This window comes from Phyllostomus hastatus, unplaced genomic scaffold (genome assembly GCF_019186645.2).
Source record: "Phyllostomus hastatus isolate PE091 unplaced genomic scaffold, TTU_PhHast_1.1 phas_scaffold_443, whole genome shotgun sequence".
NCBI classification, from domain to species: Eukaryota; Metazoa; Chordata; class Mammalia; order Chiroptera; family Phyllostomidae; genus Phyllostomus; species Phyllostomus hastatus.
The window spans coordinates 1,229,831-1,296,299 of record NW_025334031.1 but is presented as its reverse complement, the minus strand read 5'-3'; the positions used below and the strand labels follow the sequence as shown (position 1 = coordinate 1,296,299).

Below are 66,469 nucleotides of genomic sequence, written 5' to 3'. Positions count from 1 at the left end.
TCTGAGTATGGGGGGCCAGATACCCTGATCCCCGGGGCTGACCATCTGAGGGATGGGCTGTGGACGAGGGCCCTCGTGTCCTGGGGGACGGGGAAGTGTAACCAGGTGTCCCCGTGGGGGGAGGGGCTGTGAGGGGCCACGAGGAGGGGTCACTCCCATGGGCAGCTCGGCCCATGGAAGGGTCTGCCCGGTGTGCACCCCCCGAACTCTGGGCTCCCAGGGGCAAGGGCCTGGGGGTGTCCCGGGGGGTCAGCAGGCCTACAGGGGGCACGTCCTCCGGGTGGGGCGGCTCCCTGTCCAGCAGCCGGACGCCACGCCTCACGGCCCCGACCCCGGGCTCCCCTGCCGTCAGCCTGGGGGCCCAGGGGCGGCAGACACAGTTCCAGCTCCTGAGTCACTGCTTCCTGCAGCCTAATGCAGTTAGGGCCGGGCCTGGGGACAGGCGACACAGCATCTCGGTGCCGGGGGTGCCCCCCACCCCACCCCTCGTGGCGCCTGCAGACCTGGGCGGAGCCTCGGGGCCTGGGAGAGCCGGACCTGCTGTCCCCACAGTCCCCGCGCTTCATCGGGCGGAGGCAGAGCCTCATCGAGGACGCGCGCAAGGAGCGGGAGAAGGCGGAGGCGGCGGCGGCGGCGGCCTCGGAGCCCGGGGAGCCCCTGGGGGCTGGGGCGTGCGTGGAGAGCGACGGCAAGGCCCGGCTGAGCCTGCTCTTCACCCTGCGGGGCGCCAAGCCCACTCCGCTCTCCCGGGCCCTGAAGGTGTTCGAGGTGAGGGGGGCAGGGGGCCCGCCGTGGGGGGCGGGACTGGGGCCCCTGCCCGGGCCACTGGGGGCCCCCGCAGCCCCCCTCACACCGCCCAGGCCCCCAGGGACCTGCTGAAGCCTCTGAGCTCCTGGGGGGAGTGTCGGGGTTGGGGCGCCCTGCCCGCTGGCCCCCGATGGCCGCTGTGGCCGCTGACTGCACTGGCACCAGCCCCCGAATGACATTGCAGCCAGGCTCTGCTCCCGAGCTCCAGCACCGGCCGCGTGGCCCGAGGGCCCCGGAGGCCCAGCACCCTCGTTGCTGGGTGACCAGTGCTGGCGGAGGAGCGAGGAGCGGACCCTGCCTGCCGGCCCCTGGGACTCAGTGTCACTTAGCAGGAGTCTGAGCCTCCCGACCTCGCCACAGGGGGGTGCAGGGCCCACCCCAGCCCTGGCTGTGGCCGGCGGGACCTGTCGGGGTGTGGCGGTGGGACCAGACGGCACTGCCCGGAACACGGGGTCCCGGGGACCGCCGCGGTGGCAGAACCCCGTCTCCCAGCACACACCCCGCCCAGGCTGAGGGGCTGACCGCAACCTGGAGAGCGGTGCGCGCGTCCGGCAGGGCGGGGCGAGCTGACCCGGGTGCCTCCTCTCCGCCCCTCCCTCCGGTCTGTCCATCTGTCCATCTCCCCCTGCCTCTCCCTGCGCAAGACTTTCGAAGCCCAGATCCTGCACCTGGAGACCCGGCCGGCCCCGCGGCCGCGGGCGGGGGGCCCGCCCCTGGAGTACTTCGTGCGCTGTGAGGTGCCCGGCGCCGACCTGCCCGCCCTGCTCAGCTCCGTGCGCCGGGTGGCGGAGGACGTGCGTGGCGCCGGGGAGAGCAAAGGTGCCCTGTGACCCCAGAGCGCGGGGGAGGGGCGGGGGAGGGGCGACGGGTCCCGAAGGGGACCCTGCAGCGACCAGGTGGCGCGGCTGGGGACTCCCTCCCTGCTGGCCCTACCCTCCTATCCCCGCCCCCCAACCCCGTGTCCTGGCCTGCGCATGCGCACCTCCGGCTGTTACCGTCTGGGCCCCCTCCCCCGGGCTGGGCTCTGCCCACAGCCGGACACTCACCGGGCCCACCCCCTGTGCAGTCCTCTGGTTCCCCAGGAAAGTCTCCGAGCTGGACAAGTGCCACCACCTGGTCACCAAGTTTGACCCGGACCTGGACCTGGACCACCCGGTGAGCTGGCGCTCCTCCGGCCCATGAGGCCCCGCGCCGGTGGCGGGGGGGTGGGCGTGGCCCCAGGGCTGACCCCGGAGGGGGGCGGGCTCCCAGCAGCCGCCAGCAGCCCCTGCCCAGACACGGTCACACCTGGGCTGTGGGGCGGTCCTGGGATGGGGGGGGGTGGGGACCAGCCTGGGGGGGCTTCCTGAGCGGCGCCCCCTCCGCCCCCACCAGGGCTTCTCGGACCAGGCGTACCGCCAGCGCCGCAGGCTGATCGCCGAGATCGCCTTTCAGCACAAGCAGTAAGGACGCCTCCTCGGGGGCCTCAGCCGCGGGGCCAGACCCCGCCCCACGGCCTCCCCCCAGACCTGACGGGGCGGGGTGGGGCGCCTTTGTCACCATCACCGCCACCGCCCCTGCAGTCACCACGTGCCTCGGGTCCCAAGTGCAGTGAGGCCCAGCGCGGTTAAGCAGAGGCCACCCAGTGGCTAGACGTCCAGCCCCACCCAGCCCTTCCCGTCCACCCCCCCTACCACTGTCCCCAAGGGGCCCTGACGGACATCTGCCTCCTCCACAGTGGTGACCCCATTCCCCGTGTGGAGTACACGGCCGAGGAGATCGCCACCTGGTGAGACCCCACGCCGCAGCGGGGGTGGGCCGGGATAGCGAGGGGGCCTGGGCTGGACCCCCACAGTCCCGTGCTCCTGGGCAGTGGTGTCCAGCAGAGGGGGACCTCCTGAGGCCCCAAACATCATCCTGGGAGGCAGGGCGCCCTGGGTGGGTCGTCCAGGGAGCTGCCCCTGCCTCTGTGCCCTGGCGGCCCCCAAACCACGGGCAAGGGTCCTCCGAGTGGGTGAGGGCTCCAGGGGCCGAGGCCAGGCCCGCGGGGCGGCTCCATGGGGGGCTCAGGGCCCCCGGCAGGCTGAGCGCCCCGCCCCGCCCGAGCAGGAAGGAGGTGTACACCACCCTGAAGGGCCTGTACGCCACCCACGCCTGCCGGGAGCACCTGGAGGCCTTCGCGCTGCTGGAGCGCTGCAGCGGGTACCGGGAGGACAACATCCCCCAGCTGGAGGACGTCTCCCGCTTCCTGAAGGGTGCGCCCCCCCTCCCCCGGCACCCAGGGTAGGGCGGCGGGGCGGGCCTGGGCATGGCCAGCCCCGCGGTGCCACCGCCTGAGGCTCTGACCGCCTGCCGTGCCCTGCAGAGAGGACCGGCTTCCAGCTGCGGCCGGTGGCTGGCCTGCTGTCCGCCCGGGACTTCCTGGCCAGCCTGGCGTTCCGCGTGTTCCAGTGCACCCAGTACATCCGGCACGCCTCCTCGCCCATGCACTCCCCCGAGCCGTGAGTGGGGCCCGCCCTGTCGCCCGTGCGTGCGTGCGTGCGTGCGGGGGTGCGTGCGGGGGTGGGGGGCAGAGGTCCGGCACACCCCAGGCCCCAGCGCGCCCTTCTCTCTCCCCCTCCGCCGACACAGGGACTGCTGCCACGAGCTGCTGGGACACGTGCCCATGCTGGCCGACCGCACCTTCGCCCAGTTCTCCCAGGTGCGTCCTCCGGGTCTCCGGCCCGGAGCGGGGTCGGCCGAGGGGCTGCGGGACCGGCCTGGGGCTGCGGGGGGCTCCCGGAGCCTCGCTCCCCGCACCCCGGCACCGCGCCTGAGTCTCCCCTGGCTGGCCTGTGCCTGCCGGAGCCCGTGGGCAGGCTCAGCCCACAGCGGGCAGAGCGCCCGATACAAAGGAGCACCTGCCTTTGGCCAAGAGTCCGCCAGGGCCTGGCAGCCAGGGCACCGGCTGGCGCGGGTGCCTGCGGCCTGGGCTGCCACCTGCTGGCTCCCCGAGGAACAGCACAGAGCCATCCTGGGGCCTTGCCCACCCGAGTCCAGGGCCCCCTGGCGCCGCGGAACTCCCAGTGCCCGGGCGATGGCGGCAGAGCCCCTCCTCCGTCAGCCTCCTTCTCCCTCCACAGGACATCGGCCTTGCGTCCTTGGGAGCCTCGGACGAGGAGATCGAGAAGCTGTCCACCGTGGGTCCCTTCCCCGGCAGGGCCCGTGGGCGGGCTCCGGGCCCTGGGTTCGGGCGGGCCCTTGCGTCTGGGCTGAGGGCTCCGCCTCTGTGCGGGGAGTCTGACCCTCACGGCGGGACCACCCGGAGCCTGGCCGCGCTGCCTGGGTGGGCGGCGCCCTGGGGCGGGGAGGCAGGGGGGCAGGGGCGGTGGGGGGCAGGGGCGGTGGGGGCCAGCGGCCCCTCCAGCCCGCCTCTCCCCGCAGCTGTACTGGTTCACCGTGGAGTTCGGGCTGTGCAAGCAGGACGGGCAGGTGAAGGCCTACGGGGCCGGGCTGCTGTCCTCCTACGGGGAGCTCCTGGTGAGACGCCCCGGCAGGCAGGCAGCCCCTGGCGGGCCGGGCGGGGCGGAGGCGGGGCCCCGAGGGGTGGGCAGCCTCCCCATCGGGGCCGGGAAAGCTGGTCCCGGTCCCCTCCCTCCCCACGGTGCACGGGCCTGGGGTGGTGGTCCCTGGGGGGGCGGAGGGCGGGAGCCGCACACACAGTCGACCCCCGAGGGGCGCTGGGGGGGCGGGGCCCAGTGACCTGTGTCCTCCCGCCAGCACTCCCTGTCGGAGGAGCCGGAGATCCGGCCCTTTGACCCCGACGCGGCGGCCCTGCAGCCCTACCAGGACCAGACGTACCAGTCCGTGTACTTCGTGTCCGAGAGTTTCAGCGACGCCAGGGACAAGCTCAGGTGGGCCAGCTCCCGGGTCGCAACACCCCCCCTCCCCTGCCGTGCCCTGAGACTGAGCCAGCTAGGTGGGCAGGCCGGGCCTGTGGGCCCATTTCAAGAGGCAGAGACTGCAAACATCTCCATGGTGACACCCCCACAGCAGCACCCCAAAAATTCCAGGATGGGGAGACCTGGGAGGCTAGCAGTGGCCAGGTCAAGGCAGGTCAAGGCCAGGCTTCTCAGAGGCAGAGTCTTTTGTGAGAGGGGTCAGTGGGGCCCCTCCCAGCCCCTGCCTCCTGAGCGGCTGGGGCCAGGGCGTGGGGTGGAGAAGAGGGTAGGGGGTCCGGGGAGGGGGGCTCGAGGGAGCGGGCGATCCCCAGGGCAGGGGGCTGGGGTGTGATGGGGGTTGGGCAGAGCCTGACGTGCCCCAGCTCCTTCTTCTGGGGGAGGGCCCAGCTCTTGCTGTGCCAGCAGAGACTGAGGCCCAGGGGCTGTGTGCCCTGGAGTGGGGCGAGGGGCGGGCTGGACCCAGACACAAGTGTCAGGACAGAGACAGAGGTGGACTCTCCGGGGCATGTGGTCAGGGAAGGCTTCCTGGAGGAGGAGGTCTGGCTGAGCTGGGCCCTGGGGAGGGTGTCCTGGAGGCTATGGACCCCGCCCCAGGCTGCCTCGGCCCCCCCGAGTCCCCACCAGGCGACTGAAGGTCCTTGCCGGCCTGTCCCCAGGAGCTACGCCTCCCGCATCCAGCGTCCCTTCTCCGTGAAGTTTGACCCGTACACGCTGGCCGTCGACGTGCTGGACAGCCCCCAAGCGGTCCGGCGCTCCCTGGAGGGCGTGCAGGACGAGCTGCAGGCCCTCGGCCACGCGCTGAACGCCCTCGGCTGAGCCCGGCGGCGGACCCCGAGGTCTCCCGGCCCCTGTGAGGGGCCGGGTCGCAGCACCCCACGCGCTTGCCAGAGGCCTTCGCTGCAGAGACCACCTCGAGACCCCACTGCCCTCCTCAGCCCCGACTGCCGGCGCCCTCACCCCCTGCCCCCGCCCTCCAAGACGCTGTGTGCTGCCCCTTCGCAACCCTAATAAAAGCAAGAAGCCCCCTGTCTGGTGTCCATGTCCACGCGCCCCCCCAGTCCAGGCCTGCGCGCCCTCCCCGCCTGGTTCAGAGGTTGCTCCTCTGCCCCCTCCTCCCGAGAGGCCCTGCCAGGCAGCCCCAGCCGGCGGTATCACCCTCAAAGGCCCCCCCAGGCTGCCCCCTGCAGCTCCAGAGGGCGGGCGGAGGGGGTCAAGCTGAGAGGCCCGTCTCTGTGGTGACGCACAGTCAGGGCGGGGCCCACGGGAGCCCCTGGAGGGGGGGGCGGGCGTTGGGGGCAGGGCTGTGATGGAGGAGACCCAGTCCCCAAGGGCCAGTCTGTGAGAGCAGGTGGGGCGCTGCAGCCCTGACCCCACCCCGAGCGAGCGGGGCATAGGAGCTCCCTGAAATGGGCCCTGGCTCCCAGGCGACCTCTGGGCCCCCGTCCCCCCAGCAAGGTGGTGGGGGGTCTGGGTTCTAGGCTCTAGCTGGTGCCTGCACGGTCACTCGAGGGGCTGGACCTGTCCCTCCGTCCAGGGCCCCTGCGTCCTCTGGGAGCAACCCAGGGCTGCCTGGCCCCCTCCTGCCTGCGGCATGGGGACACGGGATGGGGGGACCAAGGCCCCCGTCTGGGCCTTGCTCAGGCCCTCCGGTCCCCCGGATAACACTGCCAGGGTCCAGCTCTGACCGCTCCGGACGCCAGCCCTGGTGAACCCTTCCTCACCCGTCAGGCCCCTGCTGGATAAAGCCTCCTCCCCCAGCCCACCCTGGGAGTCTGTCCTTCCTCAGCTCTGCCCCAGGGCCTCGGCCGCTCAGCTCTGCGAGGCCCGAATTCGGGCTGGGGGCCCCAGAGAGACCCGGGAGGGTGGGCTGGTGGCCGGCCTCCTCTCCCTCCAGGCCCCGCCAGCCCCAGGCTCTGTCCTTCCCCTGCCCCCTCTGTCACCCACCCCGCTGCCCTTGCTGCCAGGCTGCAGGCCAGTGCTGGTGGTGGGGGCCTGGGGCGCCATGGTCCCTGGAAGGCAGGTCCCGGCCCTTCCGACACGGTGAGGGGCCCTGAGCCCTGGCTGCCCGGGGGCTGGAGGCAGCAGCAGGCAGGTTGGGGGGCGGGCAGGCCTCCCATCTGGGCCTGTTCAGGGGGGCTGAGGGGCAGTGCAGGGGCTCAGCCCACGGGACCCCCGAGCAGGATGTTGGGGTCTCGGGCCAGGCCCGAAGGGGTCCGCATGGGGAGACGGCGGGGGCTCCAGGAGGAGGGACGGAAGCCCCGAGGGCGTGTGGGCAGGACAGGGCTGGGCCCCGTCCACCGAGTCCTGGGGCCACAGCGCAGAAGGGGAGCGGCTGCCCCGACATCGAGGCCGAGACACAGGGTCTGCCGGGGGTCTCAGGGCCGCTGGTCCCCAAGGTCAGCCCCCCTGCAGAGCTGAGGGCCGCCGGGGGGCTGCCTTGCCGGGTGGAGCCGGGGGGGCGGTCTGTCCCTCCCTCTCCCACGCCCACAGCCCAGACCGTCCGGGGGTCCTGGAGGGTGGACTGGGGTCGGAGGGCAGCAGTCCGGGGCTGGGGCAGGAGGAGCCCCTCCTCTCGCCCCCTGCTCCCTGCACTAATGTGGAAACCTCAGCCTCGCTCCCGGGAGCCGTCTGCCCCCCGCTGAGCGGGCACGCAGGGCCATCAGGGCCCTCATTACGGGTCTAATGGGCCCCGTGGCCCCAAGAAGTGCTGACACCCCAGGCCCAAGGAGAGGCCCCCGCAGACCCAGCATCGGGCAAATGATCCAGAAATTGCAGCCTCAGCCCCCCACCCCCGCCCCCCGGCCATCTGCCACCCCCTGGGGCTCCGATGGGCCCGGGCTATAAAGCTGGCCGGGCCCAGCCGGCCCCCGCCCTCCTGGACCAGTGACTTTCCGAGGCCGAAGCAAGCAGGTCAGTCCGGGGTCTGCGAGTCAGCCTGGGGTGGGGGCCGGCCCGGCCGGGGTGTCCGGGCTCTCGAGGTCGTGGGCTCTTCCTTCCCTCGGCGCACTCGGGGGCGCACGCGGGGCGCGTGCCCCTCGCTGGCCTCAAGCCCCTCCCGTCCCCAGGTGGTCGCCGCCCCGCCATGGCCCCGTGGACGCGCCTCCTGCCCCTGCTGGCCCTGCTGGCCCTCTGGGCGCCCGCCCCTGCCCCGGCCTTCGTCAACCAGCACCTATGCGGCTCCCACCTGGTGGAGGCGCTGTACCTGGTGTGCGGGGAGCGGGGGTTCTTCTACACGCCCAAGGCCCGCCGCGAGGTGCCGGACCTGCAGGGTGAGCGGCTGCCCGGCCCCCAACCCGGGCACCCGGCGGGGGCGGGCGGAGGGATCTCAGGCGGGAGTTTTAAAACGGCAATGACGTTCCCTTGGCCACATCCTAGAGGTGGCCAGCTCCCTGGTCAGCGCTGGCACTTGGGGGGCAGAGGCCAGATGCCACCCGACTGATGGTGGACTCGTCCACTGCCCCGTCTGCCGTTTGCCCCCGGCCCCCTCAAACAAATGCCCCGTCCACTCCTCCCCGCCTCTGGGTGCCGGCTGTCTCAGGGAGACCTGGGGGCCGATGGGGGTGCCCCACCCTCTCGCTCAAATGCCCGTGGGGCTCAGGAGCTGGGACGGGCTCTGCGGAGGCCAGCGTGGAGGGGGGCCTGTGGCCGGTCCCCTCAGTGGCATTGCCCTGGGGGCCGATAACAGGGTGCAGGGACCAGGCTGGGGGACTGCTGGCCCGGACCCGACCTGGGGCGGGGCGACGGTCCCCCTCTCCGCCCTGACTGCGCCCGGTCTCTCCGGCAGCAGCGGGGGAGATGGAGCTGGGTGGGGGCCCCGGCACGGGCGGCCTGCCACCCGCGGCCCTGGAGCGCGCCCTGCAGAAGCGCGGCATCGTGGACCAGTGCTGCACCAGCATCTGCTCGCTCTACCAGCTGGAGAACTACTGCAACTAGCGGCCCCGTCCCGCGGCCCCGCCCCGCGGCCCCACAGCCCCAACACCCAATAAACCCTCAACCAGCGCTGGTGCCATTGCTGTCTGTGTTCCGCGGCCATGGGAGGGCTGGCGGGCAGGGTGCGCCGGGGTGGGGCGGGGCGGGGCGCACCCACCGGCCCTTCCACGCTTTCTCCAGGCTCACTGGGTGCCCGTGGGCATGTGGCAGGCCCCCCAAGAGGCCAGCTCCTGTCGGCTGCCCATGGTCCCGGGCCCGGGTCGCTAGGGGGACTCAGAGCCCCCCTGGCTGCTTCAGGACGGGACAGGGAAGGGTCCTGGGGTCCCTGGGAGGCTGGGGGTGGGGGGCTGACTGGGACTGACACTCTCAGCTCAGAGGCGACCCCGCCCCCCCACAGAGCTTCCTGCCCGCACTGCCCCAGAGGCCTGCCTGTAGGGCTGTTCTGACGGAGGCCTCTCTGAGGGAGGGGCCTGGGGACGGAGAAAGGCTCAAAGGCACTGGGTGGGCCTGGGGCAACCAGACACTCAGCCCAGACCCGGTCAGAGGAGGCCCCTGGGCCCAGAGCGGGGAACTCCGGCGGGCCCAGACAGCACCCCCGAGCCAGGGACAGGTGCACCGCCCTCGGCTCTGGGCAGGAGCCTGGGACCCGGTGAGAGGGCATCCTGGCTGTGTCCCCCTGGAAACAGTGCCCCCAGGCCCAGGGGCGGGGCCTCCCACCACCCCGGGCCTTCTCCCCCCACCACACAGCCCCACACTGGCGCCCCCCCCCCAAGCAGCTTCAGGGCCTGGGGACAGGCCACTCCAGGTGCACGTCTTTGGGGGTCCTGACCCCTCCTCCTCCGCCCCCACTGCAGCCCAGCGTGGCTCCACAGGGCACCCCACTTAGGCCACCGCCTGGCGTACCAGAGAGCCCGGGCCGTGGCTGCCTGGCTGGCCGTGGACTGGGAGGTCAGCGGGTGACCTGGACGCACCAGGGCCAGCCTGCCTGCCCCTGGACCTGGACCTGGGCCTCTCTGCCCACGGCACTGGCTGTGGGCTCCACTTCGTCCAGCCCTGCGTGCCACCCTGGTGTGGTGGGTGGGGGAGCCGCTGTCCCCAAAGGCCCCCGACATGGCTGGGTCCCCTGCCCCCTCACGAGAGGCCCGGATCGCCCAGGGGACCGTACGGCGCGCTGCCCGCTGCCGCCCCCCTGTTCCCAGTGGGGACACTGGAACCAGGCCGGGACGTCTGTCCCTCTGGTGCTCACCGCCCAGGGCACCCTGCCGGGGGGGGGGCTGCCTCCAGGCTGCCCCCCAGCTGTCCTCTCCCGGCGCAGGTGAGCCGGCGCCTCTGCCTGGCCGAGGGGCAGTAAATATTCACCGTCCTCACGGGTCTCCGGGCCTGAACGAGCCCTGAGGGGCACCGGACGGGGGTGCTGGGCAGGGCCCCTGCCCTTGAGGGCCCAGTGCCCAGTGGGGGCTGCGCGGGGAGAGGGAGGGGGACCAGGAACCAGGTGCCTGAGCTGCTGGAAAAGGCCCCCGGCAGAGCCCAGGCTGAGCCCTGGTTGGCACCTGGGCCCGGTGAGGTGTGAAGGGGGCACCTGTGTCTCTACCTGGAGGAACTTGTTCCCGGGCTCAGGGGGGACCAGGCCCCCAGGACGGGCGGTTTTGCCAGGTCCACACTGAGCAAGCCATTGGGCAGAGCGGCCATTCACAGGTATGGCCAGCAGAGGGTGCCAGAGCCCCGAGTTTGGGGCATGTCCCCAGCCATGGGCAGGCTGTCCTCTCTGCGGGGTCGGCTGCCCACCTGCAGGGCCCCCTGGGGGTGCCCGAGGGGCCATCTGGAGGCCTGGAGGGTCAGGAAGGAGCCCAGGTGTTTGGTCCCAGGCCCCACAGTCATGGCCTGGGCATCCTGGGGTGCGGACCCTGGACAGAGGGGCTGGGTCCCCGACATCCTGGGAAAGTCCCCAGTGAGAGTCGGACCCCAGGCACCCAGAATCAGAGATCTGGCAAGTCCTTAGGGGTGACCTCCCCCAGCACCCCCACATGGCCACTGAGCAGCCGAGGTAGGAATTGGGCCAGGAGCCCGGGCCCTGCTGGAGCCCTGGCTGAGGGTCTCTGGGCCCTGGGGAAACTGAGGCTGGGTCTGGCAGCCCCCTCGGCCCCTGGAGCCAGAAGTCTCACAGGAGGTAGGGCTCTGGGGACAGGAGGCCTCAGGCAGGGGTCAGCTCTCTCCCACGTCCGCCCCAGCCCCCGCCTCCCCACCCAGTGCGGAGAGGTGAGGGGTCAGTTCCAGAAAGAATGTGGCGGGTGCCCGGGAACTGTGGAGGCAGCAAGCAGGGTGGGGGACGCCGCCCCCCGCACCCCCGGCCCCCGCAGGCGCTGTTGCTTCTGGCTGCTGGACAGGGACAGCCAGGCAGAGCCCTTAGAGTGGGGAGACCCCAGCAGGGGCCGCCGCCGCCACCGCCCCCCGGCTCCCCGAGGTCTGGTCAGCCTCTATGGGAGTGAGCGCCAGGACCCCCGCACCCTCTGGTCCTCAGCTCAGTTTCTGCACCCACCCCACCCAGGCTCCCCGTCGGCAGCCCACCCTTGCCTTCGGGGGGGCTCCACCCCCACCTGACCCACGGACGGGCCTCTGAGGCTGCCCCTGGAAGCTGGGCTTGGGGCCAGTCCCCGCGCTCCGGGGTCCCAGTCCCCACGTGCACCCGGCTGCTGAGCCATCAGAAATGGTGCCCCTCCCCCCCAGCCCCTCACAGCCTCACAGCCCATCTGTGTTTTTGGAAAACAGAGCCGGCACCCCCCAACCTGCCCGCTCGGGCCGCCCCACTGCTACGACCCCGAGTGTTTGTTCTTGCAGCTCCGGCCAGCCGGCTGCAGAACCGGCCCCTTCCCGTGCAGCCCGCCCCTCCCACAGCCACGGCTGCCCCGGGGTCCTCCTCGGACAGGGCCTTCCTGCTCCGGCCCCAGGCTTTGGGCTGTGGGTCCGTCCGCAGGGGGGCACGATGGGGAGAGGGCGACCCCGGAGACCCCGGGCTGACGCCGTGGCCCTGAACCCACAGCCCCGGCTGTCGCTGTGCCTCCCTGGCTGTCTTCTCGCGGCTGACACGCCAGTCTGTCCGGGGTGCCGCTGAGGGCAGGCCTCTCTCGCCTTGGGGCCTGCAGAGGGGCTTCCCAAGCCCTGGGCCCCTGTGCGGAAGGAGGGGACAGAGAGGCCAGACTCAGACAAGGGGAGGGCTGCACGCCCCTACCTCAGCTCCAGCTGGGGTCAGAGCAGAGCAGGAGGCTGGATGGGGCAGGCAGCCAGGGGGGCTTCCTGGAGGAGGCGTTCCCACACAGCTGCCTTGACCTCGAGAGCATGAGTCCGCGTGGGACTGTGGGTGTTCAGGCCACAAACTCGGCGCATGGCTCAGCCGTGGTGCTGGCCCTCGGCCCCCTCCCAGGAGTCACGGCGGCAGCGGGTGTCCCCCGGGCCTTCCCCCACCACTGGGCATGGGTCCGCCCGGAAAAGAGGGAACAGGCTAAGCTCAGGACACAAGGGGCTGCTTCCTGGGGGTCCCCCATCTCCAGGCACATCCTCGGCATGTAGGGCCCCCACACCAGTGCAAGGCTAAGGGGGGGCAGCTGGAGGGCCAGAGGGGCAGGGGGGAGTGGCCGGGCTGTGCCACTCATGGCTGTGTGCCTCAGTTTCCTCATCCATCCCGCAGGGCTGCGGGACACGGGAGGGGGTGCCCCTCCCAGGGCCCGGGACTCTGGTTCCTGCTGGTCCCCCGCCCCCCTCACTTAGCCCCCCCCCCGGTGGGACACTCGGGCAGTCTCTAGCTCTGCCCTCGCCCCCACCCCTGCACGGAGCTCGCCCTCTGTGGGCTGGGCGTGTGGGTGAGGCCGGTGGGCCACGGCCTCGGGGCGCCTGGCTGCGCTCTGGGGCTTCTCGCCCCAGAGTGACATGTCTATGACAAGTCACTCCCCTCGGTGGGCCCTGGGGGGGCCACAGGGACAGCCCCGTGGGTCTGGCTCTGCCCCCCGCATCGCAGGCAGAAGGGAGCTGCAGGGAAAGTGGCAGTCCCCACGGTGACCAGGTGTGGCCCGTGGCCCTGCGACCAGCTCCCCGGGGAGGCGACCAGGGCTGGGTGAGAGGGCCCTCAGGCCCCGGAACGGGCGTGAAAGGGGTCGGCCCCCGATAGCCAGGCCAGTGAAGGGGGGCTCCCTGGGGCAGAGGCCCCGCGGGGGGCGGAGCAGGCTGCTCCCCCGAACGCCAGCCCGCCGGCCGAGGAAGCTGGGGCCGCGGGAGACGCCCCAGGCTGGCATCCGGCGCCCACCCTCAGAGCCCCCTTGGGGGCAGCTCGCCCGCAGGACCTGCAGGACGGGCAGGGTCTCTGCGGACAGGTGCCCGGGGGCAGCCCTCAGCTGGGGGGGGCGTTTCCACGCGGCCCAGGAGAGCGAGGCTGGGGCCGGCCCCCCTTCCCGTCGGCAGTGCACGAGAGGGAAGGCTGGTGAGCATCTGCTCTGCCCCTGGCCCTGATGCATATGGGGGCCCCGGCCCCCGCACGGTGGACCCCCGGGCTCCCAGGGGTGCAGAAGCCTAGGGTGCACCGGCCTGGCTCGGGCCAGCCTCCAGGCCTCCAGGGACCCACTCCTGCCCCCGTCTGCCGCAGGGCCCTGCGATGCCCACAGCAGGGCCCCGGGGTGCCCCCGTCAGCTTCGAGGCCGGGTGCTGCCCGGGCGCCCTCTCCTTGGTCCGTCGGTCGCTCACTCGAAGGCAGCAGAGCCCCACATCACACGATAGGGTGGGGCTCTCAGGATGGGGCGCCGCGTTACCTCGCCTCTCAACCCCCCAGGGCCGGTCGAGTGGCCCAGGTGATGACCCTTAGGGCAATATTGATACTAAGTGCAGCTGTGGCTGCACTTCTCCAGATGGCCACAAGGTGTCAGGCTCGGGCCAGGTTTGGAAGCCTTTCGGGGCAGCGGCGTCCGGAGCAAAACCCCGCCCACCCTTGCAGTCTAGGGGTCCCTGCCTGCTTAGGGGGAGCCCCCAACGTCCTGCCTCTCAGTAACGTATCTGATTCTATTCTTATAAAACGTAACACAGTTCCCCGTACGTCTCAGAGCACAACGGAAGCTTCGGGAAGGTGTCCCCTTTGGGCGCCCACCTTGCCACACCCCCCGGGGTGGGGGGCCGGCGGAGGATTCCCCGGGGACCTCCGCCGCCCGCGGCGGAAAGCCTGGATGGGGTCGGACAAGAGCCTCAGATCTGAGTGCAAGGGCGCAGAGCTCCCCGTACCCGGACACTGCGGGGCCCCCCTTTGTGGGGAGAAATGAGGCTGATTCGCACCCCAGACTTCTCTCTAGGGTGCCCGGAACACCCGCACCCGAGACCGTCGGGGTGTACCCCTGTAATTCCAGAAGTGGCCGCCAGGTGTCAGCATGAGGCCGCTAAAGCAGCCAAGTGGCAAAAACTCAGTGGCAGGGATTGAGGGGTCCCCCAATTCTCTAACCCAGCTAGACCCCCAGGAGGGGGTGGTCCTTTCTTTCCCAGGCCGTAGACGCGGCGAGGTAATGAGGGGTCCTTTGCTCCTGCACCCCATAGTTACCCCTTTTGTGTCCCTGCACTACCCTGGGTCCTCCACAGTCGCAGGGCCCTGAGTGCAGGCCAGGCTGAGCGTCACTGCCCCCCCAGCACCTCCAGTTCCGCCTCGGGAGCACCATGGCCTCGTCCCCGGGTGGGGGTCCCTGCCCACCCTGCCCCTCCCCTCGCTCAAACACCCGGGTCCTTTGCAAGGAAGGGGTCTCGATGGAATGAGAGCCCTGTGTTGGTGGAAGCCGTTTTGGGGCGCCGGCCAGTGCAGAGCTCCGGTGCAAGACTGTCTGGGGAGTGGGAAGCCCCCCAGGTCCAGGGCTACTGCCTTTCTGCCCCTCCGCTGCCCCCCTTCTCTGTGTGGGGACCCTGCCTCCCGAGGGCCTCTGCTGCCAGCACTGCCCCCCCCCCAGCCCCACCTGCCCCGGGAGTCCCAGGACCCGGCCCCAGCCCCTTGGCACCTCCTGGCGTCGTGCAGCAGACGCCAGGGGACAGCGCTGGCCCTGAAGCTCACCGGCCAAAAGCCTGAAGCCACAGCCAGTGGGAGCGAGGGACAGCCGCGCCCCAGGCGGCTTGGTGCTGACCCCCACTCTTGTGTCCTGGACCCTTGAGCCGTGCATGTGCCCCCACCCTGCCCCCCTCCCAGCAGTGCTGTGGGCCTGCTTGGCACACCACCCCCACGCCGCGTGCCCCTCAAGGCCGACTGCCACCCCCAGAGAGCCCTGAGTTCCCACTGAGGGCCCCTCCCTCCAGCTAAAGACAGGGGCCTGAGGCGGGGACCAGGGCCGCTGTGAAGTGTCTGTGTCTTCACCTCTCCGTGCACCTTTGTTCCGCCCCTACTTTCCCTGAGGGCTTGGAGACGGGGCTTGAATTCCTGGTGAGGTTTCGTCCAATCAGGCGGCACGTCCGTCGCCCCCCCCCACACCCCTCAGCGGTGAGATCTCTGGGCCTTTGCCTTCTCCAGAGTTCCGCCCTGGCCCCAAAGGCTGTGAACCTGGCCACCCCGCCTGGGGGTGACCATGAGCAGGAGGCTGCCCCTCCCCCCGCCTGCCCCTTGGTGGGGTGCTCTGGGGGCCTAGCACCTATCGTGTGGGGGCCGTGGGGGGCAGGGCAGGGGGCGGGAGATGGCTCCCAGGTGGGCCCCTGCCTCTGGAAGACAAGGGACGGGAGCCCCCTGTGCTGCGGGGTGCGCAGGGACCACCTGGAGGGTGACTCTCGTGACCACGCCTTGACTCTGCTCCTTCCCCGGTGGGCCCCTCCCCCATTTTACCCGTGCCGAGCCCACCCACATTCCAGGGTGTCGGGTGGCCACCAAGTGGCAAGCCTGAGAAGCCCCGCCCCCCCACTCCCCCCCCTCCAGCCCCACCTGCGCACTGGCTGGAGCTGGCTGGAGAGCTTCTGCGTGCATACAGGCCCAGGGGCCCCCTTCTGCACGCTCAGGGGAAGGCCCGACCTCCCCCAGCCCCCCCTCCCCCCGAGCACTGCCCAAGCCTGGGACAGTGCCACAGCCAGCTGCCCCGGAAGCCTCGGCACCCCCAAGTGGGGGCCACGCAATCCAAATTTGGAGGGCCAGGAGGAACGGCGCGGAGGGGGCGAGGAGGTAAGGGGCGCGGCGCAGTCTCTGCCAGCGCCTGGGCAGGGGTCCCGTGGGTGGTCGGTGGTGGTCGGGCCCCCCCCCGCTCCCCCTGCCGTGAGGGCCCCAGAGTCACGCACGCTCTGAAACCGCCTTTCACGGTCTCGGCAGCCTCCGCCTCGCCCCCCTTCTCCACCACGGCCGCCCGGCGCAAGGCCGCAGGCGCCCCAGCCGGAGCACCCTCTGCTCTGGCGGCGACTGCTCATGTTGACCCGGCCAGCAGACCACCCGCCGGGCAGTTTCAGCAGAGGGCCTGGGGCGCCGGGGACTCCCCGGTCCTTTTCGTCCACCGCCCGGGGGCCTCTGGGACGCCGCAGCGACTAGAGCACAGGTAACCGGGCCCCCCCCCACTCGCGGCACTGCTGGGCGTCCATGGGGGTGGGGGGCCTGGGGCTTGGGGCTCATAATGGCACCGGTTTCTGCGGCGGGGGGCAGCAGAGACAGGTGGCGGGGGGGCCTTGGCTGTGGGGGCCGCCAGAGCCAGAGGCCCCGGCGAGGAAAATCGGTTTCCCTCCACGGATCTGAGGCTGCTTTTCCGGGCCAGGCCGCAGCTGTTGGGGCAAGTGTGAACGGCAGGGTTTTCCCCCGGCTGCAACGCCCCCGCCCCTTTCCCCAGCCCAGAGACAAACAGGACACAGTCCAGAGGCCAGAGGCCTGGGATGTTGCAGCGGTTTTTATATACAACTTAAGAAGTCAAGCCCCCTGCCCCCCCGGGCCCACCCCGGCACTCCCCAACCACAGCGAGAGCCCCACCGCGTCCTGGGGGCATCCCCACCGTCCCTGATGCCCAGGGCAGTGGGTACTCAAGTATTAAAGTGAAGCTTCTCCCTGCCTGACCAGGTGCCCAGCGCCCCAGGTGCCCCTTCTGCCCACAGAGCTGGGCGCAGGTGAGGCCTCCCCCCTCGGCCCCGGGCCCCGGGCCCCGGGCCCACCGCCCTGTCTGTGCAGGGCGCGGCTGGTGGGCTGGGCGGCAGGCCCCTGCTCCCAGAGCAGCCCACCTTCCGGGACGTTTCCGGTCAGGGCTGTGTCCTGCTCGGGCCCCGGCCCCTCCTCACTGCCGTGCAAGGCAGGGTTGTGGGGGGTCGAGGGCGGGGTTCTGCTCCGTGCTGTGACCCGCCCCCCTCCATAGACACTTGTGTGCAGCCCTCACCCCCGGCCCAGGCAGGGACCTTCACCCTCCGAGAGCATCTTCTGAGGCCTGATGGCTGGGCAGCTCAGCTTGAGGTGAGCTGCGGGCCGCCACCCCGGCCGGGTGCGTGGCCCGGGGAGACCTCTGCGGCCCCTGACAGGCTGGGGAGCCACCACCCGCACCCCGACAAGGCGGCCCACCGCCCTCCCCACCGAGCAGCCCGGGCAGGGGAGCTGCCCCGGGGCTCTGGCTTGGGGGGCATTCATTTTAAAAGACGTCACTGTCATGTCTTCACAGGGGACGCAGAGTCATCACTGAGTCCCTGGAGGAGGAACCGGAGCCCAGCCCCCAGCCCCAGGGGCCCCAGGACCCTGAGCCTGAGCCGGAGCAGCCCCCGGCCCCCGAGGCCCCCGAGGCGCCCCCGGCCCTCCGTCGCAAGCGGAGGCTCGCCAAGAGGCAGGTCCGATCATCGGCTCGTGAGGCCAGCCCCGTGACCCGCTGCTGCAGCCTGTGGCCAAGGCGCACCCCACGCACCCAGAACTGAAGCCCCAGCCCCAGCCCCAGCCCCAGCGCCAAGGAGGTGAGTGTCTCCGGCCCCCTCCCGTGGGTCGGACGTGGATGGTTCTTCGGTGCTCCCAGACACCCAGGCTGGAGCTCAGGCTCCCGCAGGCTGGGGGCGTGTTCGGAGTCACGGAGCTGGCTTCCCAGACGCCTCTCCCTGGGGGCTCAGGTGTGTGGGCAGAGCAGGGTCCCCGCTGTCCACGGCGTCCTCCACGGGGTGGTCCTGGCGAGAGGCTGCAGGGAGAGGCGGGGGGCACTGTGAGGACAGAACAGGGGGGAGGCTGGCTGAGGGGGGAGAGGATATGTCTGTCAGGGAGCAGTCAGGGGCCCCAGGACTCGGCGGGGACACTGAGGCAGCCCCCGCCTGGGGGCTGTGGGACTTGCACTCAGAGCCCCTCCAGCCCTTCTGGAGCAGGCTGGGGCGGGGGCGGGGCAGAGGCACCCCGTGCGGGTCCTGGGGGGGCACCGTGGGGTGCGCGTGGGTCTGTGACCTCCTGCGGGACCCAGGAAGCAGCAGGGGCACCTCCAGGACCCGTGGGGACAGACCCGCCCAGCGGGCAGCCCCCTCCAGGCCGGTCGCCCATCCCAGAGAAAAGCCCCAGAACGTCCTTTTCGGGGTGCCTTTCCTTCAGACCCCAAGTCCCCTGGCACACCAGGGCCCGGGGTGCACAGCTGCCTCCCCGGGGCCAACGCCCACCCCCACCCCCGCCCTGACCCCGACCTACTTCTGGTCTAGCGCCTGGGGGCTGCCCGCGCCTCTGGTGGCTGTGCCGTCCGCCCGGTGGTGGTCCTGGCCCCGGCGCCTGCCTGCTGCCTCCGGCGGGGGCCGACCCCGGGCAGCAGACGCCTCACTCCCAGGGCCGGGCGCACAGTCCGAGCCCTGAGGGGGGGTGAGGGAGGGGCGCCCAGGGACCCTCGGAGACGGAGCCGGGCTTGCGAGTGCTGGGCTCGGGCCCAGGGAGGGGGAGCAGCCCGGCCGGAGCCAGAGCGGGAGGAAGCCTGGGAGTGCGAGAGCCAGACGGCAGGGCGGGCGGTCGGCAGGGAGCGGGAAGGCCGGCTCGCGGGGGTGAGTCCGGATCGGACCGGGTCGGGTCGGACGGGATCGTGCGGGGCGAGGGTCCTCTTGGGGTCCGGGCTTGCGGCTCCAGAGGGGAGCCAGCCGCTGCCTGGTGCCGGGGAAGGAGGCTGGTGCCGAGGGCGGGGCCGTGCTCTGAGCCGGGGACCCCAGCTCCACTAGGTGCTGGGGCTGCCAGCGGGTCTCCCCCTGCCGTGGAGGGTCGGAAGTCGGGGAGCCCCGGACCGCTGGTGCTGGTGCTGGCCGGGGGTCGCCGGTGCCCGTTTTGAGCCCTAGGGTGGTGACCCGGATCTGCTCCCACACGCCGGCCCCTGCGGCCACACTTTTGACTAAATAAGGCGAGGGTTCTCGGGCAGCCCCGCGGGGAGGAAGAGCATGTGCCCCCCGCCCCCGCCCTGACAGCTCAGCCTGGCACCCCGGGGTGGCCTTGGCCTTCCTACCTGCAAGGTCCGGGCGTGTCTCCAAGCAGCAGGCAGAGGCTCCTCCAGGGCGGGCGCCTGCGGGGGGCAGAAAGCAGGGGGGTGGTGAAGGGGCCGCCGATGTGAGTGCCCTCCAGGCGCCCCGACAGGGGGAAAGCCTGCAGTCTAATGGGGCTCCCCCTCCCCCCAGCGGCTGCCCACCCCCCACAGCCTGGGAAGCCTGCAAAGGGGAAGGTGGGGGACCCAGAGCAGGGCCAGGGGGACCCCGGGCTTGTCCGTCTGAGCAGCCGCCCTCGGCCAGGACTGGGAATCTGCTCTGGACCCTCAGCGCCCGGGGCCCACAGACAGGCGTGATTCCAGTGCTTTGCACCCCAAAATCTACAGGTGGCCTTGGCCTTGGAGCGGGGAGCAGGGTGCCTGCGGGAGGCTCCCCGCTCTCCCGCCCGCTGCAGGCCCCAGGCCTGGTGCAGATGGGGAGGGGCCGTCCTGGGTCGGGGGAGACAGGCCAGATGTTCTTGGAACGGACTCGGGGTGATGGGCGCGGGCTGGAATTTGAGGGGGAACATCTCCCCATGTGCCCGGGGCTCTGGGTGGAAAATAGGCTGTTTTTCACGGGGCTGGGGGCTGGGGGGTGGGGTGGGGGGGGGGCCTTCTGGCGCTGGCAGGCTGCCTCAGCTGCAGTCCCCACACCTGTCCCGCTGCGTTAACCCCCGTATGCCCAGGGCCAGCCTCTGAGTGACCCCTTCTAGCGGGGGCGGGGGGGGGGTCCCTGTGTGGTGGGGTGACAGTGGGGAACAGGCGCCCCACACTCTCTGTCCTGGCTCCCAGCCCTCACCCATTTTGCTGCATACACACCCACCCACCGCCCCTGCCAGGGACAGCACCCCCTCTGGGGCAGCTTCTCGCCCTGGGGACCCCCCTGGGGTCACTGCCGACACCCCCAGCACTGCCCCGTCCTGAGGGGGTGCCCCTGTTCTTGGATGCTGGTCCTTGGGCCTCGTGGGTTCCCTGCTTGCCTGCCCTGCTGCCCTCCATCCCCAGGGCCCGGGGCGGGGAGGCCTGGAGGGAGAAACCGAAAGGAGGCGCCTGGCCCCCCACGGCCTCCAGGCCTGCCCCCCCCACCCCCGTCCCCACGTTCTCCCCTTAGTCCCCACGTTCTCTCCTTTCTGGTACTACCCACACAGAACTGCTTTCGCTGCCGTTTCGGCACTCTGCACGGCCCCGGTGGCGCTCGGGGAGCGCGGGGGCGGCGGGGGCGGCCGCCGGGGGTGCTCCCCGGCCCCCAAGCCGAGCCGGGGACGAGCCTGCCCGCGGCGGCGTCCCGGTCGCGGCTTCGCCTAGGCTCGCAGCGCGGGAGCGCGTGGGGCGCGGTGGCGGGGAGCCCGCGGGCGTCCTCGGAGGCGGCCGCGCGGGGAGCGGGGGGCCGCGGGGGCGCCCGGGAACTGCGCCTCTGTCGCTGCCTGGAGGCTCTCGGCTTCCCCTTGCACCCCAACGCCCGCGGGGCCTCCTCCGCCATGGGGACGTCTCGGTGGCGAGAAGGCAAAAGAAAGCGTGACAATATGGCCCCGGGTGCGCGCCCCCGGGGCCCCGCGCTCCCTGCGGGCGTCTCCCTCGCCGCCGCGTTCCTCGCGCCCGGGCGCGTTGGGTCCGAGGCGGCGCCGCTTCCCCGGCCCCCCCACCCCCACCCCCAGCCCGGCCTCTCTAACGCAGACCGGTGCCCGGGCATTAACACACCCAGCAACTTCCCTGCTCCCCGCAAACTCGGGCAGGACTTTCCCCCCCTCGCGTGACCCTCCAAGTTGCAGCCTTCCGCCCAGGTCCCCGCACACACGCTCAGCGTTTGCCCAGCTCACGCGGGTTTTCTCGGGCACTCATCTCTGGGGCCTCTAAACCTATGCACCCCCCCCCCCACTGTCTTCCCCAGATTGACACGGGTGGCCCGAGGTCCCCAAACAAACGGGGCGTTTCCTCCCAGGCGCCGGCCGCTTGGGCCGTTTTTACACGCAGTCGGGGTCCTGCGGAGGCGCGCACCGGCGATCCGCGCGCCCCCTGCGTCTCAACATTAACCCCCGCCTGCGGTCAGGCCGGCCGGCTTGCCTGGCACTTCGAGGTGTGTCCCAAGGCAAGAGGCACTTTTCCTTGCGTCCCCACAGTGTTGGGCATTAGCAACAAGGTCTCCCCGCCTCTGGGCCCTGTGGTGACTCTCCCACACCGGGCTCCCAGAGTTTGGGGTAGCATCTGCAGAGTTCCACAAAATTCTTGGCCCCAACCTGGGCTCCCTGAATCTCACACAGAGTCCCAGGTCCCCCCCACCCCCACCCCAGCACTCTAAACAGGCCACCCCCAGCACCTCCAGGTCGCCCTCCTGGCGTCCACCCCGGTTTAGGAATTTCCCCCAAACACAGGGACCCCCTTTGTGAACCTTCAACAGTCTGCTCTCTGGCAGCCTGAGTCCCGCCAAGCTCAGAGGCCGGGCGACGCCTGCCCTCCCGGACCCCCGGGCGCTATCTGCTGTGGGCCAAGCAGACCCGGGGCGGGGGGCCCTTTCCGGGGCTCTCCCTGCTTCCCCGCCACGCGGCAGCCTCCCCGCGGGGACCCCAGGCCCCGAGAGCGCGCCGGCGGCGGCGACCCGAGACTGGACGCGGGCTCCGAGGTGGCCGGCCGTGGGCGAGGCAGGCTGCCCCGGCCCTCACGAGGCCCCCCCAGCTCCCCACGGGGCTGCGTGCTCCGTCCGCGCGCACCGCGAACCTGTGCTCCTCACCCCGCCTGCGGCGTGACCGCGGGGGCCAGGCGTTCCAGGTATTTCCTCTGCCTCCTGACTGGCTGTGTGTTTGAAACCCCCCAGGTCCCACTGTTGACCGACAAGAACCCGGATTTTCTAAAATTCAGACGCTGATCAGCCACCCGGGACCTCACGGGACCCTCTTCCTGACCGCCGATACTTGGATTTGCTGGGTCCCCTCAAATGTGAGGCGTTGTGCCCCCCCCACACACACCCAGGGTCATGCTTGGGGTGTGGAAAGGCGCTGATATCATGGGCCCCAAAGCACCCAAGCCCCTCACGGAGTCACCCCGAATTCAAGCAACATTTCCTGGGTGCCCCACCCAGCTCGCTGCAGGCGCTGGTTCTCGGGCCCACGACCTGGGGACGCGTCCTCCTTCCCCCAAAAATTAGACATGGAGCCCGATGATCCTGGGGGCCTGGGGCCACTTCCCTGGGTCCCCAGGTTCAGAATTCCTTTCCTGGGACCTCACATCGAGGCCCTGTCCCCAGCCCTCCTGGAAACTGAGATTTTTTTTTTCCCTCCACAAAATGATGGAGCTTTTTCTGAACATTAATTTATGGGCCCCCTGACTTTATGACTCTTCCCCGGAGCCCCCCTAAATTTAGACAAATTTTCCCCAGCCCCCCAGATCCACTGAAAAAACACCCCCAGGTCCCTGAAACCCCAGGCAGCTCGGGCCGTGTCTACCAGCTCCCTCGCCGCCAGCCAGGGACCCCGAAATCCAGCTGTCAGTCTCCACTGGACAGTCTCCAGCGATCCCCCAAAATCTGGGCCATGTCTCCCTAGGGCTCCCCCAAAATGCAGACCCTGCTCAGGGAAGCAGGATGCTTCTTCCTGTCCGCCAAAAATAAAGCAGCGCTGAACGATTGGATTTGAAAAAGAAAATACTAGAGACGTTGATTCTCTGCCCTCCCCGGAAGCACCCATCACATCCCCCAGGTTCTCCCCCAAATTCAGGTCGTGTTTCTAGAGTGGCCAAAGGTCACTGGGGACTCCCGCCACCGCGGCGAGGATGCGAGCTGCCCTCCCCGGCTCAGGCCGCCTGCGGGGCCGAGGCCGCGAACTTGCATTTCTGAGCGGTGGAAATCAGTCTCCACGTTTCTCCACCACGTGGAGGGTTTGCCTGGGTCCCCCAATGGGCCCACTGTTTTCCCCCCTCAAATTTTAGACTGTGTGCCTCTCGGGTGCCCCCCTCCCCCCGAGTTTCATGTGGAGAATTTTTCTGGAGTCACCACCCAAAAACCGACCTCCCCACACATCGCTCCGGGGCTCCCCCAAGCATGCCGACCCAGGGGCTGGACTCCCCACCTCTTACACGGAGACCCCCCGCCTCCCCCAGCTGCACGGAGCGATTTCCACTGAACCTCAAACTCAGACTTTATTTTTCTGGAGCTTCAGATTCAGTCATTAGCTGCAGCTCCCCCCATTAGGGAGGGAGCCTCCCCGGATCCCTTACTTGGGGGACACTCGTTCTTTTTGCCTGCAAATCAGACAGAGCTGGGACCTGCGTACCCCGATATCTGGGCATTGTTCCCGACCCACCCGCAGCCTCCTGCAGCCCCCCAGCCCCAGGCACGGTGGGCACTGCTTGCAGGCCTCCCTGCCTCTCCTGCGAAGCCCCCCCGAGCGCCTCGGACTTGGGAAGTGTCCGTGTTCCCCAAACACCCTCGGCCTGGCAAGCGCGTCCGCCAGGACGTGGGCAGAACGTCTCCCGCGTCCAGGAAAACGACTGGGCATTGCCCCCAGTTTCCCCCAAATTTGGGCATTGTCCCCGGGTCTTCCAGCGGGCTGGGCGTTGCCCCCGGACTTGGGGACTGCCTCCGGGGTCTCGCTCACCTTGAGCAGCGTCCGCCGCCCGCCGCAGAGCGCTTGCTGCTGCTTCGGCTCCCTGAGCGCCCGCGGACGCAGCCTCCAGCCTTGCGGTGAGCTCCCCGCCGACTCCGCGCCCCGGTCGTCGGTGGTCCCGCCTGCACCGGCGGCCGGCCGGTCGGCCTGAGGCTGGCGCTCGCCTCGGGCAACCGCCGGGGAGACCCGCAAGGGGCGCGGTAGCCCCCTGCGGGCTTGCCGCCCGGCGGCCGCGCTCGGTCGGGCCGAGTGTCCCGAAACCGGCACCGCTTTCGTTTGCTGTTTGCAAAGATCGTCACTGTGGGGACAGCGCCCTGGTAGTACCGAAGCGGGGCGGGCTAGGCGCTGGGTCGCAGGGACGCCGAGGAGAGGCGCACCCCGCTCGCGCGGCGCGGTGTCTCCAGCCGCCCGGCGGACTCGGGGAGGCGCGCGCGGAGCGCGGGCGAGGTGATTGATGGCAGAGTTAGGGGCGAGCCTCGCGCCGGCTTCTGCCGGCAGCCCCTTGCCCATGGAGAGGAGCGGGCGGCAGGGGCTCCGGGGCGGGGGAGGGGGGACAGGCGGGGCGCGGAGTCCTGTGCGTGGTTTTGACTTGGTAAAAGTCACAACGAGTTCTTACATCGTCCACACTCTCCAGGAGATGGTTTCCCCAGATTCCCAAATTATCGTGGTGGCCCCTGGGGCTGAACCCGAGGCTACGCAAGTCCAACGCACTGAGGACGGGGGAACCATTATCCGGATATTTTGGGTGGGCCCCAGAGGCGAGTTGCTTAGACGAACCCCGGTGAGCTCAGCCACGCAGGTAGGATTTGAGCGATGTTTCCCGCCCTGCTGCTTTCTCTGCCGGCACTCGGGGCCTCGCAGGCCCCATGCCTGGCCCAGATTCGGGCCTGGCCCGGCCGGTTCTCCGGGCGGACCGCACCTGGCAGCTGCCGCGGCTATTCCCCGGCTCCTGCGCGGCACCGGGGGGCGCTCGGGCTCTGGCTGCGGCTGGAGGCTCAGCGCTTGTTCGGGCAGGTGGCGGCTGCGCGCCGCGCGCACGCCTAGGGACTACCCTCCCCCTCTCCTCGCCTGCTTCGCCGTTCCCAGCGGGACTCGGGGACCCTTGAGCTTCCCCTAGCTACCTGCACCCTCACTCGGACGGGGCGCCCCCACCAAGTAGCCCCGTGACGGAAACCAGGGACCCCCGCCACCACTAGGGCCTGGGACACCGCCCACCCTGCTGGCCCGTGCGCCCCGCGCACAAGGGCAGGGATCCTTGCACCCCAGAACCTGAGGTGGGGCCCCTAAACACTTTAGAACAGTGACTTGGAATTTCTCGCACATTCTGCGGTCCCTGCCCCCACTCCAATCTCATCCCCGCGCACCCTACATCCCCCTCCCCCATCGCCCGTCTCTCTCTCGGGCCCCCTGGCCCGCGCCCCCCTCCCCCTGGCTCGAGTTGCGGAGGCGGTCCGAGGGCGGGGCGAGGGCCCGGCGGGCGCCCATTGGCGCGGGCTCTGAGCCAACGGGGCCCGAGCGGGCGCCTCGCGGCGGGGTGGCGCGGCTATAAGAGCCCGGCGTTGGCGCCCGAAGTTCGCCTGCTCTCCGGCGGAGCTGCGTGAGGCCAGGCAGGCCCCCGGCCCCCCCTTCCGGCCGCCCCCGCCTCCTGGCCCACGCCCGCCCGCGCTCGGCCCACCAGCGCCGCCACCGGGCTGGCGGCCCCGCTTCGACGTCGTCCGCCACGCTGCTGATCCCTTCGCGGGCGCCGTCGGCGGGGTCGCGCTCCGCCGGGCCTGCGGACTTCCCCGCCGCCTCCTCGTCTATCTACCTCAACGCCCGTCCCGCTGCACCTGAGGAGGCGGTTCCCCCCGCAGGCAGTCCGGCTCGCAGGCCGCCGGCGTTGTCATCACCCCCCCCGCGCCCCCTCCAGCCCTCCCCGGCGCGCAGCCTGGGCGCTCCCACTCCTCGCTTCTCCCGGGGCGTCTCCAGCGCTGCCGCCGCTTCCCCCCGAGGCCCGGGCTCGCGACGGCCGAGGGCTCCGTCGGCCCAAACCGAGCTGGGCGCCCGCGGTCCGGGTGACGCCTCCACTCCGCCCCCCTCCGCACCGCCCCCGACCCCCGACGTGGCACCCTTCCCTCGCTTCTCTGTGCTCCCCTCTCCCCCTCTCCGGCCTCTAGTCCCGGCCCCCCGCTCTCTTTTCTTCCGCGACCTTCCCTTGGCTCCCTCCCGTCCCCCCCAGTTCCGCGCCTCCAGCGCCCGCCCCCCTCCAGGCCCGCCCTCCCGCCCTCGTCCCAAAGTGGATTAATTATACGCTTTCTGTTTCTCTGCCGCTGTTCTCTCCCGCTGTGAGCCTGCCCGCCTCTCGCTGTCCCCTCTCCCTCTCGCCCTCTCTTCGGCCCCCCCTTTCACGTTCACTCTGTCTCTCTCACTATCTCTGCCCCCCTCTGTCCTGGATACAACAGCTGACCTCATTTCCCGATACCCTTTCCCCCCCTAAAATACAACATCTGGCCCGCCCCAGCCCGCAGACAGCCCGTCCTCCCCAAACAATCAGACGAGTCTCGCCCCCCCCCAAAAAAAGCCATCCCCCCGTTCTGCCCCGTCGCAATTCGGCCCCCGCGACTCGGCCAGAGCGGCGCTGGCAGAGGAGTGCCCGGCAGGAGGGCCAACGCCCGCTGTTCGGTTCGCAATACGCAGCAGGGAGGTGGGCGGCAGCGGTGTCGGCTCCCAGGTAAGCGCGGCGCGGGCCGGCGGGTGGGGGCTGCGCCCGGACGGGCGGCCGGGGGCTGCGGGGCGGGCTCCCGAGGCCGAACCGCGCGCCCTTTGCCCTGCGCCGCGCGGGAGGGAGGGGGGCGGGCTGGGGGTTGCAGGGAAACGCCGAGAGGGGTGTGAGCGGTCTGCAAAGGCGACTTCCTGGTCGGTTTGGGGGGACTGGTGGGGGGGCGGGGTGCCGAAAGTTTGGGATCTGTGCCGAGTGGGGGCGGGGCCGGCCGTCCCCCGGGGTGCTGGGTAGCGAGGAGGGGCGCGAGGCTCCGAAACCCACCCTGGTATGTTGACTCCGCGCCAGCAAGACCGACGGAGGGGGGGCGGGGCCAGGACGGAGCGAGGGGGCCGAGCCGGCCGGGGAACCCTGCCAGACGCCACATTTGCAGGATTCCCCCGACGGCCCTCCCTTTCCCTGTCCCCAACTTCTCCAAGTGGGGACCCAGGCGAAAGGGGCTGGTCCGGGGCTCCCGGGACAGCGGCGCACAGCGAGGGGGGGGTAGCCGCCCCCGCGCCGTGGGCGGATGGAAGTTTCCATACAAGGAGGTGGAAAGCAGCCCCCCCCTTGGCCTCCGTGGCCCCGTGCGGACTTGGGCTGGGGGTTCAGGAGGAGCCCCCAAACCCCTCCCCCCGCGCTCACGCGGTTCTCCGCTCAAGGGACGGCCCCGAGCTAGCGGTGGGGGCGCAGCGCCGAGGAGGGACTGGCTGGAAGCAGGGAGGGGGCGGGAGCAAGGGGGCGGGGGGAGTGGTCAGTGGGGAGAGGGGTGGGGGGTAGGGTGGAGCCGGGGCTGGGAGGAGCCGGCTCGCACATAAAAGCAGAGGCACTGACCAGCCCGAGAACTGGACATTGGCTTCTCCTGTGAGGCAGCCTTCCAGCCTCCTCTTCCTCGCGCAGCCCTAGGAGCCTCCTGTCCTGCGGCAGGTAACCGGCGCTGTTGAGCGAGAACCCCGCTGCCCTCCGCTCCGGCCCGCCGGCCCGCCGGCCCAGCCTCGGCGCCCTGCCTCCAGCGCAGGCACCCCGCCTGCCTCTGCCCTCCCCCGGGCATGCCTGTCCAGTGCCCCTGCTCTCCGCCGGGGCTCCGGGCTGGCCCCCACGGCAGAGAGGCCGGGCTTTCGGAAGCGTGGAGCTGCCTGGCCGGTGTGTTTTGAGAATTTGAAAGGGGCAGCAAGCAGCCCCGCTGGGGTCCAGTCCCGGCAGCAGGAGGAGAGCGAGGTGGCACTTTAGACCCTTCTGTGGAGCTGGCCACGGCCCTCGCCGAGCTTAAGCAAGACTGCCTCTCTCGTCCCCCCCTTCTCCCCGGTTTACGGCCTCGAGAGCCTGGCGGGGCCCGCATGCCACAGCCTCGGTCCAGGCTGGGAGGCCCGGCCTGCTGCCCTGGTGCCCACTGGGTGTGGGGCCTGGGAGGGGCACGTCCGGGCAGCCTGCCCAGCCCCTTGCTCGGTCAGCATCAGGGTGCCAGTGGGCTGAGTGGCACCGGCCTGGGGCTGCAGAGGCCAGGCTGGGGCTGCCTGCCTGGGGGGCTCCCACCTTCCGGAAGGCGCAGGGGCACCTGGCCGAGTCTAACACTTAGACCTGAGACCTGCCACTCCGTCCAGACCGGACCCCGAGGGGCTTGGGGCTGGCCTCCAGGTGGCTGCATCTGCTCTCCCCAGCTCTCCGGGGCGGGGCGTGGTGCCCCCAGCCTAGCAGACGGCCTGGAGGTCCCCCAGGGATGCCAGGGCTTCCCCTTTTCTGCCTGTGTTGGGGTGCCCAGGGCAGACTGGAGTTGGGGGGCTGGGCGTAGGGCTGGCGCCGCCGTGCTGACCATTGGACCCTCGGCCTGGGCTCCGCTCGGCCACGGCCGGGGAGGGTGGGGCCGGCCCGCAGGACCCTCGGCCGCTCGGTGCCCCGGGGTGCACGTGCGGTGTGGTGGGACGGGACTGTCTGTCATCTTGGCTGGTGCTGGGCGGCCCAGGAGTGGCCGCTGCCTTGAGCTGGCCCCGCCCTCGTGACATCACAGGATGGAGGCCAGGTCCAGTGTCCAGCACTGGTCCCTGCAGCTCTGGGAATGGCTCAGCTCCTGCAGCAATGCCAGTGGGGACGGTCGCCCCCACGGGGGAACACTGACCAGCCCTTGGCAGGGGTCAGAGGCGTGCTTCCCCCAGGCCCCCGTGGGCCTCCACGGTGAAAACACGTCCGTTCCTAGTCAGGACGATAACACGAGGGACAAAGCTGGGCTCTTAAAGCTGCCACTGAACTCGACGCCGGCCAACCCAGGGCCCTGCCCCTGGGGGGCACTGGCCGGCGGGGCTCACGCCCTCTCTCCATCCCCAGATTCCAATGGAGCTTCCGGTGGGGAAGTCGGCGCTGGTGCTGTTGACCTTCTTGGCTCTGGCCTCGTGCTGCTTTGCTGCTTACCGCCCCAGTGAGACCCTGTGCGGCGGGGAGCTGGTGGACACCCTCCAGTTTGTCTGTGGGGACCGCGGCTTTTACTTCAGTAAGTGGCTCAGTGCGCGGCGGGGCAAGGGGGGGCGGCGTACACAGCAGGCGCTGGATAAATGCTGGAGCCCATTCTTGGGACACCGGGAGGGTGGGCAGGCGGGGGTGGGGAGGACTGGTGGCGTTGGCGGAGGAGGAGGAGGAGGAGGAGGAGCCGGAGGAGCCGGGGCTTTGCAGAGTGCGGCAGGAGGGGCTCACGCCCCCTGAGTTTCCTGCAGCAGGGCTCAGGCCAGAGGGCGGGAGGTGGTGGTGTCCACACAGGGGAGGGTGTTACCGGTGGGCGGGGGTGGGGTGAGCCAGGCTGGCCTGCCGTTGCAGGCGGGGCTGTGGTCACGGCCCCTGGGGTGCCTGGCATTTTAACAATGGGCACGCGCATTTGATGAAACGGGCTGCAACCCAATGGGAAGAAAAGCACAGGTCGCTGGGGGGTGTGAGTGTGCATGTCCCACGTGCTTGGGGTGCTCGGCCCCCCCCGGGGGTGCAGCAGAGGTGACGGGCGCCCACCTGCTAGCCCTGGTGCTTCAGCTGCTCCCTGTCTGTGCCTCTTGATCTCTGTCCCGGGGTTTCCCCTCGCCCTTGGGACCCCAGTTGGAGGTGACGTCTCCCTCTGGGGTGTGGGCCCTCGCCCTCCCCCAACCCCCCTCCCCCCCAAGCCAGCTGGGCCTCAGTGTCTTCGCCTGCACTGAGGGTGGGGGGTGTGGCCTCCTCTCCCGCAGCCTCCACTTACCCAGCCTGAGCAATGGGCCCACTGAGGCCCGTCTTGGCATTTCAGAGCTTCTCTTTGGAAAGCATTCTTGAGTCTCCAGCTTCTGAAGCCCCTCCCTGCCTGGCCTTGCCTGACCACGCCCCCCCCTGCTGTGGCTCGCCTCCCTTGGGGGTAGGAAGTGGCACTGTAGCCCCCCACACCAGGTTCCTCGAAAGTGGTGCTGGGCTGAGCCCCCACCCAGGGGACCCGTGACAGGACCCCTTACTAGGGGCTCTTCCCAGGCCCCGCCAAGGGGCGGCCGAGACCTGGAGCCGGGGGAGGGAGGGGGAGGACGGGAGGAGAGGAGGGCGTGGTTTCTTGCAGGTCCTCACTCCTCCCCTCCCGTCTTCTTCTTCCTCCTCCCATTCCTGCCTGTCTCCGAGTCTCCGGGCTGGGGGCCGCCGGCCCCTGCTCGGCCCAGGCTGGCACTTGTGTCCCAGCCTGGCCTTCAGGACAGGACCCTGTGGCCCTGGGACGTGGGGGTCGGACCCCTCGCCGGGCAGCCCTGTGCCCACCTTCCAAACCTCTCCGGGCCTGGGGACTCCAAGGCCCTGCCTGTTTGCAGCCTCAGGAGGGCGCCCCCAGGCCGACGGCCGATCCTGGACTGGGCCCCCCACTTCCCCTGAGGTTTTTTTCTGGGGCCCCCCGCACCCCCACCTTGCGAGGTGTGCGGTGCTGACCAGCCCCCCCTCCCTGTGGGACTTGTAGGCAGGCCAGCCAGCCGGGCGAGCCGCCGCAGCCGGGGCATCCGTGGCATCGTGGAAGAGTGCTGTTTCCGCAGCTGCGACCTGGCGCTCCTGGAGACTTACTGTGCCACCCCCGCCAAGTCCGAGAGGGATGTGTCGGCCCTTCCGACCGTGCTTCCGGTAAGACGTCGGCCGCCCCGTGGGAGACCTGGGGGTCGCTTTTCTCAGGGGCCCCTTGGGCTGCCACCTCTGAGTCTGGGGACCCAGGGGGTCAGGGCTCAGCCGGCACCTCAGCGGCGGGAGGAGGCCGCCCATTGGCCGTGGGTCCCCCACCAGGCACCTTGGCCAGAGCTGAGCGAGGGGGTGTCGGCCGGCTCAGTGATGGGGTCAGGGGCAAGCCCCTCAGGTCATTGACGGGGCCACAGGCTGGTTAGGGGCTGGGGCCAAGGAGCGGGCACCCCTTGACCGGCCCTCCCCCCTGCCCCCCCTCCCAGGAGGCACCCCTTGACCGGCCCTCCCCCCCGCCCCCCAGGACAACTTCCCCAGATACCCCGTGGGCAAGTTCTTCCACTACGGCGCCTGGATGCAGTCCGCCCAACGCCTGCGCAGGGGCCTGCCTGCCCTCCTGCGCGTCCGCCGGGGCCGAGTGCTGGCCAGGGAGCTGGAAGCCCTCAGGGAGGCCAAGCGTCACCGGCCCCTGATCGCCCTGGCCACCCACGACCCAGCTGCCCGCGGGGGTGCCTCTCCAGAGGTGTCCAGCAATCAGAAGTGAGCCAAACGGTCGTAATTCTGCGCAATGGCCCCCGCTCTTCCTGCAGCCCTCTCCACCGGCGGCCTCACCACCAGGCCCTCTGAAGCCTCTGCGTCGTCACCTGCCCGGCGCGCCCCCTGCCCCGCCCCCGCGCCCCGACCTCCCCACGTCAGGCTGCTCTGCTCGGCCCCTCCACCGGCCGAGGGTCGCGTCCCAACAGCTTCCAAAATTCACGAAACCAATTGGCTTTAAACACCCCCAATTATTCCCCCCAAACGTCTGCCAAATTTCCCCCCCAAAATCCCCCCAAAATATCCCTCCAAATTATCCCCCAAAATATCCCCCCAAATTATCCCCCCCAAAAATATCCCCCCAAATTACACAACTAAATTGGAAAACAACCTCCCCCCCACACACACAGACACACACCAGCCCCCTTAAAACTGATTGGCTCTTCAAAAACACCAACAAAACAAATTGGCCTTAAAAAAAAAACAAAACCCTAAAAAAAAAATAATTGGCTGAAAATACACTAAAAAACAAATTGGCTTAAAAACAATTGGCAAAATAAAATAATTCGGCGCCCCCCCCGGTCCCCTCCTCCTCTTCCCCTTGGACCTCGGTCGCATTGGCCTCGCCTCGAGATCCTGACCATCCAAGAGAGAGGAGGGGACCCCAAATTCTCACCCCGGCATGTCCTTGCTCCTCAGCCACCTCCCCGCTCACGCGAAACTCTGAACCGGCCTCGAACACCAGCGGCCACCCACCCTCGCCCCCGCTCGGGCCCCACCACCGTCACCACGAGGGGACACGGAACATGAAAACCGAAATTGGCACAAACAAAATTTAATTGGCACGAACCCCGCACCCCCCAAATTCTTACAGACCAATCCCCACCTAAAAGCACATAAATACACACATCCCCACAGAAACACACCCTGCACACAGACACACACACACACCACACACCCTCACACACACACACATACTCATGTACACTGGCACACCACACACCCTCACACACATAACCACACACACACATCCACACACATACCCATGTACACTTGCACACCACACACCCTCACATACATAACCACACACACACATGCACACACATACCCATGTACACTCGCACACCACACACCCTCATGCACACACACAGCATGCACCCTCATGCATACACTGGCATAGCTCACACACCCTCACACACACACTCGCACACCATGCACCCTCATGCATACACTGGCATAGCTCACACACCCTCACACACTCGCACAGCACGCACCCTCACACACGTGCGGGACGGTGTGCAGACTAGTCTGTGTCACCCCAAATTCTCTCCCAGAGGTTTTCATGTCCCCAGCTCCCCTCCCGTCCCCTGCGATGCGCCCCCGGTGGGGAGGGGTGTGTCCCAGGCCTGGGCTGGCGCTTCCGTCGCCCCCACGGCCTCCGCAGCAGGAGCCCGATGCCCCCAGACCCACCGGCACGCCCCGCCACCGTGCGTGCCAGCGAGGACAGGATGTGGCCGGCCCGGAGGTGCTGTTGCTCAGTAAGACATGTCCCCACTGTAGCCTGACCCCTGGGTGTGCCCCCCGTGCAAGATCTCGGGCCCCGCGCCCAGCACACCCGGGATCACCTCTGCCGGCCCCCCGGGCAACCTCCCAGGAACGGGAGCCCCGGGGGGCCGGCAGAGGTGACGGGGAGTGTGGGAAGTATGGCGGTTGGCGGGGTGGGTGGGGGGCAGTGGGGGCTGGGCGGGGGGTGCTCTAGGGTAGGAATTGGCCCAGCGAGGTTTCGGTCCAAAGTCAGAAGAGAGTGTCGGCAACTTGCGGAGTTACAGACACCAATCAGAGACCCAAATTCACGCCAATTGATCTGTTTTTCCCCCCTTTGATTCGATTCTCCTGGGGCTTGTTTCCTTTTTTTTTTTTTTCCCCCTCCCTGGCTTCTCGCGCGCTCATGTACCCATATAACCTCCCTCCCTGTAACAGGGGAGCAGCGACCCAAGCGAAAATGCACCAAGTAACCGTCACCACCACCACCGGCACGTCCTGCTCCCCGCCATTTATCTCCCCGCGTTTTACTCTGTCCCTGTCGCTTGGGCTGAATCGAGAAGTGGAGCCTCCCCGGGGCGCTGGCCACGGCGCCCCGGGGAGAAGAACCAGGGGAATGGAGACGGGCCACTGCCTGGCCTGGCCTCCGGGGACGGTGGCTGGCCCCCGGAGGTCCCGGGGGGTGGAGGAGGGGTGGGGCGGCGTCTCCCCAGGTGTCAGGAAGGTGCTCGGCGGCCACCAGGAGGGGCCCCCGGCCGGCCGCTGGCCGCCGGGGGGGAAGGGGCTGCGCACGAGTGAAGACGGGCTCCATCGGGCTGGAGCAGGTGGCCGCCTTCCGAGCACTTGGGGAGCTCTCCCCTCACCCCTTGGTGACATCGTGCCCGCCCCCCGGCACCCGGTCTGGTCCCCAGGGGGCTAGAGCTCTGCAAGGCCCCCTGGGAGCCAGGCTGGGTGAGGCCGGGCAGGAGGGGGGGTCCGAAGGGAGCCCCTCAGAGCAGGAGAGCTGCGGGGTTGACCTGTCAACCCCGGGGGTCGCTTGGGCCCCGAGGCCCACGGGTCTGGCGCTGACCCGGCCACCTTCACGTCGGCGCCTAGGGCTGCCCCAGGGACCTGGGCGGCTGGAGGCTTACCTCCCCCCACTTCTGCCCCCAGCGCAGCCCCCCCTGCGGGCACCCCGACTAGCAGCCTAGAGGCCCGAGGCTTCGGGGCCCTGGCGACGGGGCTGGCATGACCCCGGGGGCGGTCCATGCCAGCCTGCCCTTGGCACAGAGGGCCCCTCGGCCGGTGCCCGGGGAATGGGCCATTCGGACCATTGGACGGAAACCCAAAGAGCCAAATTGTCTTGATTGGAGAACCCAGATTGGCCAGAGACCCAAAAGGACTTAGAGGCACCCCAAATCGCCCGCCCATTCTGCCGGACGCCCGTCCCCCCAGTGTTACACGTGCCTCTCCGGGACGGGCGCGCCGGGGGCGTCTGCCGACGCGAACCTCTGTGCCCCCACAACGCGCAGCTCTCCCCGGGTCCTCGCCACCGACCCGGGCTCCCCACGACCTCCCGTGCCCCTGTCTGTGGCTCTCCATCTTGTCTCTTCCCCGAATCCCCCCCCCCGACAGTCTTCAGCGGGACCCCCTCTTGGGTCCCTCCCTGTGCCATCGCCTGAAGACCCCCACGCGCAGGACACACCGAGTCACCCGCCGCCGCCAGCCCACCGCGCGGCGGCCGTGTTCGCCTCGACTCAGACCCTCTAACATGCTGTCTCCGGCGGGGCCCACTGCCTGGGCCCCGCCTTTAACCTTAAACGCTCGCAATCCCAATAAAGTACTGAAATGCATTTTGTTCTGTGTGCTCTGCTCTTTCTCGCGCGGGGCGGGGGGCGGGCGGCGGTGCGGGGAGACGGGGAGACTTGGAGACCGGGACCCCGGCTCCCAGGGAAGTCGGACCGTGCCAGGTCCTGTGCCTCTCGGGCGTGTGGCTGGCCACACTCGGGTGGGCCGGGGGCTCCGGGTCAGTCACAGGCACCAGACCCTGCAAGACGGGGTGCCAGGGGGCGGGGGGCTGGGGGCGGCTCTCCCAGGAGCCCACGGGTGAGGAGGAAGGTGCCCCAGCTGCCAGCTCCGGGGAACCCTCGGGCTGTGGGCGGCGGACTGGCTGGGTGCTAGAAACCGTGACTGTTGCCGGACACGGCGACTCAGAGCTGTGCACGCCCGGGGACGTGTGTCTCCCGTGTGCCCACCCGCTGGGCAGACGCGCTCACCCTCCGCCTGGGGCTGAGGCCGGAGCAGAGGTCGCAGCAGGAGAGCCCGGCCCCTCTCAGCCAGCACGGAGCGCTCTGTCCCCTGGCCTGCAGGGTCCCTGATTCAGTGAGGCTGGCATCCAAGACTCGTGAGGCCTGGCCTGGCGCCTTCAGGCACGCCACCGCCAGCCCGCGGCTAGCAGAGGTGCCCGCCTCGGGGAGAGGGGCCGCGGGGCCGGGGGCCGAGGGAGTGGGGGCTGTGTCTGGGGGTCCCGCAGCACCTCACCTGGTGGGCTGTTCTCGGGACGGTCCTCGGGGGCCTGGGGTGGTGTCTGCGGGGCGGGCACGCTGCTCAGGGTCTCTGGGGATTCATCTGAGTGGAGGGCCCGCCTGGAGGGGCCCATTGCCTTAGACCCTGGGGGGCTGGGGGGCTGGTGCAACCCTCGGTGCAGGGAGGGGCTGGACAGGCGAGGCCGGGGCAGGGGGACTCTCAGAGACACTCGGGGTGGGGGTGGGGGCGCAGCTCAGGACCCTGCTCACCCCTCAGACTAGAGCCCCATGAAGGACCTGCCCCCTGTGTCCCCTCCCAGGACCCCCCGGGCGCTGGGCTCAGGGCCTCCCTCACAGCTCTGTGCGGACCACGCCGCCTCCCGCACCCTGGCCCAGGCCGCTCCCCCCAGGGCCTCCCCTTCAGCCCACTCCCCCTCGCTGCAGCCCACCCCACCGGCACCCTGCCTTCCCCAAGACCCCCACGACCTCCACGAGCCACCCTCCCCCAGCTCTCCGGTGCTAGCCTGGACGCCCCCTCCCCGGTCAGGCTGCTGCTGGGACCCCCGCCGCACTCTGCCTGGCCCAGCCACGGCCCCGTTATTGGGGAGCTGCCCGGTGCCGCTCTCTGCCCCCCCTCCTGCTCTGCAAACTCTCTGCTCGCCCGTGGGGCTCCATCCCTCCACCCCTCCCCTGACCCACTCCGGGGCACCAGCTGCCCAGGCCCAGTGTCATGGGGGAAATGTCGGTGTGCTCTCTGCAGAGGGATGGGCCTCAGGGAGGAAGTGACCTCAGCATGCAGGCTGGGGGAGGTGAGGGGCACGGGGTCTCCCGGAAGCGGGGTGAGGAGGCCCCGGGGAGATGGGGCAGGGGCTGCAGCTGCAAGGAGGGGTGTGCGGAATGGGGGCCCCTGGAGGACGGGGCCCGCCCGTCCTGCCCCCCCAGGACCTGTGCCCGTGGATTCACTCGCAAGAAGGGTCTTTGCAGACGGGATCAGGGGAAGGACCGTGAGACGTGGTCCTAGGTTTGGGGGAGGGGGTCTGAACCCAAGGACGTGTCCTTCTGCGAGGACAGTAGGACGCACAGGCAGAGACCGGAGAGGGGCACGGCCACAAGCCCAGGGGTGACGCCTGGAGCCCCGGAAGCCTCGAGGGGCCTGGGGGGCGCAGGGAGGAACCCCCGCCCTGGAGCCCCGGGAGGGAGCGAGCCGGGCAACACCGGGCTCTCGGGCTCACGGCCTGGGGGACGGGGGAGAGAATGCGTTGCTGTTGTTCCAAGCCGCCCAGCTTGGGGTCACTTGGAAAACGAACCGCAGGCGCAGGCAGCTCCTGGGGGCCGGTCCCGTTCCGGGCGCCGAGGAGCCGCAGTGAGCCAGGCGGGCGAGCGGCCACACCCGGTCCCTATCTGCCACCCCGGGCCCGGAAGGTCCTCGTCTCCTCGTCCTGCTGACCTCCACACGGAGCCGGGGGTCTTTTCAAACCGAAGACGGGGTCCAGCCTCTGCTCTTCGCTTTCCCGGAAACAGGGGAAGGGCCCTGGCCACTGGCAATGCCATCCCAGCCCGCCGGGCCCGGGGTCCGGGCGGACCCCTGCGCGGCGCACACTCCTGCCCTCAGGCCTGCGCGCGGCCGGCCCTGCCCGACGGCTCTCCCTGCCCACGGCCTGAGCCGCCCGAACTGTCTCTGCACGTGGTTGGCGGCTCTGCCCCGGGCCCTCCAGCCCGCACACCCCCGCCCCGGGCCTCTGGTCTCAGGAGCCTCCCCTCCCCCAGAGACGGGACTCGGGCGCTCAGACACGCCTGTCACGGGTGCCACGCCAGGTCCTCCCGAGCCCCCTGGGGATGTCTGTGCAGCCCCCCAGCTCAGAGCCTCCCCACCTCGGCCATGCTCGCCTGGCCCTGCGCCCCGGGCCTCATCCCAACCCCCGGTGTCCACCTGCCCGACTGGGCCTGGCCCCGGGGTCCCTGCCCCTCCCAGCTGCCCGGGCCTGGCACCCAGCTGGCGCTCCTGCACAGGTGTGGCCCACATGGGAGGGACACTGATCGGGGGGTCACCCAGGAGGCCTGGCTTCTCTACCTGCCCAGCCTTCCCCGGCCCCGGCAGCTGCAGCCTCAGGCCCCTCCCGGCCCAGCCCGTTCAGGCCTCGCTGGCCAGAAACCACAGAGAAAATGCCTGTTTGTGCCAGTGCTGCCGAAATCAAAACAGTTTGTGGTTTGTGACCCAAATTTTTTGCCTTTTTTTTTTTTTCAGAACATAACAAAGCTCAAGACAACTCCCTCCCCCAGCCCCCACCCCCCAGGCAGACAGAAATGACCTGTTTACACTGGCAAGGACCTTCCCGCCCAGCCGGCCGGCCTCTCCCCCTGGCCGTGCCCTCCGCTCTGGGCAGCCTCCGAGGAAGGGGGTGCCGGCCCCTCTGGGGCGGGGGACAGAGGGGACGCAGGCTGGGGTGGCGAGTGCCCTGGGGCTGGCTGTCCTGGGGCCTCCTCGCGGAGCTGCAGTGGGGGTTCCACAGCACCCTGCATGGAGAGGATGGGGAGACAGCACCCCCTGCTCCCCTCCAAGGGAGACCCCCGCCAAGCCCACCCTAAGCCCCGCAGCCTTAGCCTGCCATGCAGACACTCGGTTCCATGACCTGGGTCCCCCCCTGCACCGCCGCCCACTCCCCCCGCGCCCCCCATCCCGACGCCCAAGGCCTGTGTTCCGTGGCGGCTCAGCTCTGCAGGGGAGCCCACCGCGGAAGGCATGTCCTCCACCCTGGCGCTGGCGCCCAGAGCGGCCGGCCCACGGTCTGGCAGGTGCGGAGCTCGGCGATGCCAACCCCCATTGGTGGGGACCGAGGCGGGGCCCCTCTCCCAGGCTGAGGGCTCTGGAGCCCAGTGGGGCACACAGGGGGGACACCCGGTGCCCTGGTCTGGGGAATGGACAGGGCCCATCCCCATGGAGACCGTCCCGGGCCTGGGACCCCCTGTTCCCTGCAATGTCCCTCCCTCCGCCTCCCCTCCTGTCCCCTGCATGGCTCCTGCCGTCCCCGCTCCCCTCTGCAGCCCTGCCCTGGCCCTGCCCGTGCTGGGCGCTCAGGAGCCGGAGCCCGAGGAGAAGGGCTTCCTGGGGTTGTCTGGGCCCCGAGGGCTGGAAGGGCGTTCTGGGCAGAAGGAACAACCTGGTGGGTTTGGGGCGGTCTGCCGTCTGCACAGGCAAAGCACAGGTGTGGACGGACAGGGACACCAAGGTGCATGGTGTGCTCAGCCAAGAAGCTGAACTTGACCTTGAGAGAGCTCTGGGCAGCAAGGGTTCTCCAAGGAAGCCACACAGTCCGAATTCTGGAGCAGGCCGGTACAGGGCAGGAGCAGCGGCCTGAGGTTGGGTGTGCCGGTGGGTACGGCTGGGGGGTGGCAGTGGGGGGGGGCCCATGCGGCCCAGGGTCCCCACACATGTGCCCCGAAGGGTGGGGGAGCCCCTTGGCCCTCCCCACCCCACAGTGGCCAGTTTCTGGCTCCCCAGTGGTGGGGCGGGGGGCCGTAGAGACAGGGGTCGGTCCTGCCAGGGCCCTGGACGCAAGCCCCCTGGAGACAGGCTGGCCCCAGGCGCGCGCAGCCTGGTGGGCGGCCCTGCCCCCTCGCCGCCCGCGCATCACCCTGGCAGGGCCGGCCTCTCCCTCGGCCCCTCGCTGCCTGCCACCCCGGCCTCCCCACTATCAGGACCAGATGTGCCCTGAGCAGGGATTCTGGCTGGTCCGTTAACCAGTCACCGGCAGGAGTTCCTGATAAGGCACTCTGGTCCTCTGAGGAGCCCCAAGTTTGGGGGGGGCGAGGACACACGGTGCCCACCCCCACCTCCCTCGTGCCCAGGGGGGCTTGCCCCAGCTCGGCTTCTAGGGGGAGGAGAGGTTTGCAGGCCCCTCGTCACGCCGGAGAGTCCGCAGGAGGTGGGGGGGTCTCCTCCCCGGGACCCGGGTGCGAAGCTTGGGCGGGTGGAGAGGGCACCCAGCCCGTGCCGGGCAGCCGCCGCCCAGCCCTTGGGTGTCCAGTGGGTTCCAGCGGAGGGCAGGGCTCTGTGCCGCCTCCCCGCCGTGCATCTGTGCTTCCTCCTCCCCCCACCGAAGGTCTGTGCGGCTGGTTCGAAGCCCCGGAGGCACCCACATATGCGAGTTCCGCCCTGGCCCTCTGTCCATCCCAGGGACGGAGAGACTAGGAGCCCGTGAACTTGAGAGTGACAGAGCCAGCGGGACCGAGGAGGTGCCTGGGGTCACCTTTCCAAAGTCCCCCCTGCCCCAGGCGGCCCCAGGCACCTCCTCAGTCTGTGGTGGGCCAGCGGCTGGGAGCCCGGGGGTGACACACCCCGGACTGGGTCACTTGGGTCTGCCAGTCCTGGTGCCTGGTCCCCAGACCCGAGTGTGGCGTCTCGTCTCTCTCTGCCCGGTTCACGCTCCCATCGGCCGGGGCCGTTCTGAGCCTCTGTGGTGTCTCCCACCCGCAGGCACGGGCCACAGACCCCAGCACCGGGGCCGTGCCAGAGGCCGTGCGGGCTCCGTGAACGGACAGATGGGCGGCCGGCTGATGGGAGGTGTGTACGTAGGTGGATGGGTGGGTGCATGCCTGTAACGCATCTGTACACGGGAACACAGGTGTGGGTAGATAGGTAACGTGTATGTTCATGTGCACATGTGTGTGGATGGGTACATATATGAGGCACGTAATGTGCGTGGACAGATGGTGGTTACACACACGACACATGCAGAGATGCACACACTTGTATGGCTTGGTGGGTGAGTGTGTGTAATGTGTGTGGGTGTGTACATGTATGGATGGGTGGGTGGATACCGGAGTGTCTCGGGAGTGTGCGTGCACACGTGTAATGCACACACCTGTATACACGGGCGGGTAGACCGGTGGCTGTGCACACGGAAGCTGCACACGTGTACACCTGCATGCGTGGAGAGATGGGGGGTATGGATGGACGTGCACGGGGTGGGGGCAAACCCACACGGGCCCACAGACCCCCTGCCTGCGTCCTCACCCGGGCCGGTCCCAGTGGGGGCGGGGCGCCGGGGCACAGGGGCTGAGGCTGACGGAGGGTCTGCGCCCCCGAGACCCCACGCGCCGAGTCGGACTGCGCTCCGTCCTGTGTGGAGTCCGGCTTCCACGGGCCCCGTCTGGGAGTCGCCTCGATGCGGCCGGGCGCAGAGCACCTGGGCCGGCCGACCAGCAGGCAGGGGCGCAGCCCTGCCCCAGAAAAAGCACAGGGCCCCGGGGCGGGGGGGTGTACGGGCAAGCTGGTTGTTTTTTTTTTTTTAACGTCCAAGATCATCCCTGCACGATGGAGAATGTCCCCAGGAGGGACAGGACTCCAGTCCACTCCCTGGGCGGCTGCCCTGAGACCGAGGCCCGGTCATGACAGCAAAGAGGAAGGGGGAACCACGGGCCAAGTTCACATGCGGAGACAGACGTGAACGCTGTAAATAAAAGAATTAGCAAATCAAACCCAGCAGTGTGTTGAATTAGAGTAATAACACGCCATGACCAAGCAGAGTTTATTTCCAGGAATGCCAGGATGACTCAGTGGTAAGCAATCCACTAATAACACCACGCTAATGGGCCGGGAGAAGACGACCCATCTAATAAATAATACGGGCAGGTGCCCGAAAAACAGTTAATAAAACCTAGCATGCACTCAGGCCTGTAGGACACGTTTAACGGGCCAGGAATAAAAAGACGCTTTCTTAACCCAGGAGGAGGGGTTCGCCGCTTTCTTAACCCAGGAGGAGGGGTTCGCCGCCCTCGCCTCACCCTATGCCCCACGCCGCTACCCCACCCCCTCTGCATCCCTGCCCCCCAATTCAATGGACACGTTTGTCTTTAGCAGACGGACCCTCCGGGGCACTGGCTGCCGCCGACCTGCCGTTAGCCCCGCCCCCAGACTTCTCTGGCTCCGCCCCCCGGCCCCTTCCCCAACCTGCCCTCCTGCAGACAACAGCTACAAACCCACGGACAGACGACAACCGGCAGGAACTCCCCGCGGGGGGGCTCCGGAGCGTGGGCAAAGGCAGGCAGCCTCGGAAGGGCAGCCGGGGCCCCGCGCCCAGCATCGGAATCCCCACGGGCAGACCTGCCGTCTCTCTAGCGGAGGAACCCGGAGGACGGGCCAGGGACGTCGCTCGAGGAGGGGGGCGTGCCCGTGGGAACGCAGTCCGGGCTGAGATTGGCAGGGGGAGCCCGGTCACGTGGGCCCTGGCTGGTGTGGCTCAGTGGACTGAGCGCCGGCCTGTGAACCAAAGGGTCGCCGGTTCGATTCCCAGGCTGGGCACATGCCTGGGTTGCAGGCCAGGTCCCCAGTAGGCAAGCGCACACTGATGTTTCTTTCCCTCTCTTTCTCCTTCCCATCCCCTCTCCCTAAAAATAAATACATGAAATGTCTTTTCAAAAAGAAGTTATCCAGTGTGAACCAGAGGCGGGGAATTTTTTATTAAAGAACAGAGACCCAGGTCCTACGGAAGGTGCTGATAGGGTTAACATATAGGTAGCAGAGGTCCCGGAAGGTGAGGAGAGAGACACTGGGGGAGAAAAAGGTTGAGGGAGTAATGAGTGAACCCCTCCAAAACTGACTGAAAACCCACCCCCCCGCACACACACACACGTAGCTCAGCAAAACCCAAGCAGCATCACCGACTGGAAGAGAATCGTGCCCAGACTCACCAAAGTCAGAACGATGAGAAAGGAAAATCTTGCGAGTGTAGCAGCGATCGAAGGGGACATCACCTGCTAACCAGGTGGCGACAGGGGGAGAGGCTGCCCTGACCGACGCGTGGAGGATGCGTGGGTTGAAAGTGTCCTTGTGCGTGGTTTACAGGCAGCAGCTGCAGCTCCCGCCTCCCCAGGGACGGCCCTGACCACGGGGGACTGGGCCGGCGTCCACGACCCACCTCGGAACCAGCAGAAGCGCCACCTGCCCGTCCTGCTCCCGGTGTCATCAGGGAACCTGCAGACGGAGCGGTGGGACCGAGTGCGGACGCACACAGGGGGTGCCATTGAAAACCACCCCCCTTCCCGAGGGCAGAGCCGAGAAACTGCCCATCGCCAGGAATTTCTGAGCTCCCCTCCTCCCGCGCCAGCGAGCCGGGACGCCCGAGATGTGGACAGGGGCTTGGAGACTAGGGTCCCTCCTCCTCCAGACGGCCGGCGCCTGAGCGAACCCACTGCCCTTCCCACCAGCACCCGCCTCTCGGGGCATGGGCCTTCGGAGCGGCTGGCAGCCGGACCCGCGTTTGGTGACAGTTTTTGGTGACTGGTGGGACAATGCGGACCCCAGTAGGGCCTGGACATCCTGACCGGGGTCCCAGCCGTTGGTGGCAGCCTGTGGCAGGGGTGGCATGGGTCTCCCGGCAGCCGCTGAGAGTTCTTTATCTCGGGGACTCCCCTGCTCCCCTTCTCCGTCCGTCGGCCGTCTCTAAACACTCTGCCAAGGCAGGGACACGGATTGCCAGTGGGTGGACGGGCCTGCACCGGGCCAGGCCCCGGTGTGCACAGCCAGAAGCCCTTCGCCTCATCGCCTGGGAGGAGCCCGGAGGCGCTGCACGGCCGAGGGTGCCGCTCAGGGACCGAGAAAAACCCCAGTCCCCCGGCGCGGGGTTGGGAGCCTGCTTTTGGTGTCTGGCGCGTGGACCCCTGGGGTCTGAGTGTGCGTTCTGTGTGAAAGCCCTCGTCTGCCTCAAGTGTGACTCGGGCTGTGGGGGTCCTTCGGCCGCTGTCTTGAGGACTCGGCGTGCCGTCTGCTGTTTCGCTCACACGGGCATTCCCCCGTCTGTGTCCCTGGGCACTGCGCCACGTAAAACGTGTGAAGGTCCTTCTTGCCAATGCCCCAGTCCCTTCTCTCAGAGGATGTCGTTGGAGAAGGCTCATTTGTTTGAGGTCTGTCTTTGTTTGGGGCACTGTTTTTCATTTGTTTCTTTTTTGTGTGTTTTTTAACAACTTTTCTTCAAGATTTTATTTATTTATTTTTTAGAGAGGGAAGGGAGGGAGATAGAGAGAGAGAGAAACATCCATGTGCGGTTGCTGGGGGTCATGGCCTGCAACCCAGGCATGTGCCCTGACTGGGAATCGAACCTGCGACACTTTGGTTCCCAGCCCACGCTCAATCCACTGAGCTATGCCAGCCAGGGCTGTTTTTTTGTTGTTGTTGTTTTGTTTTGTTTTGAAATGGATGGCTCGATCTCAATCCCATCAGAAAAGTCATCAGGCCACGTTTTAGCTGACTGGTTGACCTATAGCTATGAGTCAAGGACTAACTAGAATGGGTTTGCCAACGGTCTGGTAAATGGGATAAGATCTCTTGTGTACCAGCTTTCATGTTCTTACATCGTAAGGGTTCTACTCAGAAAAGATCTAAACTGATGGTTCAAGGTGGGGGGGGCGGATCTCACTCCCCTCCCAGACAGCAAACTCAGAAAAAGGAAAAATGAGGAGATAAGTTTTGACACACTCTCTGTCCTCCTCCTGGAGGGGTGGGGGCTGAGGGGACATTAGTGCCACCCTGAAATCCTGGGGAAACAGTGGGGGGACTGCCCCGCCAAGCCTGCTGTCTCCCCGCTCCCTCCAGCCGCGTTAAAAGTGCCGAGAGCAAAAAGAAGGTCTTGTCTTCTCTGTGATCACCAATGATACTGTTTATACGTGTGGTAAATAAATAAGAACCATCTCAAATGTTCTTTTTTGTTTTTAAGGATCATGTGATCTGCAAACATATTTGATATTAAAGCTGGTTTAAATTTAATTGAGGTCTTTTAAGTTATTAACATAAAATATATCTTTGTTTTGCCTGTGTGCTGAGAAAAGTTCACGGCATCTGTTACATTCTCAGAATGAGAATTTGTAGGAAAGTGGCTTGGGTAATAACTGTCTTTTAAAATGTCATAAAGTTGTTAAGGACTAAGGTATAACTAAAAGGAAAAGTTTTTGATAAAGCTTTTCAGTAATAATTATAAATAGACTTAAACATAATTTTCCAATGTCTTGGGCAACTTGAAACTTTGGAGTTTTGTTGGGCTGAATAACAAGAATTATTAAATATCTAGATAATTTGAAACAACGGGATACTAAAATATTAACTGATCTGAGCTCTCCTGCTCTCACCTTCTTACTGCCGAGAAGCCAGAAAGTGGATTTGGATCTGTTAACGCGTACATCTTGTAGTTTATTTGAAGTATGTCTCTTGCAAATGTGAACGTGCTTGACAAGGGAAAATCTTGTTTTTAGAAGTTACCATAAAAATATCAATCTACAGAATGCGGATTACTTCCTTCTGGTTGTCACTAAATATATCAAGGTTTCTAAGAATTAAGAATTCTAATTAAGTTAGAAAAAAATTGTATGTTTAGGTATAGAAGGTATAAAATATGAAAACACTTATTGAAGAAAAAGAAAGAGAATTTGTTCTAAAATTAGTTATTTCTGAATTAACTTTAGAAAACAAGCTAAAAGGGACTGTGTAAATTGCAGAAAGACTGTGTACATGGCAGAGAGTCCATACAAATTGAAGAAGATTTATAATATAAAGAGAGATCTTAGGAGGAAATTCTATAGTTAAGCTGAATAATGAATTTAATTAGGTAAATGTGTCTAAGTCTCCAAAGTAAGCTAATACAGAATTTGTTTGGTTCTTCTTTAGACTTTTGAAAGAGAAAAAGCTTTCCCTCTACCTGGCTAGAAAGAAAAGATTCTATTGAAACATAGTTATGTGCTATATTGTGTTAATCAGGAACTTGGTTCCTTAAAAACTCATCCTAAGAGCTATTATGTTTGATGCCTAGTGTCACCTTGGGTTAATAAATCACTATACTTTCATAAGCAATATTGAGGCATTTATATTTTTCTCCCTACCTGATCCCTCTGGAATTTGGAAACTCTTAACGAGTGAGTATTATTATTTCCATGGCAATATGTGTCTTTGCATAAATCCAATAAGAATTCGATTTCTTTCTGAGAGGACACTTAGAGCCACTTTCCAATTGTGGTTTTATTAACCTCGACTTTGGCCGGAATGTCATGTCTGAGAGAGACCTGCCCAGTCTCTGGATGTTTTCACCAGAAAACTTGAAGGAGTGAAGATTGACTCTGAAGCCACTGAAAAATTAAAGCCCCTCGGAGAAAGGGCCTGGTGCCTTGCTTGTTCGGAAGGTTTGCGGCAGGCTTTCCAGGCAAGGAGCAAAGGCTGCTTCCGTGGGAGATGGCAAGGGAGAATGTCAAGAGATTCTGGGAGACCTCGAGGACTGGAGGAACTCGTCCCGAGTTATAGGTGTTGCAGGCAAAGCCTGATGGCACCTGGGTGGCTTGGTTTCTTTCTCCTAGGGGGCTAATTAAAGCTTAATGTGGACATTTGTCATCAGATTCCAGCAAAGGACATTTAAGAGAGCCTGTATAGCCCCGGAAGGTGTGGCTCAGTGGACTGAGCCTGGGCCTGTGAACCAAAGGGTCACAGGTTCGATTCCCAGCCAGGGCACAGGCCTGGGTTGTGGGCCAGGTCCCCAGTGAGGGGTGCGTGAAAGGCAACCACACACTGATGTTTCTTCTCACCCTCTCTTTCTCCCTCCTTTCCCCTCTCTCTAAAAATAAGTAAATAAAATCTTTTAAAAAAAGGACTCTCTCCAAGACTTAAGTCTGCTACCTCACTTGCCAATTTCAGAAATCTCTGGACTTTCTAGCTGGTGTTGTCTGAGATAACCAGCTTCCCTCGGACTATATTCTAGCAGAACCTGGAGGGGTTTGCATGACCCTCCCCACCCTTGTTGTCCGTACGGTGATGCCTCAGCTCAGAGGGAAACAAGCATCACCTGAGTCAGGCAACAGGCTGCCTGGCGTCAGAGACCTTGGACCGCCACGCCCTCTCTCCGAGGGGCCTGGAGACCGGTTTGTGGGCCCATTTTCACGATGCCACGGGGACTCAGGTCCATGTGAGGAGGAGTTTCACCGTTCTTTTCTTGATAACGCTTCTCTTTATTGTTTTAAACTTCCTTATGACTTGCTTTGGTGAGCCATCCAGGTCAAACACATTGTATCTGCTCAACAGGTACCTCTAAAAAACAGTGGCGGCTTTTAACTCATGAGGTTTTGCTTTAGAACAAGTTATTTTTTTTATTCCCCCGAAGACTCAGGGGACGTCAATGGCTCCACAGACATGGAGGAAGAACCGGCAGTGGGGGATTGTAGCAGCGATCGAAGGAGACATCACCTGCTAACCAGGTGGGGACAGGGGGGAGGCTGCCCTGACCGACGCGTGGAGGATGCGTGGGTTGAAAGTGTCCTTGTGCGTGGTTTACAGGCAGCAGCTGCAGCTCCCGCCTCCCCAGGGACGGCCCTGATCACGGGGAACTGGGCCGGCGTCCACGACCCACCTTGGAACCAGCAGAAGCGCTGCCTGCCCGTCCTGCTCCCGGGTGTCAGCAGGGAACCTGAGGATGGAGTGGTGGGACCGAGTGCGGATGCACACAGGAGGTGCCATTGAGACCCCCGAGAGCAGAGCCGAGAAACTGCCCATCGCCAGGAATTTCTGAGCTCCCCTCCTCCCACGCCAGCGAGCCGGGACGCCCGAGATGCGGATAGGGGCTTGGAGACGGGAGCCCCTCCTCCTCCAGACGGCCAGTGCCTGAGCGAACCCACTGCCCTTCCCACCAGCACCCGCCTCTCGGGGCATGGGCCTTCGGAGCGGCGGGCAGCCGGACCCGCGTTCGGTTCCGGACGGGGACAACAGCGCATCAGGCACCAGGGGACGACGACGACGGCTCGGGTCCTCACCCGACGCCTCCCCGGGGCCGCGGAGCCCGGCAGACAGCGGGACGGGTCTTTCCGGGCCTCAGCCGGGCTCTCCTCTGGGCGGCCGCGGCCGCTGGGCTCGGCTCCTCCGTTCGTCTTGGGGTTCCCCCTCCTTCAGTGTTGGGGTCCCTCCCTCCAGTGCACCTCTCCCCCCGGGTGCGTGAGGGCCTCTGCACCCCCAGCGCGGTGGTCGCTGTGGTGCATCCCAAAGTCCCCCGAACCTGGGTCACTCCCGGGGACCGAGCAGAGACCCCGCAGCTCAGCCTGCTGGGGAGCATGGAGGGCTCTCCGCACCTCGAACTTGGCTCCCCCGCCCCCGCCCCCGCCCGGCCTCCCACGGTGGAACAACGATGCGGTCGCCGCCACCTCAGGGCCCACCCCGGGCGCCGGAACCTCCGGGGCACCTGCGGCCTGGCCAGCCTGGCCGTGCACACAGTGTCCTGATCCGGGGCTGCTCCGGGGCGTCCTTCCGTCCTGGAAGGTGGAGCCCGTCCCCCCACGTCACAGACAGGCTCGCCGGGGGGCTGGCCCGGTGCTGGCCTCGCCGGGTCGGCTGGCGGGCTGCCCGCCCCGGGAGCTCCCCTGTCTGGAGGGAGAGCCTGCGGAGCAACAGGCGTTTAACGAGCCAGTTACGTAATTACGGGCTGTGGAGGGGGACGGGGGCTCCCCGCGCCGGCCCTGCGCCCCCACCCGCCCCTGCCCGTCTCCTCCCGGCGGTCCCAGGCTCAGCTCGCAGACAGCACCCCCAGCTGCAGGGGGAGCGGGCCGCTCCCCTGTCTCCCTGCGCCCCACTGGGCCACCTCGGAAGGGTGCCACCCTGAGACCCGGGACAGCTCTTCCCGGGCTGAGGGGCTGAGGGCGCCGGCTGGGCCCTGCCTCCCGCTCCGGGCACCCCCGGAGGGCGGGTCTGCGGGCTTGCGTGTGTGATGGGGTCGATTGAAGCTCCTGTCTCCCTGGGGGTCCAGCCCCACTTCCAATCCTGTGGGGCACAGAGGGGGGCAGAACCTGCTGCCCGTCCCCCTTCCCTGCAGCCCCGGCCCCCCCCCGCATGGGACCACACGCTCCGAGCTCACAGCGGGGAGGCCAGGGCCGGCCCCCCAGCCCTCCTGCCTGCTCCAGAGATCCTGAGACATGGCTCTTCCTCGCCGCCCACCCTCCCCGCCTCTCCTGCACGCAGGGCCCAGGAAGCGCCCCCGGCAGCTGGGAGAAGGGGCCCAGGTGGAGGGACATGCGTGTCCCCGTGTCCCAGCTTCCTCCTCTGAGTCACAGGACAGGCGGGTCTGCTCTGCGGGGCCAGCCACCGGGGCAGGCGGACGGAAGCGGACGTGACCGAGAGCAGGTGCCCCCTGCTCCAGGCCTGTGCCACGCGAAACCGTGTCGGGCTCTCTGCTGGGCCGAGGCTCTCTCCCCAGGCCCCGGCACCCCCACCCAGGGGCCTCGTGCAGGCCGGGCCCTGCAGGGGCCACAGGGGGGTCTGGGCGCTGCCCTCCCTGCCTCTCGGGGACACACGGTCTCTTCCTGCGGGTGATGGGGTGTGGCGGAGAATGCTGGGGGGCCTGCCCTGGCGAGGGCCGAGTCTGGGCCCAGCCAGGCCCCAGGCCCTGGCAGGAGAAGTGGCCGCACCGTGGCAGCGTCCAGCCTGGAGCTCGCGACGCCCTCCCCAGCCGGGGGCTGCACCACCCCGGGGCCTCCCAGCAGCGGCCAGCCTGGGGACTCGGGGCTCTTAATCCGGGTCATTCCTGCCACCTCGTGTCCCATGGAGACGCCTCTCGCCGGCCGGGTGTCAGGGCCCATGCCTGGTGACGCGCGTGGAAGCCTGTCACCGAGCCCATGCCTGAGAAGCAGCCGGGGCAGGCCCGTGCCGGCCGCACGCTCCCACCCTCTCTGCCTGTCCTGGGCTCTCGTGGGCCACCAGAGGGTCAGCAGAGGGTCAGCAGAATCCCCGGAACCGAGGACCCGGCCACTGCCAGGCTGGGGCGAGGGGCTCCCGGGGGACAGCCCGGGGCCACCTCCTGCCCCAACAGTGGGAGACCATCCTGTGGGGGTGCGGGGGGCCTGTGCTCCCCACAAGTCCACCCCCTAGTCAGTCTGCGGGGCACGGGGACTCAAAGGGTGGTGGAGGAGGGGACACGGGGGCTCCCGGAAGTGGGTTCTCCTCAGCCAGGCTGGTCAGGGAGGGCTCCCCGGAGGAGGAGAAAGCTGTGTAGGCGCAGGGTGATTGAATCAGAAGGAGGGAGAGGGGACGGAGAAGGTGGCAGGTCTCCAGGGGGCCGGAATGCCGCCCCACCAGGACCCCTGACCAAAGGGAACTTCGGATTTGGGGCCGGGGTGGGGCTGGAGTGAGCGTCTCCCGAATACGGGGTTCCACCCTGAGAGTGGCCCCCCTGAATTAAGCAGAGAACTTCCATTCTGTGGAATCTCGCCCCGGGCATGCGTCTGTGATGCCCCTGTGAGGAGCGGGGCCCCGCCCCTGGGAACGCACCACAGTGTCTCAGAGCTACAGGCCCCGCGGGCGGCGGACCCGAGTGACCGGCGGACGCACGCCGGGTGTCTCCGGGGAGGAAGCGGTGCCGCGGCCCAAGAAGACGGCGGCAGGTCTCGCGGCAGCCGCATCTGGCCATTTGAGCACGGAGCCCGGGACCGTGGGCCCGTGTCCCCGTGGAGCACACGCCCCCACCCCCACCCCCACCCCCACCCCGTTCCAACGAGCCGGCCACAGGTGAAGGAACTCGGGCAGGGCGGCGCTCCGGACTCGGGTCACGGCCTCCCACTCAGGGAACCCGCCCCCCACCGCGCCGGACGGGCCGGTGCCGCCTTCCTCCGAGAAACCTCCGGTCGCGGTCGCGGGGCGATGCCGGCTCTGCAGACGAATGGCAGGGCCGGAGCGGGGTCCCGGTGTCGCCGCACCGGGGAGGTCTGGCACCACCGGGGCGTGTGGGTGACAGGAAGGGACGGACCGGCCCTCTCCAGGTCGGGGTGGAGCCCCTGGGTGGGGGGGCGCCCTGCTGGGCTCCCAACTGAACCCATCTCGGCGCTGAGCTCTTCCCCGGCAGCCGCCTGCTCTCAGCCCGGTTCCTGCCTGCCTCCACCCTGCAGCCCTCCGGGAGGCCCCCCCACCCCAGGCAGCCCTGACCCTGCTAGGACCTTGGGGCCGGGGAGGGTGGACACGCCGTCCTCCCGGCCTGGAATCGAATCCAGCCGTGGGGCAGTGGGCAGGTGGGAGGGGCTGTCTGGGGGGGCGGTGAGCCTTTCACAGGCCCCAGCCCACCGGCAGGAGGCCTTACCCCGCGCCGTGGACCTGCCGCCCCTGCATCCCCCTCTCCTGCCCCCCCAAGGAGCCCCTGCTTAAACTCACATGCTCTTGGGCGGGTCTGGCAGCCAGAGTGTGGGGGACCGAGCCCCCCAGTGGTGGGCAGGCTGTGGGTCCGAGCCCCACCCTCCTCGGGCACATCGGACGCATCCCCGGCTCCCAAGGGGGGTCCCGCCTGGGAGTTTCCTGGAGGACCCAGATGGCCCGTCCAGATGAGCGCCTGGTGCCAGTCCCCCCGCATCACAGCCGTGCCCCGGGGGACCCCAGCCCAGCCCCTCGCCTGTGGCGAAGGCAGCTGCTCCTTGTCCGTATCAGTGGCCCACTCGGGCGGGTGGGCGGGTTGGTGGGGGCCCCAGCACCCCGGGAGCCCGCACGCCTTGCCTTCACAGACCCTGCTGTCAGAGGAGAAACTTAATCACTTTGTTTTCTTGGTTTAGGTTTTGCTTTTTAATAAACAAAAAATGACCTCGCTGGGCGCTGGCTCCGGGGCCCTGTGATGCCGCTTGCGTAACAGGCATCGTTTCAACCCACGGCCCCGCCGCCACTGCCACCACCACCACCGCCGCAGGCCGGGCCAGAGCTCCCGGGAGGACGAGGGCGGCTGTGTCCGGGCTCAGGGCTGGCCTGCCCCTCCGTAGAGCGGGAGGGCCGCCCAGCGAGGCTCCAACACCCGCCAGCCCCGGGTCGGTGGTCAGGGAGAAGGGCCCCCCCTGAGGCCAGAGGGCCTGGGGGTAAAAGACAGGGGGGTCGGGGGCCACAGGGGGTGTCGGGCCTCCAGGCCGGCCCCTCCATGAGTTGGCTGCTCCCCACTCCATGCCCTCTCCCAGGGGCCCCCGGCACCCCCCGTCCCTCCAGCCTCCTTCCCCAAAGGCCCTGGCAGCAGGGTCTGGGCCCCTGAGGTCCTCGCTGAGGGGTTTCCTGCCCGGCGGTGAGGGGGACGACGCCAGAAGGCAAAGGCGGTCCCTTGGGACCGGGACCCAGCCCTGCGGCGGCCAGGCCACTGCTGGCCATCTGCCTGCCCCGGCCGAGGGGCGCAGTGTCACCCAGGCCACGTGGCCGGGACCTGCCGGCACCAAGAGGAGAGCAGCAGGCAGCCCCCGCCGTGGGGCCTGGGGGGCCAAGGCGCCCTGTGAGCCAGGGCGGCAGACAGGCCCACCCCTTCGGCACTTGGGGTCTTGGGGGAGTTGGGGGTTCGGAAAGGGCAGGACGGGGTACGTCTGGGTCTCTGGACGGGGGTCCATGCCCGTGTGTGAGGGGGAGGGAGGGAGTCAAGTGAGTGGTGGGCGTGGCCAACCGTGGGCGGTGTCTGGCGGTTAAGAAGCCATGAAGAATGTGACTGGAAAGAAGGGAGCTGACGTGACCGAGCTGGGGGGTCAGGGCCAGGAGGCCAGGGCGGGACGTGCCCCCCTCCCCCACTCCCTCCCTGCCCCCACCCTTCCCCCCTCCCTCCCCCCTCCCTGTCTCCCCCCTCCCTCCCTCCATCCATCCCCCCATCCATCCGTCCACCCATCTCTCTACCCATCTACTCATGACCCTCCGTCCTCCTATCCATCCACCCGTTCTCCCTTCCACCCGCCCGCTCACCCCCCGCCCGTCTGTCTGTCCGTCCACCCCCAACCACGGACTCGCGTGGACCTCTGGGGATCGAGTGCCGCGGCAGGATCATCGGACACTGAGCTTCCCTGTGGCGCGGCGTGGCGTCTCCGTGGCATCCCTGGGGCGGCCGAGAGGGAGTGTGGCGGGGGGCGGCTGGGGGGTGCTGTTCAGGAGGCCACGCGGGAGCCGGCACAGTGGGTGCCCGGGAAACCCGGAGAACATGAGGCTTCCTCTCCGAGGTGGGCCGGGCAGAAGGTCCGGCGCGGCGTCCAAGGGCCCCCTGGCCCTTGGAGTCCAGGGCAGACTGCAGGGCTGGGGCCGGGCTGCAGAGGCGAGGGCGGCGAGCAGGGGGCGGTGGCCGTGGAGCCGCGTGGGGGCTGCGGGCCTCACTGAGAGCATTTCCTGGGTGCCGGGAGCCCAGCCCGCCCCCGGGTCTGCCCGGAGCACCTGGAAGACCGGGGTCTCCCCCACCCACGGGGCAGAGGGGCAGGCCGACAGCAGCAGGCTGGGGGAGGGCATGGGTGGGGCTGGCGCTGGCTGCGGCAAGGTGGCCGGGGACATCCGGGAGAGGGGACTGTGGGGAGACAGTGCTGGGTGGGCAGCGGGGCAGGGCCCGCTCTCGCGCCGGGGGAGGGGGCAGGCCCTGGCTGCTGTCGGCCCCCACCTCCAACCGTGCGCACCCTGTCTCTGGCCGGCCCCTCAGACCCTCCCCCGTGGACGGCCCTGTGTCCTGGCCACCTCCCAGCAAAGGCCAGCCCCTGGCCCTGGGCTCCCGGCAGGACTGCCCCACGCGCTGCCCAGGGCAGAGGCAGGAGGGAGAGGGGCGCAGGAAGAGGGGTCCTTCGTTGGCGGCCCTGGGGCTGGGGCCGGAGAGTGAAGGCCCAGGGGGAGCCCTGGGCCCTGGGGTGCACGGGCTCAGCTGTTTTCTGCGTCAGGGCTCGGGGCGCGGGGGAGGGGGTGGGGGCAGAAAATGCTCCACTTCCACCTCAGGCACAAAGGGATGTGGCCACCGCTCTCGTCCCAGTATCCGGGAAACAGCTGGTTCTGGAAACTAAGGCCTCCCTGGGCGCCGTGTTCCGTTCCGTGGAGGGGCCCGGGCTGGGGCCGGGCTCAGACCCTGCGCACGGAGCCCGGCCAGGTTTCTATGGTGCCCGGGCACCCCGCATGGGGCTCTGGAGACTTGCTGGGCTAATCTGGCGCTAATCCTAGCGACGGGTGGGTCTGAGCTGTGGGACAGGGACAGCCCGGGTTACGCGGGATGGGCGCCGGCACCCTCGGGGTGGGGGGCCTCGCTGCGGCAGCGCCCGGGCTCTCTGGACCTCAGCATCGGGTCAGCCACCCCGGGGACCCGGCCTGGGCCCCCTTCCCGGTGCCCCCTGAGCTGCTGGGGTCCCCGAGGCTGCCCTCGGCCCGAGGTTGTCAGGATCAGAGCAGATTAGGAGGCGTGAGAGACCAGGGCCACGTGGGGTAGGTGGCTCCCTGCTGGCGGAGGGCAGCCCCCCAGGGGCCGTGGGGCAGCTCCCGGGCCCTGGCCTCTGGGTCTGCCTGGTCACCGAAGGCCCGAGGAAGGACAGAGCCCTGGAGGCCTGACCGAGAGGTGGCTGCATATGTGTCAGGGTGCACGTGTGTGACTGCAGGCACATGTGAGTGCATGGCAAGAGTGTGTGTGAGCGTGTGCACTTGTAAGTGACCCACACACGTGTGTGCATGCACAAACACATGCACATGCGAGTGCATGACTGCACACACGTGAGTGTGAGCACACACACGCTTGAGTGTGTGGGGGCATTCGTGTGAGCACAGGAGTGTTGGTAAGCATGAGTGCATGTGACTGAGTGTGTTTGAGTCAGGGTATGTGCACACATGTGTGGTGGGGGCACATGTGTGAGCATGTGCACACACAAGTGTGAGTGGGCACACACACATGCATGGGTGTGTGTTTGTACATGCAAGTGTGTAACTGTGTGGGTGCACACGTGAGTGTGTGTGCACAGTGAGTGTGTGTGCACAGTGTGGGGGAGAGACGGGCAGCGGGCTGCCCCTGAGTGTCTCCACCGCGGTGCACGCCCCGCGCGTCCCACGGAAGCAGGCTCCGACCTGCGCACCCACCACCCCCCGCCTGCCTGCCCATCGACGAGAGGCGGGCGCTGCTGCCCGAGGTCTGAGGCCGTGTCCCCGCCCGACGTGCCCGGGTGGCAGCAGCGGGTTGAAAGGGCTTCTCCCCTGTGACCCCCGTGCCCTTGGCCTGCTCTGCACGGGGCCGACAGCACAGGGCGGGGCCGGAGCCCCTCGGCTTCTCACTCGGCCGCCCCCTGGACCCTGTCGGGCTGGCTGCCCGGACCCGGCCCTGGACCCCAGCCTGCCGGCGGCTTGGCCGCCACCCGGTCAGGATGAGGCCCTGGGTCCCCCACGCCCCGTGACAGGGCCCTCTCTCCGGAGCGGCGTGGGCACAGCTCTGCCGTCCGCAGCCGTGGGGAGCCCCGTCAGAGGGCGGCACACGAGACGCTGCCTCGGTCTCACGCGCCCCCAGCGTCGGTGGGGCGGGCTGGCCTGGCTCACGGTGCTCTTCTGCCGACGGGTGGCCCGCGGGAGGAGACCCCCGTTCGGACCAGCCGTGGCAGGGAGCGGGGCGGTGGGGGAGGAGGAGTGACCGCAGGACGAGGACGGAGGAGAGAGGACGGGGTGCTGGGCCTTCGCGTCAGTGACTTCAGGAGGAAAGACAGGCGCGGGGGCCCAGAGCAGCATCTCGGACAATGGGGGGGAAGTGGGCGGTGCCTCCTGGCCCCCTCCCGCCCCCCCCCACCCCCCCGTGGAAAGGCCATTCTCTCCGGGGCGCCTGGACTCAGGCAGGGCGTCTCGGGCCCGGCCGGGGGCCTCGCCTGGAGGACACCTCTCCTCGGCCGCGTGGTCTGCCCGCTGTGCAGAGCCCTGGTCTTCTCTGCCGTCCTGCGCCCCCCCCCCCCCCCTCAGCTCCCCGGCATCCAGCTCCGAGGGCCCCCCCCACCCCCCACCCCCCCCACCCCCGAGGGGGGGCAGCCCGGGTGGAGCGGGGCGCAGGAGGGCAAGGGCCCAGGCCAGGCCCATTGTTCCGGAAAGGAGGAAGTGACTGCAGGTCCGGGGGCCGCGCCTCCCGCCCCACCCGGCTTCCTGCTGCCGGCCGCCGGCGTGGGCTTTGTCCGCCTTATTTGGGGATTGAGAGGTCACACTGCCCGCCGCGCGGTCCTGGGAGGCGCGGCGTGGCCCCACAGGCTCGCGGGGCGGAGGGGACCCTCGCAGCCTCTCCGTGGTCCCCCCCCCCGAGCAAAGGGAGGGCTGTTCAGGGACCCGCCGGACCTGCCTCCCCACGGCCTGTCTGCCCTCCCGCCTGCCCGCCAGCCCACCCCCACCCCTCCCACGTGTTCACGGGTCCACACCTGTCCGAGGGTCTGCACTCACCCACCCACCCATCCACCCACCCTTCCACCCACCCACCCACCCATCCATCCTTCCATCCATCCTTCCATCCACCCACCCTTCCACCCACCCACCCACCCATCCATCCTTCCATCCATCCTTCCATCCATCCATTCGCCCATCTGTTCATCCGTCCATCTGTCCATCTGTTTGTCTGCCAGTCCATCCATTCACCCATCCATCCCTCTCTTCACCCCCCCACCCCTTCGCCCATCCATTCACCATTCTCCCCACCACACTTTGAAGCCCTCGGTTTACTGATCGGAAGCTCGTTGCCAAGACAACCCCTTGAAGACATTTCTTGGCCCAGAAACCGAACGCTGCCTCGTGCTGTCCCTTGACCCCTGACCCGGCGGCTTGTCCGACACGAGGGCCAGGCCACGGGACTGCCCCGCCGAGGTCTTCCACGTTCCATGATGCAAAGGCCAGGGGCATGCGTGGGGCGCCCAGGCGCTGGGGCCCCAGGGCGGCAGGGCCCTCCTGGCTCGGCCTGGCCCTCGGAACGGCCGCCCCCTGCCCTGCTCTCGGCCACTCCTCGGCTCGGGGGGTCGCCCACGCGGGTGTGACCGCCCGTGTGTGGGAGCGGGCGTGGCCTGAGGCCACGTTTTCAAGGTGTCCCGAGCAGACTCCGAGATGGCACCGCCAAGGCCGCCGGGGTGGCGTGGCTGAGGCAGGGCCCCGGTTCCTGGGAGCCCGCTCCAGGGACGAGAGCAGCTCCAGGGATGGGAGCAGCTCCAGGGAGGGGAGCAGCTCCAGGGAGGGGAGCAGCTCCAGGGATGGGAGCACGCGGCCCTGGGCTCCAGTGGCCAGGGCCCCGCCCCGGAGGCATCTGCGCATCAGAGGGAGACACGCAGCTCTGGGGGGTCCCTGGGGGGCCGCACATTCGACTCGCGTCTGTTTCCCCGGCACGAGGATCCCTTTGAGCTTCAGAGAACCTCGGCCTGGACGATCCAGCACGCGGCTGTGGAGCCGGGGGCTGTTCCGCTGGAGCAGGGCTCCCAAGGGCGGACAGGAGCTTGTCACACGGAGGCAGGTGGACGTTTCAGTGGAGGGGACAGAGGTGACGGAGAGGCACCGGGCCCCGCACGGCGGTGAGGGCGGCCGGAGACGGTGTGGGGGTTCAGGGGGTAACCGAGCGTCTCCTGGGCCGGCCGGAGGATTCGGTGCGGCCGGGAGCCCAGGACGGACAGACGGCGGACCACAGTGGGCCTCCCGGAGGAGGGGGTAGGAGGGGCCCTCGGGCCACGGGCAGCTGGCTCTTCGGGGTGGGGAGCTGTGGCTCTTCCAGGGGGGCTCCCGGAGGGACGGCGGGGAGCCCCAGCGCCCTGCTGCGACACCAGGCATCTCTTCCAGGACACACCAGATGCAAAGTGTGGACGGTCGGGTCCTGCTCTTTGCCATCTCCCCTGAGTCCGGCCCAAACCTCCCTCTCCAGCTCCGGCCCCCTCCCCCGGCTGTCCTGACACTCCTGCCCGCCTGTCTGGGGCCTGCCTAGCTCCCCCCACGTCCTCCTCCCAGCTCTGTGCCCGCTGCCCGCCCATGAGCCCCACGGTCCCTGATGCCCATCTCCACTCAGCAGCCACACGTGTCCAGAAGGACCCCGAGCCATGGTTCAAGGCCAACCCTCCCCCCAAACCTAGACTCAGGGGGCCCCACGGAGCATGTGGGGCCAGCAGCTCCCAAAGGGCCATCGCCTGGGGAGTGGCCATCAGAGGCTGGCCCGTGGGACCAGGGGCCGCGCAGAGGGAGCCAGCTGCCCCGAGGTGGCGCCCGGTCCCACGGGCCCAGGGACTGGGAGGGGGGGCCTCACGCACGCGCTGGGCGGGCTCCCTCCCCGGCCCTGGGAGTGACCCCAGCAGAGAGTGGCGTCAGCGTCTGAGGTGACGAGGCAGGGTGCTGGCACGCGTCCCCCGCATTGGCACCGTCGTCGGTGTGGGCGTCTCCGTGCTGGCGCCCGGGCGGGGGTGGCACCCTTGGCTCCCTGCCAGGACGGCGCCGTCACCGCTGCTGGCACAGGGGGCCCGAGGCCCAGGGACCGTGCGGGTGAACAAACGGGGTCCGGCCACACGCAGTGCGTCCCCGTGTCCTGCAAAGCAGGACAACTCGGAGGCTGGCAGGCTGCCGGCCCCCAGGGCACCAGGGCCCTGGGGGGTAAATGCCCGGAGGGGGGTGGACAGGGTTCTGTCCCGCCACCCCATGCCAGCCTCCCACAGGGGGGCGGCCCGGCAGACACACCAGACCTGGAGGCTCCCGCCCCCGCTCCCTGTTGCCCACCCCACGCCTTGCACTTGGTGGTGGGGGGGGGCCCTCCGCCAAGTTCGGTGCACGATTGCCCGGCCCTGCGCCAGCACAGGTGCTGCGGTGAGGGGTGCAGCCGGCAGGAGAGTGGCAGCCGGGCACCTGAGAGCCCTTTGGCACCCCGAGGACACTCCTAGGAGGGTGCCCGATGCCCGCTGGCAGGGCGGCTCGGAGATGTTTCCTTGCTCTTTCCGACAGCAGTGGGGGGTGGGGGTAGGAGCCGTTCCCCGGGGCCCAGGGGGGAGGAGGCCCAGTGGGGGGCAAGGTGTCTGGTCCAGGCTGGGCTCTGCCGCCCGGGAGGGTGGGCTGGCTCCTGGGGGTGCTTCCCAGAGTCCCGGGTGCTTATAACACGGGGGGGGCGGCCTCGCTGGGGTGCTGGGTGCTGAGCCCAGCGAGGAGAGGGCGGCAGTGGGGGGCGAGGGGCACGGCGACTGCCACCCGCTCGCAGGGATGGGGCAGGGGCCACGGCCACCAGGGAGGGTCTGAACTGACTCTGGTTGAGTTGGGGGCCGCAGGGGTGGTCTCAGCAAGGAAGACCAGGGTCCCGCCCAGGGACCCTGGGGGGCCACCGGGTGAGCTGACCGGTGGGGGTGAGCATGTGCCAGTGAGGACCAGAGCCGGCTCCTGGCGGAGGAGGGGCGTCCTGAGGGCTGGGGGCCTCGGTGAGGGCGGAGGGGCCTGCCACGGGCCGTGACGCAGGGGTTGGCACGGACAGGGGCGGCGAGGAGTCCGCCCGGCCGCAGGAAGGCGGTGGGGGTGGGGGCGGCAGGGGTCGGGGAGAGGAGAGGCCTGGGCGGGTGGGAGGTCTCTGGCAGGCGGGGGTGCGGCAGCCCTGGACGGCCACCAGAACGGCCCTCTCCCGGGGACCGGGGAGCACCACGTGTGCACGGCTCACGTGTGGCGGGGGCTGAGCCTGCGGCGCAGACGTGCCCCACGGACGCGCCGACCTTTTCCACCTGCAAACGACGCTCCGAGGTCCAGACGTGTGGGGGCTCCCGGGCCCGCCCACGCCACCTCTGTGCCCCTCGGCACGTGGAGGCCACGGCCGTGGCCGGGTCCGGGTTCTGGAGCGATTCTGGACATCGCGGCGGCTCTCGGAGCTGCCCGGCGGGCGGGCGGGGGCCTCCGGCTGTCGGGAGAGCCGGGCCCCGGGTGGCCGTGGGGCCGGGAGGAGCAGGAAGCCGTGGGTGGGTCGAGGGGAGGAAAGGGGCGTCTGGCAGGAGCGTGAGCGCGCCGAAGGCCCCCCGGGCGCTGCTGGGCCGTGGCCCGGAGCCAGCCCCGGGCGGTGGCTCCCGCCCCTTGGCCCACGCCGTGCCGCCGGCTCTGGCTCGGCTCCGCTCAGCTCTGCTTGACTGGGTTACAGCTGGGTGCAGCCCCGCGCGGGCAGGGCGCGGCCGTCCGCCCCGGCGGGTCTGCCCGCTCCGCCAGTCCCGCTCAGCCCGGCCCCGGCAGCCCTCCGGCAGCCAACAGGGCCCAGCGAGCTGGCTCCTCCTCGCATCACGGACGAGGCAGCCCCACTTTCCTGAGGCCAGCCAACCGGGGCCACCCGGGGCATCCTGGGGATGTGGGAGGCGGCAGGGCAGGGCGCGGCGGGCACGTCATCGGCGGCGGGCAGGGCGGGCAGGTCGGGCAACCCCGGGCTACGGAGGGGGGAGCTGCGGTGTGTGCACGCCGCTGCCCCAGCTGCCCTCGTGCCCAGCTCCCGGCGCAGGGTCCGGGAGGAGCGGTGCGTGGGCCCGGCCAGCCTCCCTCTGCCCCGGCCTGGAGCAGCCCCACCGGTGTGTGGGGCACCGTGGAGCCCCGGTGCCACCAGCGGGCTGGCCCGTCAGTGCGATCGGTGTCCCTGTCCTCCACCCCTCGCTCTGGGGAGGCGCATTCCCGAGCCCACCAGCCAGCAGCCCCCTGGGCGGGGGGGGGGCGGGCCTTCATGCATTCGTGTGACGGGGACAGCTCGGAGGAGTCGGCCAGCTGTCCAGGGCAGGGCCTGGGTGCGGTAGGGTGGCAGGCATCTCTGTCCTCGGGTCCCCGCCTGCGCCCCCCTCCTCCCGGCCGGGCACCTGGTGGGCCCCCGGCCCTGCGGCCCCCCCAGCCAGGCAGCAGCCGGCCGGCCTGGGCTCCATCCGTGCCCCGCGAGCGAGTGCTCACTCCTCGTCCCCTGAGCCCGCGCGCGCAGAGAATTAATTTCCTGGTGTAGTAAACATTCCGGAGGGCCAAGATCCTCTCCTTCCTGTCTCTGCGCCAGCGAGCTCCCTGGGCCCGCGCTCCGGCCCCGAGTGGAGCTGTGGATCCTCCTGGGGCCGCGGTGGGGGCTCGGAGACCCTCCCCTTGTGCCCCGAGTCTCCCCGCTGGGGCCTGCTCCCCGCGGGTGGGTGGGCGCGGCTCCCGAGAGCTGCGTGTCCTCCGCCGCCGAGGGACTGGCCTCGCTGGGGCGGGCTCCCCCCGCCGAGAAGCTGAGGGCGCTGACCCCGCCCGAGCTCTCTCCTCTTTGCAGCCGGGACAGGGACGGGGTCGCCTCCCGCCGGCGGGGTGCACGTGTGCACAGGCATGCATGAGAGCGTGTGCTGTGTCCGTGTGCACACGTGTAGTCATGTGCACACACACATGTGTTGTGTGAGCACATGTGTGCCTGCGTGTGCATGTACACACACATGTGTGCGTTTCCGGGCTCCCGGTCCAGCTCCGTTTGCACTGCCGTCTGTTTTCTTACTCGTGTTTGGCATTTTTTGCTGCTGAGTTGGGGGGCAGCGGTGCGGGGGGAGCTGGGCCGTGGGGGGCGGGGTTGTTTATGCCAGTCATCCGGCCGGGCTACACATTCTTGTGGTTGTGTCTTTAACTTGGTAAAAATTTGGGAAATTTCTAAATAAAACAAAACAAAGGAAAAACATTTTCAGAAGGATTTCAAAACTGGAGCCCGGGAGATGCCCCTGAGCGGGGAGAGGGGGAGGCAGAACTCCCTGGCGACTGCAGAGAGCCGTGCTGCGAAGGGATGAGCTCCCCATCAGGACAAGCAAACCAGCCACTCAGACTCCCCGGCCGTCTCTGTGACAGGAGTCCAAAATGTCAGGATTGGGGGGGACAGGCTTGAAGTCTTGCAATGCAGTTGCCAGGCAGGGGGTCCCGGACCCCAGTTTTTCTGAGGCCGGTGGGGACGGCAGGGCGGCTGGGCAGGGGGCCCCGGTTGTCTGTCCGGGCAGCTGAGAGGGGAGCCTGGGGGACAGGAGGGAGGGGCGGCGGGCGGGGGGAGACCCCAGGGGTGGGCGTGCACTCGCCGAGGGCGGCAGCCAGGGCTGGCCGGGGAAGGGTCTCTGGTCACTGCAGAAGGCAAAGGCGTGGCCCTGGGGCACGGCCCCGGCCGGCGCACTGTCGGGCCCCACAGACCTGTGAGCACATTGAAACTGCTCACGCGGGTGGGTAGGGGTGGGGGCTGCGGCCTGTGGACCACGGCAGGGGCTGCAGAGGGGCCTGGGGCAGTGGGAAGGTGGGTGGTGGGCAGTCTGGGCACAGTGCCTAGAGGCCGGGACAGGGGGTCCCAATGGCAGGACCTGGAGTCCGGGGCCACTGTGGGAAGGAGGTGGATGGTGGGGGGGGGCCTGAGGAGGGCCAGGCCTCCCGTGGGGAGACATGGCACTGATATCGGGGACCGCGGGTGTTGGGTGGGCCCCGGGCGACGCCCACACAGAGTCCCGCGGCTGCGAGGACCACCTGCCTGCGGCATCCAGGCCCCTGCCCTTGGCCGACCCCACAGCCCGGCGTCCATCCTGCCATTTCCAGAGGTTCGGGGGAGCCCACCAGCCCTCTGGGGGGCCCGCTGGGGTCTCGGCTCCGTGTGCACAGTCAGACCCCGACTTTGCCCCCAGCGGGGCCCTCTCCTCTTGACGGCTCCCGCAGGCTCCCGGGAGAAGGTGCCTCGCCCCCCGCTGCGGCACCAGCTCGGGAACAGGCTGGCGGGGGGGAGGGGGGCCTCCGACAGCCACGGGAGGCCCCCCGGGCTGTGTCCCTGGGAGCTGTCTGCTTGGGAGCCACGGGGGGCTCCTGGGGCCTGGGCCAGCCGCTCCTGCTGCTCCCAGCACCCAGGGCCTGGTCAAGCCCAAGGGCCCATCCCTGTCCTCTGCCCAGGCGGTGCCCCTGCCCTCCCACCCCTCCCCTGTCCAGCCCCGGGCCAGCCCTGGCTCTGTCACTCTCCGAGGACCAGGCCGGTTGCTGTGGTCAGCTGGAGGTGGCGTGTCTCACCCCCGTGGGCGGGGCCCCAGTGGAGGCTTGAGGATGGCTGGCTGGTGGTCAGGTGGGCTCTGCCCTGCAGGCTGAGTGGGCCACTGCTCCCTCTCCGGGGCCCTTCACGGCTCCCCAGCACCCTTGGTTCTGGTCCAACCCCCCGGCCTGGTGCTCTGGCTCTTCCCCCGCAGCACCCCACACCCCAGGCTCCCACGGTCAGTCCTGGGCCTTCGCTCAGCCAGCCCCCTTCTTGGAATGCCCTGCTCCCCGACTCTGTCCCCACGTGGGAGCCCCCAACCCTCCCTTGGCCCAGCCTCGGTGCCCCCCAGGACCCTAGGAGGCAGGGCTGAGCCAGCGCTGCGGCAGCCTGGTGCCCACCCGCTGGCCTCGCGGCCGCCGAGCCCTGCTTTCCTGGCGGGACTGAGCCCCGCTGCTCCGGGACCGGGCCGAGCCCCCCAGCTCCGGGGCCCAAAGCTGGTCGTTGGCCCCAGCTGCCAGTTTCCTTCTGAACTGGATGCAGTTGCTGTGCAACGTTCGTAAGGAGTGGACTCGAGGGTGCGTCCTGGAGCAACCACCGCGGTAAGTCTGGTCAGCTCCCGCCGCCGCCTCCCAGGGTCACATGTCGCCTGGAGAGAGGGCCCTGCTGCCGGCTGCGTCCCGACGCCAGGGGGTCGGCACTCGGCTCGCCCACGCCCTTCAGGGCGGCCAGGGGCGGGGGGTGGAGCGAGGGGGGTTCCAGCCTCCCCAAGAGAAGGCCTAATGAGGAGGGTCAGGTCACCGGGGTCGGGGCAGATGGCCAGTGAGCTCTGGGGTGCTGGAGGGTGGGAGGGGCTTCCCACCGAGGGGAGACAGGAGCAAGCTCGCAGGTGCGGCAGGTGTGGGCGAGGATCCCAGGAGGCTCGGTGCTTCCGGCCGCCCCGGCTGCCCCCCTCCCAGTGGCAGCAGGAAGTGGTCGCCTGCGTGAGGTCCTCGGGGCCCAGGCAGAGCAGTGACCGCCCCGAGCCCAGCTCCGGAGGCCTGTGGGTCCTCAAAGGCCCTGGGGCCCCCACCTGGTACTCCCGCCGGAGAACGCCAGGCCCCGGGCATGCGTGTGTGTGTGCACACGCACTGCCTGGACGTGTGTCCGCGTGCACACGTGGTGGCATCGGGGGGCGGGGCGGGTGGGTCTCCATCCATCCCGGTGTTGGGGGCCACGCAGCCGGAGTGGCCTGCCCGCCGAGGGCCCGGGGAGGCGGGTGGCGGCTTGGCGAGGCTGAAGGGGGTGTTGCGGCTGGACGCCTTCTGGAGACGACGTGCAGACCGGGTCGACCCGGCGGCAGGCCGTGTGGCGGCGGCGGCTGGGCCAGTCCAGAGGGGCCCAAGGGTCAGGAGGGCTCCAGGGCCAGCTCTGTGGGCCCAGGCGGCCCCTGCTCCCTTGTCTGCCCCCAGCCTGGCGCCCCCAGGTGGGACCAGAGCCCCCGCATCCGTGGAGCGGCATCCGCTGGCCGGGCCGGGACCCCCGGGCTTCTCCGCACCATCGGAGGCGGGTGGCCAGCGAGGTGGGCGCTGAACGCGGCCACTTCCTATTTCTGGCTCCGCCGCCCCACACTCTCCTCCCCAGTGGGGTTGTTCTGGGCTCGCCGGGCGGCCTCGGGGCCTTCTCACTGACTTCACGAGCCGGATGGGGTTCCGCGTCCAGCTGGCCCCAGGCTGCAGCATCGGGGCGCACCCGTGAGCAGGACGCGGGGAGGGGCAGGTCTGCGGGCGGAGAGGCTCCCGGACCCGTCGGCCTGGCCCCGGTCGGTGGGCGCAGAGCCGGGCGAGTGTGCAGCTCACACCTGCACTCGCTCGCCCAGGGGGGCGCCGCGACCTTGGGACCCCACCGTCTGCCCCTGCCGGAATTCCAGCCCCAGACCCGGGGCCTGACCTGTCAGCTGGGAAAATGGGGGTCGTGCCGGGCCCTGGCCCCAAAGGTGCCCTCGAGTCCAGCGAGTGAACACGCACCAGGCGGGACGCAGCCCAGTGGGGGACCGTCACGCCCTTCCTCGTGACGGCCACGGCCACCCCGTCCTGACCACCAGCCCGGACCTCTGGTGTCGGCTCGGACTCCAGTTGCCCACTCTGCTGGCCGGCCAGTAACAGCTGGAGCCTCGGGGCTGGGTGCTGTGACCTCAGGCCACCGTCACGCGGCACCTGGCCGGCATCAGCGACTTTGACTTGGTGTCTCTGTGTTGCTCAGGCTGACGGGGGGGCGGGGGGGGCCGCCCTCTCGCTGCTTTCCTTTTCCTGCCAGGTGGACCGGCGTCCAGTCTGTGCAGGGCGGGGGTGGGGTGGAGAGGCCCACGGGGGTGTGGACGGGGCCGGAGCGTCCAGTTGTGGACCGTGATGGACGCCTGTGTTCATGGGTCCAGTCTCTGTCTGTTAGCATTTGGGAATTTCCATCAAAAACGGTGGGAAAAGCCCAGCGCGCCAATATCCAGGGGTAGAAAAACGTGAGTTTGGGTACGGACGGACACCCTTGGGAGAGTGAGGGGATGTCCAGGACCCTGAAGCCATCAGGACCCCTGCGGGGTGACAGGGACAGGGCCACCGGACCTGAGTGTGGGGTGGCCGAGGACACCGCTCGGGGCCCCGCCCCACCCACAGGGAGCCCCCAGTTCAGGGGGGCTGAGGGCGCCAGGCGGGGAGGCCCAGGCCGGCGGCCCCGAGGCCCAAATTTCCCCATGGCCAGGCCCGGCCCAAAGTCAGTCTTCGCTCCCTCTTCCCCCCCCGCGAGGAGGGGCCGCTGGGCCTGGGGAGCAGGGCGGCTGGCCGCGTGGCCGGGGCACGCAGGCGTCGAGGGCACGGGCGTTGACTGTCGGAACAGACAGCCCGACACGCTTTTTGAGTTAAATGCCACTTGGCTTTCAGCAGCTGCCCCTCGTAGGGTGATGAGAGACAGGGTCCAGGCCGCCGTCCACGCTCTGTCACCAGCCCCTCCAGGTCCGAGGCCGAGCGGGGGCGGGCGGGGCAGAGCCCGGGGAGGGAAGGGGTGTCCCACACTCGGGGGCCTGTCCCTCCTCCGGCCGGTGCCCGGGCCACCCTGCGGGTGTGGCCTCTGACCTCTTGGGCGGTTCCACTGGTGGGGGCGAGGGGTCAGGAACGTGGGTGGAGTGTCTGCCACGCAGAGCATCTCAATAGGCCCCCAAATGGCCACGTGTTGCAGTGAGTGGGGGAGCCTGGGACCCCCGGTGCCGGAGCCAGGTTCCCGGTCGGGGAGTGGGCCTGCAGGGGAGGCACGGGAGCTGGGGGGTCCCACAGCCGCATGGCCCGGGGTCGCAGCCCCTCCTCGTCATTGTCAGTGGAGAAGGAGGTCCCCACACCCCACCTCGCCGCCACCACACGGGCTGGCCTGTGTGGGAGCTCCTGGCAGGGACAGTCCCCGCGGACAGCCAGCTGTGATGAGGCGAGTGACAGCACAGGGCACCCAGCCCTGTGTGAGCCACACCCCTGCACCCTGGGCAGTCAGGGTCTCCAGCACCTTCCGCGGCTCCCCAGGACCAGAGCCCGAGGCTGGTGGGACAGCAGGCCCCCCCAACAACCCGAGAGCCGCAGCTCGGGCTTGGGGGCACCTGGTGTGTCCGGGGGCAGCTGCATTGGGGGCCCCGGGCTCCAAGGGCCAGGACGATCCAGGCCCTAGCACTGCAGCTGCGTTGGTTCTGCTCCCAGTGCTTCCTGATGGTGCCCTCAGTACTCCTGGTGTGTCTCCACTTGATTACTCCCAGCCATGGGGAGCTCACCACCTTTGCTTTTATCATATCCCGGTGTTGAGGAGCCATAGCTCTTGCCCCGTCTTTGAGTCCGTGGAGCTGGAACCTGCTGCCTGTGGCACCGGCTGCTCCCTTCTTTAACGGGTCCCACTTCCCGATGGAGCTGTGGCCTCACGTTTTCCTGGGCCACCCCCTCGCGGCCGGGCGTGCCAGGCCCCTCACGGGTGGTTTCTGCCCCAGACTCCGGCTGTCAAACAGGCCAGCGGGGACCAGAGTGCCAGACCCGCCTGCTCACGCCCTCCCTCCTGCACCCCAGGGACCAGCCGAGGCCCCATGAGGTGGCTCTGGTGGGGACCCCCGGGACCTCTGAGCCTCCCTCCTCACTGCCCACCCTTGGGGGCCTTGCTTGCTCCTGGCTGGGAGCGGTGGCACGGGGGAGGCCTGCAGACAGGGCCAGAGATCCCCGGGAGAGCCGCGCGGATTGCAGCCCGCTCCACCATCAGAGACGCAGGAGAAGGCACTCAACGTCACCAACGTCAGGGGGACGCACGTGGACACCACAGCGAGGGACCACCTTGCACGCACCTCGGGCTTGGGTCTTCAACGTGCGAGACAGGGCCCCCCGTGTCCCACCCCTTCGCTGTGCACTGACGGTCCCCCGGGGCCACCTTCTCCACTCCCAGGACGCCCGTGACCTCGGGCGCAGGGCACGGGGGAGCGGTCAGCTGGCCCCAGGTGCTGGGTGCCCCTCACACCCGGAGGGGGCTGCCCCAGCGACCCCGCCCCCCTTGGCCAGTGCGTGTGTCTGTGCCAGGCTCAGCCCGGGCAGCCTCCCCCACCCCGACGCAGGCCCCTCCCCACCTCCCACCCCCACGTCTGCTCTCAGGGCCTCTGGACGCTCTCACAGGCTGACTCGGCCTCAGGGAAGGAAGATGAGCTGCAACAAACAGAGGACCCCTGA

General features: G+C 68.6%; 3 protein-coding genes across 5 annotated transcripts in view; all 3 read left to right on the top strand.

Moving 5' to 3' along the window:
- TH (tyrosine hydroxylase) overlaps positions 1–5,746 on the top strand; it is a 6,691-nt gene extending 945 nt beyond the window's left edge. Inside the window, exons 2-13 of the mRNA XM_045821087.1 lie at positions 553–768; positions 1,452–1,626; positions 1,874–1,962; positions 2,182–2,249; positions 2,525–2,575; positions 2,896–3,041; positions 3,152–3,287; positions 3,418–3,487; positions 3,909–3,965; positions 4,210–4,305; positions 4,546–4,679; positions 5,384–5,746. Of these exons, the coding sequence (XP_045677043.1) occupies positions 553–768; positions 1,452–1,626; positions 1,874–1,962; positions 2,182–2,249; positions 2,525–2,575; positions 2,896–3,041; positions 3,152–3,287; positions 3,418–3,487; positions 3,909–3,965; positions 4,210–4,305; positions 4,546–4,679; positions 5,384–5,543 (1,398 nt within the window). The 3' untranslated portion in view covers positions 5,544–5,746. The remainder of the gene's footprint in view (positions 1–552; positions 769–1,451; positions 1,627–1,873; positions 1,963–2,181; positions 2,250–2,524; positions 2,576–2,895; positions 3,042–3,151; positions 3,288–3,417; positions 3,488–3,908; positions 3,966–4,209; positions 4,306–4,545; positions 4,680–5,383) is intronic.
- A 1,847-nt stretch (positions 5,747–7,593) lies between these two features.
- INS (insulin) lies at positions 7,594–8,726 on the top strand. Of its 2 annotated transcripts, none has more exons than XM_045821115.1 (3): positions 7,594–7,637; positions 7,793–7,996; positions 8,515–8,726. In XM_045821115.1, the coding sequence occupies exons 2-3, from the start codon at positions 7,810–7,812 to the stop codon at positions 8,658–8,660; spliced, it is 333 nt and encodes a 110-aa protein (XP_045677071.1). In that variant the 5' UTR covers positions 7,594–7,637; positions 7,793–7,809; the 3' UTR covers positions 8,661–8,726. The 2 variants fall into 2 exon arrangements, with proteins under 2 accessions (XP_045677071.1, XP_045677069.1); XM_045821113.1 differs by having other exon boundaries at positions 8,512–8,726.
- Positions 8,727–26,225: 17,499 nt separating this feature from the next.
- Positions 26,226–31,607, top strand: IGF2 (insulin like growth factor 2). Of its 2 annotated transcripts, none has more exons than XM_045821110.1 (4): positions 26,226–26,365; positions 28,712–28,874; positions 30,330–30,487; positions 30,840–31,607. In XM_045821110.1, exons 2-4 carry the CDS (start codon positions 28,718–28,720, stop codon positions 31,077–31,079), a joined length of 555 nt encoding a protein of 184 aa, XP_045677066.1. In that variant the 5' UTR covers positions 26,226–26,365; positions 28,712–28,717; the 3' UTR covers positions 31,080–31,607. The 2 variants fall into 2 exon arrangements, with proteins under 2 accessions (XP_045677066.1, XP_045677067.1); XM_045821111.1 differs by lacking the exon at positions 26,226–26,365 and adding an exon at positions 27,195–27,319.
- Positions 31,608–66,469: the final 34,862 nt, after the last annotated feature.

Coding starts and splice junctions, on each gene's coding strand:
- INS (XM_045821113.1), top strand. CDS start 7,810: ATGGCCCCGTGGACGCGCCTCCTGCCCCTGCTGGCCCTGCTGGCCCTC. Junction 7,997..8,511: donor CGAGGTGCCGGACCTGCAGG/GTGAGCGGCTGC, acceptor TCTCTCCGGCAG/CAGCGGGGGAGATGGAGCTG.
- IGF2 (XM_045821110.1), top strand. CDS start 28,718: ATGGAGCTTCCGGTGGGGAAGTCGGCGCTGGTGCTGTTGACCTTCTTG. Junction 28,875..30,329: donor GGACCGCGGCTTTTACTTCA/GTAAGTGGCTCA, acceptor TGGGACTTGTAG/GCAGGCCAGCCAGCCGGGCG. Junction 30,488..30,839: donor CCCTTCCGACCGTGCTTCCG/GTAAGACGTCGG, acceptor CCCGCCCCCCAG/GACAACTTCCCCAGATACCC.